Source organism: Drosophila navojoa, chromosome 3 (genome assembly GCF_054131105.1).
Source record: "Drosophila navojoa isolate 15081-1374.11 chromosome 3, UAZ_NAV_1.0, whole genome shotgun sequence".
Taxonomy (NCBI): Eukaryota; Metazoa; Arthropoda; class Insecta; order Diptera; family Drosophilidae; genus Drosophila; species Drosophila navojoa.
The window spans coordinates 30596288-30668376 of record NC_142891.1 but is presented as its reverse complement, the minus strand read 5'-3'; the positions used below and the strand labels follow the sequence as shown (position 1 = coordinate 30668376).

The following is a 72089-nucleotide window of genomic DNA, read 5'->3' as shown; positions in this document are numbered from 1 at the left end:
GAAAATGAGTAAACTCGATGGAATCACTATTCAAGGAGGTGATTAAACAAAAATGAGTTAAAATATTATCATAATTACAGAATTTTTGGACAATAAAGTCATTGAAAGTGAAGTGCACGAAATAAGCTGTGACATGGAAAAGGGCTGTTTTTTTAGTTTTCTTTAGTTTTAAAACTTATTAATTATAATATAAAAATAATTGAAAGTGTTAATACATAATGAATAACCAATAAATAAAACCTCATTTAACTTTTTTGGATATCTTTACTGGTTTAGCGGGAATACGATTTCAAAGTTGTACTATGCTGCTGCACGAAATAAGGTGTGAGCCACTGTACATATGTATGTATGTATCTAACTTGTATGTATGAAACATACATATGTACATACAAGACAAGAATGGTTGTGACACACTGAAAAAAAGTAATTTAATTTATTTAAATGCAAATATCAATAGTAATTAATGCATAAAAGCAATTTTTTAAAAATTATTATCTGTTTGTTATTATATAATACAAATATACAAATTGAAAACAACATTCAATATGTAAAAAACAAATCAACAAAAACAAAGATCGCCCATATACAACAGTGTCTAATCATGTGCTGACACCTTACAAGCTATGTATGTCTTCAAATTAAGTCTAAACAATGATTAATGAAAATAATTTTACTATTTGGTGTGCAACCTCTGGATATTTAAAACATGTTGAAGACATCTTTCATGTAACGAATAAGGCTTTGAACAAAATAGAAATTCTCTCCCACTTCTCTAGTTTTATGCGGCTTTTGGGATTAGTTAGGCTTATTTCAATCACATTTCCACAGTCATGAAGTAGTCAAATGGGGAAATTAATCTCTAGGATATCTTGATAGAATTTAAAATATGACTTGTGCTACCTTTGAACTGTACTCATGGCTTATGAGCATAGCTCTCAAATGAGAGTTGATCGTTTTTCCTTATATGCTCTGCTTTGTAACATAACCGAAAAGATGATTTTCGCTCACACAAAGACTATGATTACCCATACATACGAAAAAAAAAAAAAAACAATTTTCGTCATTTAACTCAAGCAAACGATCAGTGTTTGAATTAATTATCGTCGCGCTCAGGGCGCGAGCGAGCTAAGCCAGACGCGACAAACCAGTTTCTGTCAGAGTCTATTTTATATACACAACAACATATGTTCTTAAAAAAATTCCTAATTCTTTTTCTTCTGAGAGAAGAGAGCAGCATAATCATAGTTTCCATGATCATATTTGGGATCGATGTAAATCGTTTGATACCCATAAAAATGTTATCTTCCCTAGAGTACACACAAGAATTTTTTCTAATAATAATAATCCCTTGCCGATTATTTTAACTTTATATGTATATACATAAATATACACATGTAAAATTAATATACAAGTAAATAAAATCTATGAATATTAGTTTCATTAAGTATTATTATTATTCTGGACATAATTTATAGAATTTGGTCCAGATTTTATTAACTGTAATTCAAAAATATATATTTTTCAGGTTTCAATAACCTTAAAAGTTATTAACGGACTCTACTGCGGTGTGTCTACACAGGAATTGGATAACTTAGCCGCGGAAATTGCGGCCAGTTTAACAACGCATCATGCGGACTATGCTCTTTTGGCGGCAAGAATCGCAGTTTCCAATCTTCATAAAGAGACTAAAAAAGTATTTTCAGGTAATTATATATGGCCAAATCACTTTTACGATTACAGCTTAAATAAAAAAACACATTTTAGTAAAATTTAAGTAAAGTGGTCTAATATACGGAAGCCTAAGTATTCCATATATTGTTTCCTTTCATGGGAGGACCTAAAGATTGAAAATATATAAATGCGTATAGTTGATCAATTCGTTTCGGGCCTCATGGGTTCACCCAATCGGGTACCCATAAAAGTTTAATGAAGGTTTCTGATAGACCGGAATTATGGACTCAACAGAAAGAAATCTTAACAATATCAGATTTCAGTGCCCATTGCGATTCGCGAATAACTGCAGATTGTGGTTCGTTAAAAGTCTTTAACACGCACAAAGAGGCGTGGCAGACCCTATAAACTATGTATATTCTTGATCAAGGTGACGAGCTGAGTCATTAAACGCCGTAATCGATAATATGACGGTAATAATGAATGTAAGTATGTAAGTATTTGCTCTAGCTGTATGAGTGATGTTATATATTATTCAACTGAATGTGATGACAGAACCTTTATTTCAAAGACGCCAATAAATTTTATGAAAGCTCATACAAATATTTCATATTTCTACGTTTATTTCAGATGTTTTTGAAGATCTTTTTAAGCATGTTAATAAAGAAACAAATCTGCCTTCCCCTTTGGTTTCTGAATATCACTACAATATAGTTAAAAATAATTCGGATCGCTTGAACTCTGCTATTATATATGATCGTGATTTTGGATATAACTACTTTGGATTTAAGACACTTGAGCGGTCTTACTTGCTAAAAATAAATGGAAAAATAGCAGAAAGACCACAGCATTTGCTAATGCGTGTTGCTATAGGTATACATGGCGAAGATATTGATTCTGCAGTGGAAACCTACAATTTGCTATCTGAGCGTTTTTTTACTCATGCATCACCAACTCTTTTTGCTGCAGCCACAAACCGTCCACAATTGTCTTCATGCTTTCTCTTAACTATAGTGTCTGATTCAATTGAAGGGATTTTTAAATCAGTTGAGCAATGCGCAATGATTTCAAAGTCGGCAGGTGGCATTGGACTGAATGTTCACTGTATTCGAGCTAAAGGAACATCAATTTGTGGAACGAACGGTACTTCAAATGGATTAGTACCAATGTTAAGAGTTTTTAATAATGTGGCACGTTATGTCGATCAGGGCGGTGGTAAAAGACCTGGAGCATTTGCTATTTACTTAGAGCCTTGGCACTCAGATGTCTTCGAATTTTTGGACCTTAAAAAAAATACTGGAAAGGAGGAACATCGGGCGCGCGATCTGTTTTTTGCATTGTGGATTCCTGATCTTTTTATGAAACGTGTTGAAGCCAATGAAGATTGGTCACTAATGTGTCCACATAAATGTCCTGGCCTTCCAGATGTTTGGGGTGAAGATTTTGAAAACCTTTATATCAAATATGAACAAGAAGGACGAGCGAATCGAGTTATTAAGGCTCAATCTCTTTGGTTTGCCATTATCGAATCTCAAGTAGAGACGGGTACACCCTACATGTTATTTAAGGATTCGTGTAACAGAAAAAGCAACCAACAAAATGTTGGAACTATAAAATGCAGTAATCTGTGCACAGAAATAGTTGAGTATTCAGCACCAGATGAAATAGCTGTGTGTAATTTGGCGTCAATTGCACTTAATATGTTTGTGACGCATGAAAAATCGTATGACTTTAAAAAGCTTAAAGAAGTAACTAAAATTGTTACGAAAAACTTAAACAAAATAATTGATATAAATTACTACCCTTTGCCAGAAGCTAAAAAATCAAATTTACGCCACCGTCCTATTGGAATTGGAGTCCAAGGGTTTGCGGACGCGTTAATATTAATGCGGTATTCTTACGAAAGTCATGATGCATTTCTTTTAAATCAGCAGATTTTCGAAACTATATACTATGGAGCTCTGGAAGCCAGCTGTGAATTAGCTCAAAGAGATGGACCATATGAGACTTATGTTGGAAGTCCAGTAAGCAAAGGAATTTTGCAGTATGATATGTGGAATAAATCGCCAACAGATCTTTGGGACTGGGATGTTCTTAAAAAATCGATAGCGCAACATGGTGTCAGAAATTCTTTACTCGTTGCTCCCATGCCTACAGCATCTACTGCACAAATAATGGGCAACAATGAGTCGTTCGAGCCTTATACTTCAAACATTTACACAAGACGAGTATTGTCCGGCGAATTTCAAGTAGTAAACCATCACTTACTCCGTGATTTAACCGAACTTGATTTGTGGGATGACGAGATGAAAAATCAAATAATATCAAATCGTGGTTCAATACAAAATATTGAATCAATTCCGAAGGAAATTCGTGATTTGTATAAAACAGTGTGGGAGATTTCAATTAAATCAACTATAAAAATGGCGGCTGACAGAGGAGCCTTTATTGATCAAAGTCAGTCTTTCAATATTCACGTAGCTGAACCTAATTATGGAAAATTAACATCAATCCATTTTTATTCGTGGAAAGCAGGTCTTAAGACCGGCATGTATTATCTTCGCACAAAACCAGCGGCTAATGCTATACAATTCACTGTAAATAAAAATATATCTGTCTTGGAATCTAATGGTCATAGCTCATTTGAAAAAAATGCTTCTTTAGAAATAGATAATCCAAGCGAATCTGATACAGAGAGAGAACGTAAAATGGCAGATATGATTTGTTCCCTTGAAAACAAAGATGCCTGTTTATCTTGCGGATCATAAATTCTTTCATAAGTAAAACATCTTTCAATAATAAATATATCGCATCACTTAACTATACGATTTTTTTATGTAGATTGAAAAGAAAACTAAAGTTTTTTACAAAAAAAAAAAAGTATTACTGTCCATTTATTTAATTTTATGAATGCTCACCTTGCTCCCTCTCCCGATGCTCAGTGTTCTGTGGTCTGGGATCTAACGCTCGAAAAAAATGCAATGTTTTTGTCACGTATTTTATTATTATAATCACGATCTGAAAGCTTCATGCGTATAGTCTACCACAAGAAAAGTAATTAAACAATTTAATTACCATGGCCCACATTCCATCTAATGCGTTTTTTGCGTGCGTGTATGTGTGTGTTTTTTATACTCATTTACGAAAGTGAAATATATAAATATATTGGTTTTGTGCAATGTCCGTCTTGTCCGTATGAACGCAATTTTTCGGCGCTATTGACGTTAGGGACTTGAAATGTGGGACACATACGCGTGTATATCTCCGATTTATAGAGTTAAAATTTTCCCGCCCACTAGGGACATGGCAAATCGGAAAATGCATTTTCCGATATATCAGAAATCATATTGATGAGCTAGGAAACTGAAATTCGGACACGAATTTCATATTCGTGTCCATATTTTGGACATGACGCTAGAGACCTCAAATTTGGTATATATACTCTGGCTGACCTACCAAGACCAAAAACCTTTGGTGGATATATGACCGCATAGGAGGCGTGGCTAACCGCAAAAGTTTATAACCCTTATAGTAGAAGCTTCAAACTTAGGTAGTTAAGTTACTAGTAACCTCCCCTATCTCTTTAGGGGCGTGGCATATAAAGAATACCCTGCATTATTTTTATACCCTGAACCTATTGAAATTGGGAAATCAGGGTATAATGGTTTTGTTACCCCACAAAGTATATATACTCTTGATCAGGGCTACAAGCTGAGTCGATTTGGCCCTGTCCGTTCGTCCGTCCGTATGTATGAGCGCGTCGATCTCAGAATATATAAGAGCTAGAGACTTCAACTTTTTTTTTTAAATGTCCGTATATATCACGCGCATATCAAGTTTATCACTAAAACTCGATACCTGCTTTCGATATTTTATTATCAATTAAAAACCTTATCGTAAGCTGGTTATTTATTTATATCTTCTACACCTTTAGAGCTGGAGCTTCTAAATTTTAATTTAATTAATTTAATTAGTTAATAAACATGTGTATTTTATATAATTTCGGTTTTTGTTAAAATTTACCCCCCACCCCTAAATTCACGCCCTCTCCCTCACTTATGTAAAAGGCGTATTTCAAGTACTAGAGACTTATGCTTTGGAATGTACATACATTTAAACATTATGTTTACGTTCTGAAAGTTTCATTAAGATCGCACGTCTAGAAATTAAATAAAATATTATGAGATTTGAGATCGCAGTCCAAGCGCGGTCGCTGCTTACTGCGCGTGTTTATGTTCTGAAAGTTTCATTAAGATCGCACGTCTAGAAATTAAATTATTCAACAAATAAATAAAATATTATGAGATTTGAGATCGCAGTCCAAGCGCGGTCGCTGCTTACTGCGCAGTTGGTAGAGCGAGTTCTACTACGTGCGTGTTTATGTATGTATGCCTAAAAGAAGTGTAGAGTGAGTAGAATATCAGATTGGAGGGTTCAGGGTATCTCCTAGTCGAGCAGTCTCGACTAGAGTTTTCTTACTTGTTTTATTTTTTTTTATTCGTCTATTAACACTAATATATTTCAAGATGGGTTTAAGGTGACTAAGGATAGCGCTCATTCCTTCGCAAGCCCTATGCACTACTTTAGACTGGGAGAGCTCAACTTTTTATTCGCCCTACTCTGTTGAGCTCCATCATGACTATGGCCGCGAAGGTGCTTATTATTTACATAGCTACCTCCGATTCCAGCATTGTGTTGACTATGTTGTTAGCTCAGGACGTCTCTCTCTAGGAACCATGCATATTTGAATAAGACGTATTTGGCGTCCTCAGTTTCCTTGTGGCCGAAGCACTTCAAATAGCTCCGAAAGCATCCATGTCCTAAGAATCTTGCACCTTCTTTTCCATTGTTGCCATCGCTCTTGATTATATTTGCGCAGCATAAAGGATGTCGGACCTTATGACGGTCGTTAGAAGGAAACGTCGTTGCTGTTGCACATATTTGAAGTGCTCGCGGAAAGTTAATCTTGTGTCTTTTGGACGCAATGCTGACGCTGCTCGAGCTCTGCTCCTGTCCAGCTTCGTATGCGATTGATACTTTCGCTGCACACATCCTCAGTATCTTTAGCCTTGCCTATAGAGACGACAGCTACATCATCAGCAAAGCCAATGGTGTGCGCACTTGCTGGTAGTTCCAAGCGCAGTACGCTGTCGTACATAATATTCCATAGGAGAGGCCCCAAAAAAATCAATTTCTCAAACACATTCCCCTTTTTTTTTTGCTTGCCCAAATGGCCTTCTCCAACTGTCTTTTAGCTGCCTGGTAAGCTAATTGTTTTTCGAAAAACGTAGCCCTACCGCAAGTCCGTTGATAGCTTCTTCTCGCCTAGATGAATTTGCGTCGAATGCCACCAATACGTAGGCTCTTGTCGCATGAACTGCTTGCGGCGTAACATGCACTTGGTATTTGGTCTATCATTTGGCATGCTGTGGCCTCAGCATTACCAACTGTGCCCAGCGACTAAATGGCCACTGAAAAGGCCGTGGGCTCAAAAGTATCCAGCTGATACGATTCTCTCCGCAAGGTTGACGGCCTGGTAAGTGGTCTTTTGTGAACAGAAGTGCCGTATAGCTATCGCAGTGGCTCCATGTTGCTTCCCGAACAAGGGATGAAGTGACAAAAATAATGTCAATTACAGATCCATATCCACCCCGACTGAAGGTGAACTCGTAACCAACGTTGAGTGCGGCCTCTGGCATTTTTTGTGTAGTTGCCCCATTCTAACGCCCATGAGTTACAGTCTCCTGCTATTATTGCCTTTCGACCCCTAGCATCCTCGACAAGCTCGTCTAGCAACGTTGTGAGTACACTGAGCTGCATGCTGGGAGCCAGATAGCAACTGTAGAGCCTTGAGTTACCATATCGGCCACGTACGAACCGATTGAATGACTTAACATCCGAAAGTAAATTTGCGTCTGTTGCCCATGTTCTATGGCAGGAGGACCTACAGTGATGAGGCATATTTCTCTTATGGTCTGCTCTAGTAGATCTTGGGCACAGTGATTTAAGTGAAACTTAAGAAATCTTAACATTTCATTTTACGTGCAGCTTGAAGCTGTCTGCTGAGTGATCCGTTTGCTTTTCACTTTTCCGGACGCAGAGGCTACATTTCGGTGGCTTCGTGCATGCTTTTGCACTGAACGAATACACTTGACTATGATGGTGTTTAGTTTCGTATTGATCTTTATTATTCTGAGCCTGGGTTTATATACCCAGACTCATGTATAATTTCAACCCTTAAATCTAATGTATATATTGCTGAGTGTGTAAGGCTCAGCATTGGGCTATTACATATTCTTATCTTATCGCTGAGTGTGTAAGACTCCGCGTTGGTCTATTAGCTATTCTTATCCTATCGCTGAGTTTGTAAAGCTCAGCGCGCGTCTCCTTCGTAATCTGACTCTGGGGTTGCAAGGGTTGGTCTTCATTTGTATATTTATGCAGTCCGTACATGTGGCCTTTATCGCTATCACAGCGCACTACCTGCCGAGTGCGTCGGAGGCATGTATACGATCATCGTATATTCATATGTTCATGCCTGAACATTCTGCGGGGGGCCAAGTGTGTAACTTCCGGAATTGCTGTCTGTGGAAATCTTAATAATATACAGGACAAATACAAATTTGATAATTGTTAATATTCTTGACGAAATGATCATCAATCCAATCCTTATGTTCGTGCCTGAACATTCTGCGGGGCCCAGAGAGTGTGACATCCAGATAAACCGAGTGTGCCACCAGTACCTTGGACTTTTGCTTAGGTGGCGGCTCCCATGCCAAGTGAAGTCGAGCCTCTTTGAAGAACTTCCGCGGTTTTTGGGTGTCATCATTTGTTGCATTAGTATAGCTGAGTGCATCTGTTGAGGAAGTTGTCAATCGTTTCATTGTTGCCGAAGCCAAAGCCTCCAAATGGTAGATATCCTTCGTTTGATCCTGATGCTTTAGAACAGATATTGATTTGCTTGTAGTGGTTATGGTTGTTTCCCTTAAAATGTTGCTGCTACTTCCAATTAAATCCCTTTCCGATGTAATTGTACTTGCAGTTTTAGTCTCCATAGTTGGTAGCGCTGCTGTGGTCATCACTGGAGAGTTTGAGTCGGTATTGTCGCTGTTCTCTTCAGCTGCACATCCAGCCGCTGTTGCAGTCTCCGCAGAAGTTTGCTCTTCCGTCGTGCTGCCAACTGTGGAAATATCATCCATTGGTCGAACTTCCAATTGGATATCTGTTGATGTATATTCAGCGATACTCAACGTCGATGTTGAAGTTGTGGCAGAAATTCCATTCTTGTCCTCATCTTCTATGCCCTCCGAATCCAATGTCGGAGTTGGTGGAGCCCAGATCTTCTTTATTGATCTCTTGTCTTCACCCTGCTTTGTTTTTGTTGTTACTACTTGAAGTTTATTTTCTTGTTCTGTAGATTCAGTTATATATCTTCCCATGTGGGGGCTTGCCGGCGGGTTGAAATCCCAATTTTTGAACACAATTGCATTCAAAGCTGCCTGAGATGCTAGCATCTCATCAGCGGTGACCTCGTCACTGTTATCGGAGGTGCTCACGTAATTTCGGATACTGCCTTCATCATCATTCTTCAGCAGTTCCTTGTCCACTGGCAAATAACGTTTGTAGCGTCTGCATAAACAGTCCCACGCTAACTTGTAGTTACCTACTCCCATTGCAAAATTGCTTATCATTTGTACATCTTCTCCTTTGACATACATTTGCAAGTATAGCAGTTTCGTTTTGTCGCTGATATCCTTTCTGTTGTGGATTATTTTGGTGAACTGCTCGAAGAACATCGGCCACGCCTTAGGACTTCCATTAAAGTAAGGAAGTGTTGGTCTCTGTCGCTTTGGAGTGTCTTCTTTTATGTTTTGCAGTGCACTTATTTTTCTTTCCAGCCTTTTAGACACTGTGTACACTTTGACTTCCAGTGCGTCTATGCCATCGATTTCATGGACACGCTTATCATATTTATCCTCCAAATCGGTAAGCGTTGACTGGACTTTATTCCAGAGGAACTCTAGCGTTTCTTTGCTGTCTAGAGCATCCTCCTGGTTGCTGAGCTCAATGTTGGCCTGCACTTCTTCAATGTGCAGCCATGCTCTTTGAACTCTTTTGTCCAAAAGGTTAAGCAACTTCACCATTGGGCTCGACCAACCGAATAAAAACATCTCATGCTTTGATGTTTCCGGTCTCGTTTCCCAGCTATAAAGTTGGTCTGTGTCTATGGCGTGATCGGTAACTTTGGTCCTGATTTCTGCCATTATGCCATCAAATATTTCTCGTTAAATATTGATGGTTGACGACACAGTTGTTTGTTTATTGTAGATCCATTGGCTTTTCCCGTTGGAGGTTTTTTTGATTCGATCACTAGGTTGATCTTGCTGTGCCTCGACTCACAGCTTGGGTTGGTAAGCCAATGCACAAATCTACTATTATTTAGCACTTCACTTTGTACTAAACACAAACACTTTTCCTTGTGGACTGCATCGAAGTATTAAAATACTTCATCCGGCTCGAAGGACCATGAACGAATACACTTGACTATGATGGTGTTTAGTTTCGTATTGATCTTTATTATTCTGAGCCTGGGTTTATATACCCAGACTCATGTATAATTTCAACCCTTAAATCTAATGTATCTATTGCTGAGTGTGTAAGACTCAGCATTGGGCTATTACATATTCTTATCTTATCGCTGAGTGTGTAAGACTCCGCGTTGGTCTATTAGCTATTCTTATCCTATCGCTGAGTTTGTAAGGCTCAGCGCTCGTCTCCTTCGTAATCTGACTCTGGGGTTGCAAGGGTTGGTCTTCATTTGTATATTTATGCAGTCCGTACATGTGGCCTTTATCGCTATCACAGCGCACTACCTGCTAGTCGCCGAGTGCGTCGGAGGCATGTATACGATCATCGTATATTCATATGTTCATGCCTGAACATGCACTGTGATCCATCTCTCCACACCTGAAACAGGCGCCCTTCAAGTCACAGTCGCTGACGCAGTTGGTTGCAATATGACCGTAATCGAGGTACTTGCAACAGCGTTTACTACCTATCCTTTTCTAATTTTAGACAGCTCGAGCAGAGTTTCAGCTTTCCCAATTGGAAGAGCAACCGTAGCTCTTTGCTGTCCTCTAAAAGCTGGCCGAAGCGATTTGATGGCCCCAATGGGAAGTGAGCTATCCATCAGTTCAACTTTTTTTTGCCGCTATGTGTATGTGTTTGTGTGCGAATTATTATTGAAATATCAGTTGCTTGGAGGGTTCAGGGGATCTCGTAGTCGAGTAGTCTGGACTAGAGCTTTCTATTTGTTTAAGTTTATAGGATGCTTTATGATACGATATATGTACGTGTGATATGACGCGCTAAAGCTTTAGAAGTGTAATATATTGTGAATAAGTAACGATGGTAAATTGAGAGATCGTCTTTTATCGATAGTATCGTTTGAGAATAAGCTTGATGCCAGATCGCCACAGTACTCCCTCCTAGACTTCAAGTAGTGAAGCGAACGGGAAGTCTGATTGTGCGGCGAGGACTTCCAGTTGATTGATTTGATAATAGTAGGGGAGCTGGTTGTGGTGAAGGTGATGATAATGGCGTGATTGCCATGGTAGGTTTAAAATGTCCAGTCAGATCCAAGTTAATTAGCTCGAATCGTTGAGATGTGAGTGCATATTGTTGAAGTGTTGAATAACATTGACGATTATCTTTTGATCTTTGGCATGGTATGCAATGCTAACCGAAATTTTTTATATCAGGGTTAGGGGTTTATTTGTTGAATAGATAGATTTCTAGACGTACAATCTTAATGAAACTTTCAGGACGTAATCATAATGCTTAAATGTATGTACATTCCAAAGCACAAGACTCTAGTAGTTGAAATACACGATTTACAATTATGGAGGTAATGGGTTATAAGGGTGGGGGGAGGGTAAATTTTAACATAAATCCAAATTGCATAAAATGCATCTTAATATATATTTAAGATTTGGACACTTTAGCCTTAAAGGTTTAAAGGAAATATGATTTTATAGCTGATTTTCGATAAAGTTCGATTAAATATCGATAAAAATATTGGAATTAGCAATCGTTTTTTTGTGATAAACTCGACATGCGCGCGATACATAGGGACGTTTAAAACAAAATTGAAGTCTCTTATATCTTCTGAGATCGACGCGCTCATACACACGGACAGACAGACGGACAGAGACAAAACGACTCAGCTTGTCGCCCTGTTCAATATATACTTTGTGGGCTCTGCCACGCCTCCTTCTGCCTGTTACATACATTTTAACAAAACCATTATACCCTGATTTCCCATCATTTAAGCTAGAGTCTCCAAATTTAAAATGTATATTAAGATTCATTTTATACAATTTCGGTTTTCGTTAAAATTTACCCCCCACCCCTAAATCCACCCCCTCACCCTCATCTTTGTAAAAGTCGTATATCAAATACTAGAGACTTGTGCTTCGGTATACACATACATTTAAACATCATGATTACGTTCTGAAAGTTTCATTACGATCGTACGTCTAGAAATTAAATTATTCAACAAATAAGTTCTCATAATATTGCCAACACTGCAGCGCAACCCAAGCGCAATAGGCTATAAATTTATATCTCCTACATTTTTAGAGCTATAGTCTCCAAATTTTTATACAATTTCGGTTTTTGGTATATTTTGGATACCGGCTCCAAATTCACCAGAATCCCCAGTGAAGGTCAGATGCTAGTATAGCTAATTGTGAATGATTTGACATGTTTTTTTTTAAATGCCAAATATTCAATAGAATATGTAGATCATATGCTGAAAGTTTCATTAAATTCGGTTTAGTCAATCGACGTTAAAAAATAACAAAATGTTTGGCCAATTAACAAACGCACGTGCTGCAGCAACAGCAGTTTTCCTATACGTGTGCACACATACATTCAAACATCTTCTAGCACATTCTTAGAATCACATCAGCAGTTAGTTTCGTTTAGTTCTGCTAGATGGCGTTGCATCAGTGAATCTATTTCAGTTTTGACATTGTAAATCAGAACAGAGGAGTGGCGTCATGGTAGAGGGCGCGGCGCTCGATCACGAGGTCTCTGGTTCAAATCCTGCTGGGCGTGTTGTAGCTTTCTTTTATTTGCTTCAAATTTTTTATATATTTGATTAAATTTCTCTTATATTTTTTCAAAAATCGAAATTGAAATTTTAACCATACTAAATGTGTTTTTCTATTAGTTTGGTTCAGGGTAGTATCTGGTCGAGCGCTCTCGACTAGAGTTTTCTTACTTGTTTTTTATTTATTTTTGTTTTTATTTTTTTATGTTAAGAATTATTTATTATTTATCATGTTGGATATAGATAATAAATTTACTTTTAATATATTTTTTTTTAGCTTTCTTACTAACACTTTTTTTATAGCTTCGTTAGTATCACTGACCATATTTGGCTGTGAGACGTGCGCATAGCTGGCTGGACTGGCAAATCAAAAATCCCCATCGGGTCGGTGTTACTATTGAAATTACATGGTGCGGACGAGGTGTGGTGAAGGACGCCCACCACGTCTTATTCGAATGCGGACGCTTCCTAGAGCAGAGGCGCTGTTTGGAAGAAGCAGTGGGTCGCTCAAATGAAGCTGGAATCGGAGGCAGCTTGGAAACTTATATGCACCTTCGCGGCCCAATTATGATGAAGATTTGAAGAATCGAGCAGAGACGAGCTGTCCCAGGCTAAAGGATGCAAAGTGCTTGCGAAGCAACGCTTTATCGACAAAAATATCGGAATGAGTTATCGTTATTTAGTGATAAGCTCTATACGCGCGCATCATGTACGGACATTTAAAAAAAATTTTATATCTTCTGAAATGGACGCGTTCAAACATATGGACAGACGGACAGAGAGGCCCACAGACAGGGCCCAATCAGTTCGACGTCCTGATCAGGTATATATATATATACTTTGTGGGGTCTGCCGCGCCTCCTTCCTGTTACATACATTTTAACAAAACCATTGTGCCTGGATTTCCCATTTAATATTACTCTTATTAACTTATTGGACGTATATTCTTTTTCAATTATCACATACCAAGGTTTAAGTATAGTTTTTATAAAATGTCCAACTATAAATTGTAATTGTAAGTTACATATATCATGCTAAGGCAATTTCCCAATCAGATGGTAAAATACGTATGGACGATAAGTCACTAAATGTAAGAACACTTTTTATACCCTGAGCCCATTGCAAATGGGAAAGCAGGGTATAATGGTTTTGTTAAAAGTATGTAACAGGCAGAAGGAGGCGTGGCAGACCCCGCAAAGTATATATATTCTTGATCAGGGCGACGAGCTGAACCGATTTGGCTCTGTCCGTCTGTCTGTCCGTCCGTCCGTATTTATGAACGCGTCGATCTCAGAAGATATAAGAGCTAGAGGCTTTTTTACCTAGTTCCGGCGTCTAAAAATTTATAATGTTTAGTTAACAGATGCTATTAAAAACCAATGGGTGGACAGGAACTGCTTTCGGGTTTACAAGGGTCGGCTTGCAAAGTAGAAATTAAAAAAAAAAAAAAAATAATAATAATAATAATTATATAATTAGAAACGTGATATTACAAAATAAATGATTCTTATAAATTTAAATACAAAATAGTACATTACTGAATCGTTTCTATATTTCCATTAGTAATCAATTATTTATGCAATTACATTTGCAAAGAAGTAAGCCATATTATATAGTGGGAAAATAGGTTGCGGGTATAATGTGTTGTAATGTACGCACATTGCTAACCCATAAGCGATTTTAAAATTGTATTCGGCGTTTTCCTCAGACTGCGGAATTTCTACATTAGAATATTTAAAAAGCATACGCATGGGTAATGGAGAACCGAAGGAAACTTCGTCACCTCATTACTTTCTGCATTATACAATTCAATAATTTCATGCACCCGGGAGAAAAAGCGGCCATTACTTAAAAAAGTAAGGCAGCTTGTAATCGATCTTTTCATACACACAGGCGACAAGTAATCCATGAGTAATGGACATTTCCGCCACTGGGATTGAGCATAGAGGATCTTTTGTTCAACCATCGACCATCTCGGTCGAGCACATGAAGCGAAATGATTGTGCTTTCGTATATTTTCGTAGCCTGAACCTAAAAATGAGGAGCCGAGCAAATACGAAGTTGTGTGGGTCGTAATCTCCAAATAAAAGTGTGCAAAACACTTTACACTACGTGTCCACACGCACACCACAGTCCCTTCCTACATGTATGAGCCTGAGTTTGCCTGTGTGCGTGCGAAGGCCTTGCTGCCTGTAGCAATTTTAGGCCCTAGCATTTGAATTTGGTGCACGCACGTCGCGAAAACTTTTTCATTAGGACCACCAACGCTTTCATACCCTTCTCACAAATAATTACGAAAACGCAAATTTTTTGTACAAGGTTGGCAAACGGTTTGAAGAGTTAGGTATACTCTTCACACAGAAGGGAAGAAACGGCAGTCGAACGCGAAAAATTTCAATTTTTGTGAGCTGCTGCTTGTGCTCACATGCATACATACATATATGTACATATTTGAGAGAGCAGAAAGTAGAGAGAGCGAGAGAGCAACCAAAAAAATCGATCACAAAGGCATCTTTTATTCAACATTTGATCGTCTCGGTCGAGCGTTGAGGCGCCAAAAGTTGCCGTTGGTCTGCCTTGTGAAGTGAACACATGCATACATACATTTGTGCATGCTTGCATGGGATGGCAAGCTAATTGTCTCTGGATTTAGTAGTTTATAAATTTTGTATGATTTGAATCGTAGGGTGACTATCAAATGGGCCATTATGACTTAATTAGAAATTTTTGACAATAATGAGTAAAGCTTGAGTATGATTTGGCATGATTTGAGCTTTGCAGTATATGAAATACACACATATATTGCAAAGCTTTTAATAAAGTTAGTAGTGTTTTACGATAATTTTTTCGGTTGAAAATGTGTATAAAATAATTTTAATTATATATAATTATTTACGGATATAAACACATTTATAAACATGATTAGCAATAATAATATATAAATGTACTTATGTATATATGTATGTATGTTCATACATAGTACATCTGTGTAAAGTGGTTACGACAGTCCGTAAGACCACTAACTGGTTAGTGGTAAGACCGACCAAATGCAATTGCTGGGCCTTAAAATTGCTACAAGCAGCAAGAGTAACGCACGCAGGTCACAATTGCTTATACATGTAGCATACCTGTCGCGAGATCATATTCTTTAGGCGCCTTAACGCATTCATATATATCATTCAATATATATCGAAACGCTAACATTTTAAGATTTCGGTATACTCTTCACTCAAAAGAAAAGAGTTGGGACCGTCGCGAAGAAATTTCAATTTTTGTGCGCTGCTGAGCTTCATGATTTGAGAGCCTACAGAGAGAGAGAGAGAGAGAGAGAGAGAGAGAGAGAGAGAGAGAGAGAGAGAGAGAGAGAGAGAGAGAGAGAGAGAGATAGAGAGAGAGAGAGAGAGAGAGAGAGAGAGAGAGAGGGGGGGGGGGGGGGGGAGTAAGACAAAAAACAAAAAGCGCATACACGACCATTTCGTTTGCGTGCTTTGAGCGCACTGATTTCGTCGTGCTATCTTTCATTACCCGAGCCAGCCAATGCCAAGCCGAGCGAATACGAAGTTGGCCGGGCCCTGCAAGACAGATGTTGCGGCGTGGAAAAACGTTGCTCTACATGTCTAGTCTATGTGTTGTTTGGTCAGTGTGTCCGGTCTATGGATTGTCTGGTTAGTGCACATACAATACATAAAAGTTATCGATAGCCAGCTAGTTCCATCTCTGTAACTTTGTATTTAGCATTAGGAACGCTATTTATTATCAAAACATCTAGTTTAAAGTTAAATTTGAAGTAATTAATTACTGGAATGTCGATTTAAAATTGAGTTTTAAAATGTGAGTTTCTCTGTTAGGAAATTTCCGGCTATTGTGTATTTTTTATTTATACAGATATTGATGTGTCTTAACCATTTTAATTGTATGTAGCTAAATAATGGTTATGTACATAATGTGTGTTCTAATATTTCATTCATTTTAGTTGTGGTTGTTTGAACAGATATACATACATATGTATTATTGTTTCATCAACAAGTAAATATGTATGTACGTGCATACTCTTCATATTCTTGACAAATATAACTATTGTTTATGGCACAAAATAAGTATGGCTACAGTTTCATAAACTGTCAAATAGTCGTGAACACATATACATACATACATACATATACAAATATAACACATAAATATAAGTAATGTTCGCTCGTTATACTTATGTATGAATTTCATACATACATATGTACATGCATACTGCCTATGCTTGTTTAATACGTACACAATGAATAGATATACATACATACATACATACATGCCATTGTTTACATTGCTTTAGATTTCACATACTTATGACTGTCGAAGGGTTATTATTGCAGTTGAATCGTTTTTATTAATTAAGCTAACAGTACTAGGGCAATAGTAAAAAATATACATATATACCAATAAATATAAAACTTTTATTTATGAAATTGAATAGTACTAGCAAAAGTAGAATTGTTTTATTCACTGAGTAGGTTACTATTAAAAATCTATAATGCAGGTTTTGAGAAAGTTACATATGTATATTATTTTCTAACATCCTTAACAATTTTCAGGAAATATATGTAACAGGTGAAAGGATTCATTGCAACTAGAGGGCTGCATGAGTGCCAAAAAAACGTACTCACATTAACAATGCTCATATTGAGTTGAGTGGCACCGAGGCCAAATCTAAAATTATATGAGTGAGTGAGTGCGCTCGTATATGATTTAGATTCACATTATTCTATTGAACGAGAAAAAGTCGAATAAATATGAGTCCGGGTATATGAGTTGCTTCGCCGAGTATATGAGTTGCGTCTTTGGATGCCAGACGGCCGACCAACGGCAAATTTGCCGTTACAATTTCGTAGCGAATACATATTCATTATGCGTACCAACGCTTTCATACCCACAAATAAAGAGCAAACAAAAGCCAATGTAATTTCGTTATACAATATATGTCTATGTTTAACTAATATTAGAATTTAGAAACATAAAATAAACTCGTTAGAAGTATTATTATTTGCTCAATTAGATATTTTGTGTAAAGCAATTAAAATTAATATAAAAGTTAATAAAAATTATGGATAGATCGATACATAAGATAATGAAATGAAAACACTAACATTTTGCATGAGCATGGCAAACCCTTTCAAGAGTTATATATACTCTCTGACGGGAAAGGGCATAGAAAGAGACACAGTAAGAAAAAATAGGCGCACAGTTATGCTTCATATTAAAATACATGCATTTCGTTTGGGAGCTCGCAGCGCACTGATTTTGGTATGAGATTTTTTCACTGATTGCCTCAAGCGACGGAGCCGAGCAAATACGAAGTGCTGACACGAAAATATATGCATTCAAAAACTCGAGTGCCTCGACGTCTATATGCTTCGGTCTAATTGTGTATTCCTCTTAAGGTCTTATTTATTATCATTCTTTATGCTGAAGGCATCTCGAATGAACTCTATCTCGCTAGTTTATGCGGCCATGCGGCCATGCAGCCCTCTAATTGCAACCCCAAATTTATATATGTATGTACGTACATACATATGTACATGTAAGAAGTCCGTATGAGTCAATGCTGTCGACGATCTTCCGAGTTCCCCTTTAAAAGCCAGTTACGATAGAATAGAATATAATTTGTGGCAGATCCCTCATATATATATATATATATATATATATATATATATATATATATATATATATATATATATTATCTTGATTAGGGCGACGAGCTGTGAGTCAATTTAGCCCTGGCCGTCTGTCCGTATGTTTGAACTCGTCGATCTTAGAAGATATAAGAGCTAGTGAATTGAACTTTATTTTTTAAATTTCTGTATATACAGCGCGGCTATCGAGTTTATCTCTAAAAATCAATAACTCATTCCGTTATTTCTTATCGATAAAAACCTGATCGAAAATCAATTAAATATGTATATCTCTTACATCTGTAAAGCTAGAGTCTCCAAATTTTGTATATATATTTAGATGCGTTTTAACAAATTTCATTTTTTGGTTAAAATTAACCCCCACCTTTATATTATGTTAGAATTATAATCTGAAAGTTTCATGAATATAGTCCGTTGACAAGAAAAGTTATCAAACAATTAATTTCCCATAGTAGGTCCACAGCCATCGCATTCGATAACTTTTGTATCGAGAATAATCGAAAAATTTGTTTTTTTTTGTAGCCTCATTGGAATACTATTAGACCTGGAGACTTCAGATTTAGTGTGCAGACAGTGCGTGCTTATACGTGCTTGCGTATGTCTGTGTGTGTGCGTCTATGTTTGCATGTACGAATAGTTATTGAAATATCAGTTGCTCGAAGAGTTCAGGGGATATCGTAGTCGAGCAGTCTCTACTAAAGCTTTCTTACTTGTTATCTTAAAATTAGTTGCTCAGACTTATTTTATGCCTTCACCTATTTTCAAATCTATGAACTGTCTTGGTAATCACCAAAGACTAATATTTTACGAACACGAAATGTTATAGAAAAGGGGTGAGCAAAAGTTATCAGGGTATTATGTTTTGTGCCTGTGTAACCGGCAGAAGGCATGATTGGAGACCCCATAGCCCTGTCCGTCCGTCTGTCCGTATGAACGCTGAGATCGCAGAAGATATTAGAGCTAGAGAGCTGTAGGCATACTCGTGTATAACATACGAAATACGAGTTTATCATATTTTTTCGATAACTCATTCGATAACTTTTGTATCGAGAATAATCGAAAAATTTGTTTTTTTTGTAGCCTCATTGGAATACTATTAGACCTGGAGACTTCAGATTTAGTGTGTAATGTTCGCCCCCAATTTGTAAATTTGTGCTTTGGAATGTATCACCATATGATTAAGGTCTGAAAGTTTCATTAAGGCACATCCAAAGAGCTCAAAAATTTAGTTGGATAATTAGTGGCTTCTTCTTCGTTTAATACTCAGTCCATAGATTTGAATGAATACATAGTACCTACGATTTGATTTTGAATTATAAAATTGAGGGCATCTACACTTTTATTTTTAGCCGCCAAAATTGCTCGCTCACTTAACTATTTATTATTTTTGTGGTTAGCAATGATATCCGAAAATACTTTGTTGATAAGCTCACCATTTGATGAGACGAAACTGCAAAAATTTGGAGGAAATGAAATCAAACCGCTCGATTCGTTAACAGGAACACGGCCATTACCGACATTCAGCAATTGGGAAATCATCAGCAGATAGATTGTTCGACATCTCTCATATTAACAGACAGTCGAAGTTTCCTTACATATCGCCACAGATTTCATGCTTTGAGGCAAGCGTTTAATTCGTCGATAGCAGCAGATCTTGGAATTACTGGTAGTGTTTGTCGGAAATCGCCAGATAATAAAATCATTAAGCAGATCTTTTAATGATCGGTCTAGTCCCATTTGATAATTTTTTATGCTACTAAGACTTTGGCCATTGCGGATTCGAAACACTCTGTTCTGTAGTTTGAAGATTAAATGATAATTTGACGCTGAGTGAGCCGTACAACATCCATCTAACAATGTGGCTGCTATTCTAGAAGAAGCAATTGCTACCGCAGCTTCGGATCTCGCACATACAGTGGCCAAAATCAATGAAATGAGGAATGTCTTCCCAGTTCCACTCGGGGTATCCAAAAACAATTAAGAACGTTGCAGTCGGGCGTTACCGTCTGCGGAATACTCATTCACACCCCATCAGCAATTTAGTAGCCAAGTTTTGCTCTAATAATGTAGAAAATTCAGGTTTTCTCTACTTGTCACACGCCCCTACTGGGCGTAGACACTTCATTTTTGGCCAGTTCATGGAACAAGCTCACCGTAACCTAGCTGCAAAATTTGGAGGTTAACTTAGCTTCTAATTGTCTATTAAATGCTCCATTCATTCCGCAATTTGGCGTTGGCATTCCTAACTTATCTAACAAACTGCACATGAGGTAACACATATCGCCTATATATGTGAGTGTGTGTATGTGCGTGTGTATGTTTGTATACGTGTCTGTGTGCGTGTGTGTGTTTTTATGTGTATTTGTGTGCGTGTGTTTGCATAGTGCGTTTGTTTGCATAGTGCGTTTGAGGTAGCGCTGTCGGCTTTAGGTTCTTGTTGTGGCCGGTGCTGGTCCTTGCATAGGCATTTTTCCCTTTATAAGATTGGCCCAGCTTGGTGCGCTGGGCGTGGCCGGTGCAGGACTCGCACAGGCTTCTTTTATATTGCCCCATTTGGCATCACTTTCCGATTTGCGACGCAATAGGCGATTCGTGCAGGTTCTTTGAAATGCCGTTAGAGTTCGGTATACTCTTCACAAATAAGGGAAGACATGGGTTCTTGCTGCGAAGAAATTTCAATTTTCGTGAGCTGCTGCTTGTGCTCACATGCATACACACATATACACATTAGAGAGAGCAGAGAGCATCGAGAGAGAGAGAGCAAGGGAAACATTGAGCTTAGAGGGATCTTTTGTTCAACATTTGACCATCTCGGTCGAGCGCGTGAAGCGAAATGATTGTGCTTTCGTATATTTTCGTAGCTCGAGCCTAAAAGTAATTCGCCGAGTGAATTCAAAGCCGTCGGGGGCGCTAAAGTCCCAGAAAAAGCGTGCAAAAAGCTTTCCACTTGTCTATTCTATGTGTTGTCTGGTTAGCGCGTGTACGCTTTTTGCTTATGCATTCTATACATATTGTATTTTTTTTTGTTGATAACTCGCCCGATATATTTTTATCACCAATGATCGAAAAATTTATTTTGTTTTTTTTTTTTTTTTTTTCAGCCTCATTTGAATACTATTAGACCTGCAGACTGCAGATTTATTGTGTACATCTATTTTATTGTTGAGAGAGACTTGCGATTTTGAATGTAGACACATTTGAACATTATGATTACATACTGAAAGTTTCTTTAAGGCAGTTCAATCAACTAATAAGTTCCTATAATCTTGCCCATATTGCAGCGCAGCCCATTGCAGCGCAGAGCGTGCGGCTATGTGCGCGTGTGGATGCATGTGTATAAAAAAATACAGAATGATTAAAATATCTGCCAGCAGGGTTCAGGGTATCTCCTAGTTTACCAGTCTCGACTATAGCCCCATTGAAAATGGGAAATCAGAGTTTTGTGAAAGGTACGTAACAGACAGAATCGTCGCAAGCTCATAAAGTATATATATTCTTGACTAAGGTAACGAGCTGAGCCGCTATAGCCCTGTGCGTATGGCTGTCCGTCCATCCGTCTGTATGATCGCCTAGAAGTTATAAGAGCTAGAGACCTTAAATTTGGCACGCATACTCGTGTGTACCCTACACAGTACGAGCACTAACCAGAGAACACATGGACTAGACAATTTCGTATATGCTCGGCCCGGTCTTTCCAGGCTCAAGCAGTTAAAAAATGCGTGATTTAGTTTTTTCAGTGATAATTTTTAATAATAAACGAATTTTTATAGACGAGAAAAAAAGTTAATTTACTTTCTTTTTACATACATATACATCTAGTAACTCTACATATAAAATACTCTCAAAATATACAATACTCTCATTTGCAACTAGTAAACTTCCATCATGTCATTTGTTTTGGCAATACATATGTACACATGTCTGTAGGTATGTATTTATGTATGTACATTTAAACATTATGATTACGTTCTGAAAGTTTCATTAAGATTGTACATCTAGAAATTAAATTATTCAACAAATAAATTCTCATAATATTGCCAGTATTGCAGCGCAGCCCAATCGCGCTTGCCTGTGTATGTGCGCGTGTGTCAGTGTGTGTGTGCGAATTATTATTGAAATCATTTGCTCGAAGAGTTCAGGGGATCTCGTAGTCGAGTCTCGACTAGAGCTCTCTTGTTTTTTTTTTTTTTTTTTTTTTTTTTTTTTATACCCATTGAAAATGGGAAATCAGGGTATAATGGTTTTGTTGAAATGTATGTAACAGGCAGAAGTAGGCGTGGCCCCACAAAGTATATATATTCTTGATCAGGGCGACGAGCTGAGTCGATTTAGCCCTGTCCGTCTGTCCGTCCGTTCGCCCGTCCGTCCGTCCGTCCGTATGTTTTAACGCGTCGATTTCTGAAGATATAAGAGCTAGAGACTTCAACTTTTTTTTTAAATGTCCGTAAATACAGCGCGAATATCGAGTTTATCACTAAAAAATGATAACTCATTCCGATACTTTTTTATCGATAAAAAACCTTATCGAAGATCACTTAAAAAATTATATCTCCTACATCTTTCAAGCTAGAGTCTCCAAATTTAAAATGTATATAAAGATGTATTTTATACAATTTCGATTTTTGTTAAAATTTACCCCATACCCCTAAATTCACCCCCTCACCCTCATCTTTGTAAAAGTCGTATATCAAATACTAGAAACTTGTGCTTCGGTATACTTATACATTTCAACATTATGATTACTTTCTGAAAGTTTCAATACGATCTTACGTCTAGAAATGAAATTATTCAACAAATAAGTTCTCCTAAAATTGCCAACACTGCAGCGCAACCCAAGCGCAATCGCCTGTATATGTGAGTGTGTGTGTATGCGTGTGTTTGTTTGTATGCGTGTGTGTGTGCGTGTATATGTATGTATGCGTGTATGTGTGTGTGCGTGTGTGTTTGCTAATTATTTTTGAAATATCAGTTGCTTGTAGGGTTCAGGGGATCTCGTAGTCGAGCAGTCTCGACTAGAGCTTTCTTACTTGTTATAACCCATGCGAAATGGGAAATCAGTGTACAATGGTTTTGTTAAAAGTATGTATGCAGAAGGAGGCGTGGCAGACCCCACAAAGTATATATGTTCTTGATCACGGCTCGAGGGCTGAGTCGATTTGGGCCTGTCAGTCGGTCTGTCCGTAAGAAGCGAGCTTATAGCTAGAGACTTGAATTTTTTTTTTCTTAGGTCCGTGTATATCACGCGCATATCGAGTTTATCAATAAAAATCAATAACTTCTCCCGATATTTTATTATTGATTAAAAACCTTATCGAAAGCTAGTTATTTAATTATATCTCCTACACCTTTAGTGCTAGAGCTTCCAAATTTTAAATGCAGACTTATGTGTACTTTATATAATTTCGATTTTTGTTGTAATTTAACCCCCATCCCTATATCTACCCCCTCACCATACCTTTGTAAAATACGTATTTCAAGTACCAGAGACTTTGGAATGTACATACATTTGAACATTATGATTAAGTTCTAAAAGTTTCAGTCTAGAAATTAAATTATTCAACAAATAAATTCGTATAATATTGCCCACACTGCAGCGCAGTCCAAGCGCAGTTACTGCTTACTGCGCAGTTAGCAGAGTGCGTTCTAATACGTGCGTCTGTATGTATGTGTGATCAGAGTGATTAGAATATCAGATTGAAGGGTTCATGGTTTCTCTGGTCGAGCAGTCTCTACTATAGTCTTCTTACTTGGTACTTTTCAATTAATCTTTTGTCTGGCTGTCCGTCCATATGTATGACTTAGATAAAGACTTATTTTTGTAGGTGACAGTGAATGGAAATAAATAGTAAATGATTCTAAGGTGCTCGCGTATATAATTTCTTTTCATTTATTCATGATTTTATTTATATTTCTCTACTCCAATGTAAAAACTTATTTTCTCATTCTTGTTTTCGGTCTCTAGTAAGTGTTACATTTATACACTTTATAAATTGGTAAGAAAATCTTTTTTTCAATAAACTATATATTAATTTTACTAAGTATATTATTAATAATATTATACAAGATATACGTTTGTATTTTTTCAGAGTTCATCGTGCAATAAAAGCCCCTATATGCCTTTATAAATATTATCGATCTTAAATTTTTGCAATGAATGCATCGTTCCATTCATATACTGATATACTGGCGGCGCATCAGCAAGATTCCTCTAGTCCGGAAAATTTTCCTTCAGTAGTTGTTGGTTATAGAACCAGTCACGCAAAGGATATTGCTGAGGGTAACTCAAATATCTCCTCGTCTCAATTGTCGTTTATGGATGAGTCTTCGAATGAATTTAATAACCATCAGTTAATACATCCAAACACATTAATAAAAGTATGTGGAGGCTGTGGAGGTAAGTTTTAAACCATTCATATACTCTATTGAAACCATTTGTTGAAACCATTAAAATTACTTAACGATTAGTTTATTAGTGATCATTAGAGTTACAGAGCTTATGTGATAGACGCGAGCAAGCGACTAGACTGTCGTGCTGTCCGCTATTATTTATGTATATAATAGTCAATCTAACACTGCATCTGTGGTAAACAAGAGTTAATTGCTTACTAAATTTAATGCGCGCGAGCCGGCTGATTAAACTGAGCCGGCTGATTAAACTGAGCCGCTGCGTGGGAGAAAAAGAGAACGGAAATGGGAGAGCGTGATCTAGTTTACAAATTCTCTTGACTGCTAACATATTCGTTAAACTACCATGATGCGATGATTGCTGAGCCCAACATCCTCCCCCCGTTGAAGACTCAGTCTTGAACAGAATCCTTAAGGGGCAGCAAGCACAGTTTATTTGTAGCTCTTCTGATTTCGCCAGTTTCAGTTTTTAGTACGGCTACCCGTGCAACGCCATCAACTCCACGGATAAGTTAGATTATTCTGGAGGTTTGGAGGTTCTCCATTTCGCTCGCTGCTGCAACAAGTTGAGGTGTTCGTCCCGCCAACGACTCCAGAACACCTGCTGGAGGTAGCTTATGCGCTGCTAAGCATCCAAACGATTAAAATTGAGCCCTGTTAGGTTGGGCTCATTGAAGGACGAAGGAGGGCCACCGTTCAGGAAATGCGCAGGGGTAGGACCCAACACATTGGTAGAAATGATGCTTCGCTGTCTACACTGCCGCCTCCCACAAACCACCAAAGGGAGAAGATCGTGGAGGTATGAAATGCCTCCAAACAGAAGTCCCTCACAGCCTTCTGATGGGTGTCGCACAGAAATAGACGCCTCAACTCCTGTAGCTGATTGCGTGCACCAAGGAAGTTTGTGGCTTTGTCAGACGAGATTTGACTTGGCTTTCCTCTGGTGCATATAAAACGTTGAAGTGCATGCAAAAATGACGCGGTAGTTAAATCCTTGGCTAACTCCAATTAGATAGCTTTTGTACCTCAGGCTTATAAAAGAACGGTCCGCAAAAGTAGACTCCAGTCGAGGCCTTGCGCGAAAGCAAATTACGCATCTCTGAATTGCACCGGCTACAGTTTTTCGACCTCCAATTGGCCAACATTGGGAACGAACCAAGGCTAGCACTGCTCGAGGACTAGCGTGCAAGTTTCGCAGAGGGAAATACATTATGATGGCTCTAGTTACTGGATGACCTTTGGGCAAAATTATTGGATGGCGACTATCGAAGTTTAAGGTTGAATTTTTGAGACGACCATCGACACGTAGCAGCCCAACTTCATCAAGGAACGGTGACAGCGAGGCTAGACTAATGGATGACAGAACCATTCCTTTAGTTCGAAGCGCCTGTATGTCATCCTAGAAATTAGCTCGTTGAATCATTCTCAACAGTATATGCTGTGAACCCAACACGGGCAACATAAATAATAACTCTTTCATTCGAGTGTTATCCAGAGAATGTTCTCTGTAATTTATTCATTCAAAGTCTTAGCCTAAGATACATAAAGTTTACATAAGGAATTCTGTCGTTAAAATCAGCAGCAGAACGGGAGTATATAGCATGTCGTATATGTGTGTATATATGTTTGTATGTACATGCAGACGGCATATACATTTAAGTGTTTAAGCTACGACGTGGATGAGAACGTAACAATGCTTACGTTGCATATCCCACGCTGCAGGCCAGTCTATACATAAGTAACCGATCATATTACGGCACTTATGTTTATCTATATATATAAAAGAGAGTTGTGAAAAGTGTTCCTACACTTATAACTCGAGATCTGCTGGACCAATTTTCATGGTTTTTGATTTGTTGGATTTATCTCTAGTAGTAGTAGTAGAGTAGGACAGTAGATCTTAAAAATACTGAAAATATTTGACGAATACTTGAAAAACGCGGTTTTTCCCTAAAGATTCAAATTTCCATTGATACTCAGTAGGCTTGTTTTCGGTCCTGCTCTCATATTATACAATAGTATAGAAGTAAATAAACAAATGTAGTCAGTTAGTCGGTGCGCTTTGCGTTTTTTGTCCTACTCTCTCTCACACCTCTCTCTTTTCTCTCTCTCTCCCTCTCTCTCTCTCTCTCTCTCTCTCTCTCTCTCTCTCTCTCTCTCTCTCTCTCTCTCTCTCTCTATGGGCTCTCAAATCATCAAACTCAGCAGCGCACAAAAATCGAAATTTGTTCGCGACGATCTCAGCTACCGAAATATACCGGTAGGGTAAAGGGTACACCGAAATCTTAAATGCGTTTGGCCCGCTAATGCAAAATGTTAGCGTTTTCATGATTATTTCTAGGAAGGGTATGAAAGCGTTGAAGCGCATAAAGAATATGATTTCGCGACTGGCATGTACACATACACTCTCCCTTGCTACATGTACTATGAGCATTTTTATGCCTGTGTGCTAAGCTTTTGCTGACAGTAGCAATTTTAAAGACCAGCATTTGCATTTGGTTGATCTTGTGAAGTGCTCAAATACATACATATGTACATACAGTGGCTCACACCTTATTTCGTGCAGCAGCATAGTAAAACTTTGAAACCGTTTTCCCGCTAAACCAGTAAAGATATCCAAAAAATTTAAATGAGGTCTTATTTATTTGTTATTCATTATGTATTAACGCTTTCAATTATTTTTCTATTATGATTAATAAGATTTAACACTAAAGAAAACTAAAAAAAGCAGCCCTTTTCCATGTCACAGCTTATTTCGTGAACTTCATTTTCAATGACCTTATTGTCCAAGAATTCTGATATTAGGATAATTTTTTAACTCATTTTTGTTTAATCACCTTTTTGAATCGTGATTCCATCGAGTTTACTTATTTTCGGGTGATTCCGCTGGAGATTTTTGACCAATCCTCCAACAGGGCCGTTTTGAGGTCATTTTTATTGAATATTGACCATTTCCGAATGGACACGCCCAATTTTGCCCACAAATTTTCTATAACGTTCAGCTATGACCACTGGGCCTGCGGACTTACCACATTTGGACTGTTTCAGATCAACCAGGACTAGTCAATACCCGGTTTATTGTTTTGGTCATTTGCCTGATGCAATCGGGATCGCCCTTCTAGACCCAGTTTTTCTGCATTTTGGAGCAAATTCTTCTTCAAAAAGGATACGTACATGTTATTGTTCAAAACCAACCATGCAACAGCCACTGCCATAGCTCATATTTGGTTTTAGGTGCTGACCTTGGAGCTCAGTACACTTCTAACTCTTGATCTGCTGGACCAATTTTCATGGTTTTTGATTCTAGTAGTAGTAGTAGAGTAGGACAGTAGATCTTAAAAATACTGAAAAAATTTGACGAATACTTGAAAAACGCGGTTTTTCCCTAAAGATTCAAATATCCATCGATACTCAGTAGGCTTGTTTTCGGTCCTGCTCTCATATTATACAATTGTATAGAAGTAAATAAACAAATGTACGGCACAGCCTCAGGCGAACCTGACTATTCATAAAAAAAAAAAAACACATTTGATAAAAATAATACACGTGCATACAGAAGCTAAATATCTCGAAAGTTCAGGTATTTGTTTTCTCGATTGTTTTATAAGGTTTTGTGCGAGGGCATATTCAGTATTACTATTAATAAAAATGCCGTGTCTTAGAAGAGCTAATCTTTCCCGGCGGACCCATGATGCAATTAGGAAACGGAATATCGCGAGTCAATTATTTGACGACGAACGAGGAATCGCCCGCGAAAGGCGCCGCGTTAGTACCCAGTGAAGGGCTTTAATTCGTGCTTCTCAAAGAGAGGCAGCCCGTGAAACTGGTTTAAGGATTGATTTGAACCGAGCAGCGTTTCGATATGATTGCACCATTGACTACAGCTTGCAGCGTTTAGTTTGCATTGGTCCAATGGACGTTGTTTGCGAGCATTGTGACACATTAAAGTTTGCTCGGTTTGTGCTACCTGAGTGGTAAAGTGACATTGCCATTAGTGGTCCGAGCCATTGCGTTCCCTGCTTCATGGCGAAACACTAAAATCACGGCATCTAGCGAACACTCAAAAATACAATGCCTGTTTCCAAATGACTTCATTTATGGCGGAAATTATTCAATTTACAACTGAAGGTTAGCTCGGTAGTTATCATGCTTAGAAATTAAAACCAACCAAAACTGTGCAATGGAACGCATTTGGTGATAAGAAAACTGATGAGCAATGTGATTCACGCGTCGATATTCAAAAGAAAATTTAAAGAAGTTCTTATTCCTAGGATTCCGATGATCCCAACAGATATGCCCTTTGAGTTTAAACGAATTCAATTTCCAATTCGACTTGCCTTCGCCATGACGATCAACAAATCACAGAGCCAATCTTTGACTATTTGTGGCCTCAATCTAGAAAATGCGTGTTATTCTCATGGTTTGTTATTTGTTCTTGCACCTGACCAAAAAACAAAGAATGTCGTTTACCACAAGGTGCTTGAATGAAAATTCGATTAATAAATTAATCAGTGTATCCCAACCTGAACAACATAGCTTTCAACAATTTTTTACCTAGAAATAATGGATAGGACAATGCAACGTTTGCCGGGCCAGCTAGTATATAATATTGAAGACTCAAAAACGGCTATAAGATTGTTACCGATTAGCTATTCCTAAAAGTATCATACTATGAAGTCAATTATAAAATTTATGGTAGTTATATATAATTAATAATTTAATTTTAATTCATATTCTATACACTAACTCTATTCTTTTCTTTTTATATTTTCATAGACAAAATAAGTGATAGATATCTTTTATATGCATTAGACAGATATTGGCACAATAGTTGCCTAAAATGTCATTGCTGTGGAGCTATGTTAGCCGACGTCGGCTCTAGCTGTTTTACCCGACGTGGTCTAATACTCTGTAAAAAGGATTATTCCAGGTATGGTGGATGCGATTATAATTAAAAAACCAACAGATTTTTACAAATTTTTAGACACAAGCTATTTTTATTATACGCTGAACCCATTGAAAATGGGAAATCAGGGTATAATGGTTTTGTTGAAATGTATGTAACAGGCAGAAGGAGGCGTGGCAGACCCCACAAAGTATATATATTCTTGATCAGGGCAACGAGCTGAGTCGATTTAGCCCTGTCCGTCTGTCTGTCTGTCTGTCCGTCCGCTCGTCCGTCCGTCTGTCCGTATGTTTGAACGGGTCGATTTCAGAAGATATAAGAGCTAGGGACTTCAACTTTCTTTTAAAAATGTCCGTATATACAGCGCGCATATCGGGTTTTTCACTAAAAAACGATAACTCATTCCGATACTTTTTTATCGATAAAAACCTTATCGAAGATCACTTAAAAAATTATATCTCCTACATCTTTCAAGCTAGTCTCCAAATTTAAAATGTATATTAAGATGCATATGATACATTTTCGGCTTTTGTTAAAATTTACCCCCAACCCCTCCACTCCACCCCCTCACCCTCATCTATGTAAAAGTCGTATATCAAATACTAGAGACTTGTGCTTCGGTATACACATGCATTTCAACATTATGATTACGTTCTGAAAGTTTCATTACGATCGTACGTCTAGAAATTAAATTGTTCAACAAATAAGTTCTCATAATATTGCTCACACTGCAGCGCAACCCAAGCGCAATCACTTGTATATGTGAGTGTGTGTGTATGCGTATGTTTGTATGTGTATGTGTGTGCGTGTATTTGTATGTAGAAGTGCGTGTGTGTTTGCTAATAATTATTGAAATATCAGTTGCTTGTAGGGTTCAGGGGATCTCGTAGTTGAGCAGTCTCGACTAGAGCTTTCTTACTTTTTTTTTATACCCTGAACCCATTGAAAATGGGAAATCAGGGTATAATGGTTTTGTTGAAATGTATGTAACAGGCAGAAGGAGGCGTGGCAGACCCCAAAAAGTATATATATTCTTGATCAGCACGACGAGCTGAGTCGATTTGGCCCTGTCCGTCTGTCTGTCTGTCCGTCCGTCCGTCTGTCCGTATGTATGAACGCGTCGATCTCAGAAGATATAAGAGCTAGAGACTTAAATCTCCGTATATAAAGCGCGCATATCGGGTTTTTTCACTAAAAAACGATAAACCTCATTCCCCGATATTTTTTATCCGATAAAATAACCCTATCGAAAGTCAGTTAAAAAAATTATTTCTCCTACATCATTATAGCTAGAGTGGGTCCAAATTTTAATATATATTAAGACGTATTTATAATTGGTTTTTGTTAAAAAATATATATTATCTTTGAGTAGTGTTATGAATAGAATTGTGCTTCGGTTGGGGTGTGTGTGTGTGTGTGTGTGTGTGGGTGTGGGTGTGGTGTGTGGTTGTGTGTGTGGGTGTGTGTGTGGTGTGTGTGTGTGTGTGTGTGTGTGTGTGTGTGTGTGTGTGTGTGTGTGTGGTGCGTGTGCGTGTGTGTGTGTGTGTGTGTGGGGTGTGTGTGTGTTGTGTGTGTGTGTGTGTGTGTGTGTGTGTGTGTGTGTGCGTGTGTATGTGCGAATTATTACTGAAATATCAGTTGCTCGAAGGGTTCAGGGGATCTCGTAGTCGAGCAGTCTCGACTAGAGCTTTCTTACTTGTTTTTTTATATACTCTGAACCCATTGAAAATGGGTAATCAAGGTTTTGTTGAAAAGTATATAACAGGCAGAAGGAGGCGTGGAAAACCCCACAAAGTATATATATATTCTTGATCAGGGCGACAAACTGAGTCGATTTGGCTCTGTCCGTCTGTCTGTCCGTCCGCCTGTCCGTCTGTCCTTATGTATGAGTGCGTGGATCTCAGAAGATATAAGAGCTAGAGACTTGACTTTTAAAATCGATAACTATTCCCGATATTTTACTATCGATTAAAAACATTATCAATTAAGGCAGAGTCACTGTAGCTAATTGTGAATGATTTTTAATTTGTTTTAATTTGTCAATTATTCAATAGAATATGTAGATCATGTGCTGAAGTTTCATTTTGTATAAATTGTATAAATTGTATAAAATGCATCTTAGTATTCATTTTATATTTGGAGACTCTAGCTTGAAAGATGTAGGAGATATAATTTTTTAAGTGATCTTCGATAAGGTTTTTTATCGATAAAAAAATATCGGAATGAGCTATCGTTTGTTAGTGATAAACCCGATATGCGCGCTGTATATACGGACATTTTTAAAAGAAAGTTGAAGTCTCTAGCTCTTATATCTTCTGAAATCGACCCGTTCAAACATACGGACAGACGGACGGACGAGCGGACGGACAGACAGACAGACAGACGGACAGGGCTAAATCGACTCAGCTCGTTGCCCTGATCAAGAATATATATACTTTGTGGGGTCTGCCACGCCTCCTTCTGCCTGTTACATACATTTCAATAAAACCATTATACCCTGATTTCCCATTTTCAATGGGTTCAGGGTGTAAAAATAGCTGTAAATAGCTTAAAAATTTGTTAAAAAGTTTACAAAGTAGCTAAACGAATACACTTGACTTTGATGGTGTTTTCATTCTTCTGAGTCTGGGTTTATATACCCAGACTCAGCATAGGTTTCAACCCTTAAATCTATTGTATCTATTGCGGAGTGTGTAAGGCTCAGCATTGGGCTATTACATACTCTTATCTTATCGCTGAGTATGTAAGACTCCGCGTTGGTCTATTCGTATCCTATCGCTGAGTTTAAAGGCTCAGCGCTCGTCTCACGTATTCTGACTCTGGGGTCGCAAGGGTTGGTCTTCATTTGTCTATTTATACAGTCCGTACATGTGACCCACTACTGCTAGTCGTTGAGTGCGTCGGAGGCATGTATACGATCTTCGTATATTCATATGTTCATGCCTGAACAATAGTTGAACTCTCTTTATTCATTTTAATGTCATGTAATTTGGCAAAAACACTGCACTGCATACAATCTTTAAAATCTGTGATTTTTGTCCGCAAATCATGAAATTTTTGCTTATAGGTTTACTGCATTTTGAAATACACTCTTTCACACAATTAATGCCGAGAAATGTGCAATTGGTGATGGTGTAAGTACAGTTTGCGACTTAGATGAAAATTTTTTTCTTTAAATACTAAAATGAAATTAAAACGATGCTTTTGGAAAAAAGCTAGATTTATAGCTAATATCATTTTTTTTATTTATATAGCATTTCGGACTTATTTTAAAATCTAGAAATGCTATTTAATAGCTAATCTGGCACCACTGGTTCCATGAGCTGGTCAAAAATGAAGTGCCGCCAGCGTAGTCTCTGCGCTGTCGCGGCCCTTCACATCGTTGGGACGGGGTTACTTTGCCGATCATTAGGATTTCGAGCTTTTTAAATTAAAATTGAAATTAAAATGATTACTCGCAACTTAATTTTATGGATACATATTCAACAGCAACCCTGAAACACCCTGAAACTTAAACTTTCAATCAATTCTAACAACATTTTTCAGGTTTTTAATTTGACTGTCCCTTGTTGACAGGAGCATGTTCAGTAAAATTTACCGAAATCGTGTTCAATTTATAGAAAACTAAGAAAGAACCGTTAACTTTTGCTGTGTGCTAGCATATTTGCTTGCATTTTTGTGTATCATTATTATACCCCACTGTGCGCGCAATAAACGCAAAATTATTGCCAAAGCCAGCAACAGCTCAACCGCCTTACAGATTTGCCGAAAGATATAAATCATCCTCTTTTGGCTTACAGTATATTTTTAAGTCTTTACTCTAAGAGGCCATATTTTCTGATGAGAAGAATTTAATCCTGGACGGTCCTGATTGGATTAATTATTATTGTCATGATTTAAGAAAGGATCCTATGTTTTATTCAAGCAGAAACATGATTTGGGGAGCATTTTGTTCAATTAGTATTTTGGAATTGAAGTTGGTAACGAGCCGAATGAACAGTGAATAGTATATTCGGACTCTGGATGCAGTCTCATTCAAAAATGCAAGGTATTTTTCTATATGCCTCGCCATTAAAATGACATAATAAATAACTCGCACCCAGTGGGCCACGGCCCTAGTGGGAGCAGATATAAAATATAAACATACTCTAGGAGATACAGTTTTGTCCGATTTGCCTCGCCCCTAGTGGGCGTAGACATATAATTTTCAATTTCATCAAACTTTATATATTCATAGCATTAGCTTACGTGCAAAACGTCAGGGCTCTAGCTATAAAACTATAGGACATACAGTTTTATCTGATTTGTCACGCCCCCACCAGCTTGTGATACTGGGTGGTCGACTCAACACTATAAATTAGAGGGGGGCTTGGGCCGAAATTTTGCACCCTACCCGAACCAGCCCATGGGCCGAAGAGCAACATTTTACCCGCAAGCTACCGAAATTTTTGCAAACCGCATCCAACCAAATTTAATTTGTATTTTCAATTTCTTATGAAAAATACAATTTCTATGCTTTTATGTTTATATAGTATGTTTACGTGCAAAATATCAACGTTGTAGGTTAAATACTTTGTGGAACTGTGACCGGCGAGTAACTCACATTACGTGTGACTGGCGGGTGCCTCGTGCTTATATTTAAGCACCTGATTTCATTTCAATGATCTTTGATTGTCTATCAATGATTAAGCTCAGTATACAAAATGGGATGCGATTGTCGCTCCCTTGCACCTGTCAAGTATTGGCAAGTGCATTTGTCACTTTAGTTAATCAGCTACCTCTCCAATTCGAACCCAAAATCGTTCACACAATTCTAAGTTGAGGCAGGCATACGCCAATGTCCCAATGCTTACACAACTGCACATACACAAACGCACATGTACGATATCCCAAACCAAATGCAAATGCTGGGCTCTAAAATTCCTATAGGCAGCAAGAGTTTCGCACACAGGTATATAAATTCTACATATATGACCAAGCGACTGTAGTGTGTGTGTGCACGCTCGTCGCGAAAACAATTTTTATTATGCGCACCAACGCTTTCATACCCTTCTCGCAAATAATAACGAAAACGCAAAACTTTGTACGAGCTTGAGCACACTTGAGAGAACAGAGGGCAAGGAACACATTGAGCATAGAGGTATCTATTGTTCAACCATCGACTAGCAAAATAATTGTGCTTCCGTATATTTTCGTAGCTCGAACCTAAAAGTGAGGAGCCGAGCAATAACTAATGCTCGGTGTCCGGTCTATGTGTTCTCTGGTTAGTGGCATTAGCCTATTACATATGCTTATCTTATCGTTGAGTTTGTAAGACTCCGCGTTGGCCTATTAGCTATTCTCATTCTATCGCTGACTTCATACATGTCACACATATTATCTATTTTATGTATGCTAGCTGTTGAGTGCGTAGAGGGTATGTTCCCATATTTATCATATTTCTATGCTCTCATGAAAACACTGATATTCAGAAGATATACCATTTTCACTACATTGATTTTTTAAACTGAAAAATTTTTTTTTGTGAAATACTTAACTAAATTCTATATAAGCTCGTAATATTTTGATTCAAGTTTATATATAAATAATTATACCCTGAACCCATTGAAAATGGGAAATCAGGGTATAATGATTTGTTGAAATGTATGTAACAGGCAGAAGGAGGCGTGGCAGACCCCATAAAGTATATATATTCTTGATCAGGGCGACGAGCTGAGTCGATTTAGCCCTGTCCGTCTGTCCGTCCGTCCGTCCGTCTGTCCGTATGTTTGAACGCGTCGATTTCAGAAGATATAAGAGCTAGAGACTTCAACTTTCTTTTAAAATGTCCGTATATATCACGCGCATATCGAGTTTATCACCAAAAAACGATATCTCATTCTGATACTTTTTTATCGATAAAAAACCTTATCGAAGACCACTTAAATAATTATATCTCCTACATCTTTCAAGCTAGAGTCTCCAAATTTAAAATGTATATTAAGATTCATTTTATACAATTTCGATTTTTGTTAAAATTTACCCCCACCCCTAAGTCCACCCCCTCACCCTCATCTTTGTAAAAGGCGTATATCGTAATACTAGAGACTTGTGCTTCGGTATACACATACATTGAGACATCATGATTACGCTCTGAAAGTTTCATTACGATCGTACGTCTAGAAATTAAATTATTCAACAAATAAGTTCTCATAATATTGCCACACTGCAGCGCAACCAAAGCGCAAACGCCTGTATATGCGTGTGTGTGTGTGTATGCGTGTGTTTATTTGTATGTATATGTGTGTGCGTGTATTTTTTTGTATGCGTGTGTGTGTGCTAACTATTATTGAAATATCAGTTGCTTGTAGGGTTCAGGGGATCTCGTAGTCGAGCAGTCTCGACTAGAGCTTTTTTACTTGTTATACTCTGAACCCATTGAAAAAGGGAAATAAGGGTTTTATGGTTTTGTTGAAATGTATGTAACAGGCAGATTCTTGATCAGGGCCTATCTTGTCGTTCAAAATCTGGCACCACTGCTCTTCACACAGAAGGGAAGACATGGGTTCTTGCTGCGAATTTCGATTTTCGTGAGCGGCTGCTTCTACCTACAAACATACAAAATTTACAAAATTTTCGTGTCCGGTCTATGTGTTCTATGATTAGTGATGTAAGATAAGATATATAGTAAGATATAAAGAAAGACTATGGCATGTCTGCAATAAATCTATAGCTAACGCGATTATCTACATAAATAAATATTAATTTAATATGGGTATTGTAATAAATGCCTATCAACAACGAAGAGAGTATAGCTAGCTTCCCTACAGATTATGCTTAAAGAACATTATTATGCAATTACATTTTTTCTTGATATTATTCTTTTTTACAGCATGTTTGGTAGTTCTGGTGTTTGTTCTGGATGTGGGGAAACAATACCCCCAAGTGAAATGGTAGCAAAAGCTCTTACCGGAATTAATAATATTGATTTACAAAATCAACAAAAACAAATTATAAACTGTGTATTTCATCTTAGATGCTTCAGCTGTGCAAAATGTGGATCTAATTTACGTCCTGGTGATAGGTAAGCGTTTGTTATTCTATAAAAACATCAGTAAACAAATATATTTTTCAGTGATAGGATAGTGTTAAGTTAGTGTTATTTGTATAATATTTTTATTGTGTTTTTGATTATTAGCTTAGTTTACATGTGTATGATGTACCAACTTATACCCAGGGATAAAAGATGACGAGTTTTTTCGTCCACTCTCTCTGGCTCCAAACATTTACGAATGCAAGAAACTACTATTTAGAATAACAAGTTTATATTTATTGATTTAATGCCGGGTCCGTGCCAATCATATAGCCAAAGTTAATATTAAGCAAACAATTATGTATGGGTGTGTGTTACGCGCTTGACTACAATTTTTGTAAGACTACAGAGTTTGAAGAATAGAAGTAACAAATAAGCAAGTAACAGAGTAGTCCACGTTTACATATGTCTGTGTGTTATGCTTTCTTATGAGCACATTATCACCGAAACACCCAACCATATTCATCCTCATCTTCAGATTCTAAATTGTTGGTTTCGTTTCTGTCATAGTTTTATGTTGGCACGATTTCCGAAGGTTTATATAGATCAAACAGATTAATCACTTTATTTGGAAGATTATGTTTTATTTATTTAAATAGTTTTATTATACTTATTCACGAAACTGAAATGATTATATTGGTTTTGTGCAATGTTAGTCTTTTCCGTCCGTATGAACGCAATATTTTTCGGTGCGATTCGGTGCCAAATTGGACCTGAAGATATAGTGATTTTTTTAAATCCTGACCACCCAACGAGCTATAAAGGATATATCTCCGTCCAAAGGGTGCGTGGTAAACCGCAAAAGTTTATATCTCCTACAGTTTAAGAGCTGGAAGCTAGAGGAGTTTAGATAGTTGAGTTACTGGTAACGTCCTCTATCGATGTCCCAAAAATAATTTTTAAAGCGTGACATATCGAAAAGTGTCCTGTAATTTTCACATTTTTTGAGCGTAAGAATTTTGCATAAAACATCTGAGGGCTGCCAGAGTATCTGTGTTGCTAATTCTAGATGAAGTGCTGATGTCACCTTGTGTACCTTTAGCAAGATAGGTCCAGCATAATCGACTCCAGTTTTTTCGAATGTAAAGGCCTGCCGCACACGAGTGGCAGGTAGGTTAGCCACAAGCTGTTGTGTAGTGTGATGACGCTGCTTGAAACAGTTTAGGCATCCATGCGAGATTCGTCGGATGTGATTTCGGGATCTAAGTATCGAGTACTTCTGACGAATTATAGCATTGCCGAAACTCCCGGATGAAGGTTGAACTGATGTTTATGCTGCAGTAACAGCTCAACTAGTCGATTGTGGTTAGGTAGTACAATCGGGTGTTTGGCATCTCTAGATTGATAAGAGTTTTCTAAGCGTCCTCCAACTTTAATAAGGCCATCCTGGTCAACAAAAAGAGCTAGCTAGCTCAACTTGAAACGGCGCTGTAGTGGTTGCTTCTTCAAGCGCTTTGCCGTCAGAATATTGGCCTTGAACTCCGCTTCTTCTGCTGGCGGTACAATAGAACAGCAGAATTTTGATCGTTGAAGCATGTCAAAAAACTCCTGGGCATGATGAAGCCAGGACCATCCCTTCCACCATAACTCAAAGTTAAGAACCGGCGAGCATTCCTCGGGATGCACAATCCGCAGGATTTTCATTGGTACTCACATGCCTCCAAGCGTCCCGTAGGATTGTCTCAAGTATTTCAGCCGTACGATTGGCAACGAACATCTTCAATTTACAGGATTGATTGGACAGTCAGGACAACACGATTGTAGAATCGCACCATGCATAGGCCGTCACTTCCTTCTTGCTCAGAGTAGCCTGAATTGCCTTAACAATAGTCTTAGAGGTGCCACGCGAGTCTTGGCAGTAGCAAGATATACTCCTATAGAGCCCTCACTATACGCAACTCTGCTGCAGACAACTGCAGAGTAAGCCTTAAGTGAAGCGTCTGAGAATGCATGTAACTCGATGTGATCCATGCGGCTTTTTATGAAACGGGGTATCTTAAGCTGTTGTAGCGACGAAATGTCCTTGCGATACATCTGCCAAGAGTACGCCTGTTTCATCGGGAGTTCAGAGTCCCCATCCAAATTAAGCCCAATGCGCAGAGGATCAGAAATGTGTACTTGTCGCTTTGTTGTATGCAAGGTTGTCTTGTCCAGGATCCCAGTGTAGTCCTAGTACGTTTGATGTTGCTGTTGATATGTTGGTTTTATCACTTTGCGCGGTACTCAGTCAGGTGCTATTTGAGGAATGGCGCTGACGCCCTATGTAACTGTGCAGAGTCTGAAGTGTTTCAATTGTGCTCGGATCTTCTCTCCATAATATTCGTTGAAAATCCTGATGTTTAGAGGCAACCAAAATTTGTCTAAACATCTTCACTATATCAGCCGAAAATTCAAACTTGTGCATTCGAAACCTCATGCATACGTTGAACAGATTGCGTTTTAAAGTGCATCGTTTAGAGAGCGACCATCTCGGTCTTGAAATGAGCCATCAAATACCATACGCAGCTTTGCACCTAGCATCGGATGGTGCGACACGTAGAAAACCTTCTTGGAAGTGGCGTCTTCTTCTGCATCCATCTCCTTCATGTGGTCCAGTTGTATGTACTCACGCATGAATTGTACATACTTCGATCGTAAAGCTGCATCCTTCATCAAACGGTGGTCAACTGCCAAGAAGCGAGACTTGGTTCCATGAAATGTGTCTGCAAACTCTGGATTCCCTTGCTTGAATGGTAGCTTGACTATATATCTCTTTCCTTCTTCATTACGCGAATGTGTTTGGACGAAATGAGTCTCCACTAAATCATCTTCTGTATTTGCAGACGTCAACTGTTGCAACAATGCATTGATCTCCATGGTAGCTAAGGGTGAAGTAGTTCTAGTTGTGATGATTATACAATGATTACCAATGCGGCGTCTGCAAGGGTGAGGCCGCAAAATATAGAGAGGTCTGCTGCATTTATAGTTTCTCTCATCAGTGTCGAAGTAATGATTCCAAGCACGTGTGCCTTGACCTCAAGCGATGCATCTGTGTAGAGAACAAAGCCCTCTTATCGTTTCTGCCTTGATTGAAAAGATTCCAGATATGGAAATGCGAGAATGTGAACGTGCCAGACCCCTTGTCTGGACACACCGTTCCGAAACGTAAGACAACTCCGAGCCGCAGTCCAATAATATGCGGCAAACTACATCTTGTCCTCGAGAATTGCGCACATACACCTGCGCCGTTGGCAGTGTACTTCTCATATTTGCAGCTTTGCCACCTTTCGACGAAATCATGGCGTTCATCAGTGCTACAACTGTGCTAGCACCTAAAGCCTCATTTGACTAATCCAGCTGGTGTAGCTGTGGCTCACCTTTGTCCTTATTACGTTGGTCGAAACGCAAAACTGAGTGATGTCGGCACTTGCAATGCTTATAAGATGACTTCGATGTGCAAGCGCTCAATCCATGACCAAGTCTTAAACAATTAAAACACATGTGTTTGGACTTTGCAAAGGCATATAATTGCTGAATAGATAGATCCAAAAACTGTGTACATGCCATCAATGCGTGTTCCTTGTTGCACTTCGCACAGCGCTCTAAAGTAGCGAGTAGCGCATTTGCGTTCCTGGTACCTCTGTCCTGTTTGACTTGCTGCTTTTCGTAGTTGCAGATTGGCTGAGCTCCAGTCGATCACAACCTGCATTCAGGAACTTGGGCAACTGCATTATCGTAGTATTTGCCATATCTTTTCATACCATTCAAGACGTGTGGTGTGATCAGCCTTCACCATGAGCAAGTGAATCAGCCAATATCCCGATCCGTTTGTCCAGAAGCGTCTAATGCCCGAATTACGGTACCAGCTTCGTTTGTTAACGATCAAAGCGATGCTTGGTTTTGATCCGCAACCTTGGGTAGTCCAGTAAATGTATCCAACAACAAGTTTACCAAATAGAGAGGCTTCTCGTACCGATCAACTAATGAATTCCAAGATATTTCATAGTGGGCATCGGCAAGGGCAGATGCTGAATAAGTTTTGCAGCTTCTTTTAAACAAGATTTTAAGTGATGATCTGAATATTCGTCAACGTTGTCTTGCCTTAAACGTGTGCCATTCCTTATAATCTCCATCAAATAGTGCGATATGAATCCGTGGCAGTTCCCATCTTTCATTGATGGTCCTGCGACTTGCTGCGAGCCTGACGATGACTCGTTATCCACCTGCTGCGGTAGCAGTCGTTGTATTATGTGCTCCATAGTCGCCATTCGCATCTGAGATTGTTGCTGTATTTGCTGTAAAATGCATTGGATGGGCAATTCATCCACTTCCCCAAGCACATTAGATGTGGTATTGACCTCTTCCAGTTTGTGGGGTTTGTACTCAGCGTGTAGTGCCTCAAGAAGGGCACAAGCTCGTTTAAAGCGCTCTTCAACAGTTTCTTATTTACATATCATCCTGAGTATGCTCGTATTTTTTTTTTTAACTTCTATGTTTCTTCATTTTTCAACAACACTTAAGCTCATAGTACTTTTAACTTGTACATTTGCTCTACAAACTTTGATTTTATTATACTCATTCACGGAAGTGAAAGTTGTAAATCTAGAATGCTGAAAGTTTGCACGTGAGCTAATGTTTCGATTCTTTAAAGGTGAAGAGAAAAGTTATATATCTACGCTTACTAGAGGCTAGAGACCTGAAATTTGATATATATACGCAGGTATATTATATACTCACAAGTCAAACGAGCTATGATGGATTTATCTCCGCCCAAAGGGGGCGTGGCAAACAACAAAAGTTTATATCTCCTAAAGTATAAGAGCTAGAAGTTTCTAATTTGGATAGTTAAGTTACTAGTAACCTCCTCTATCGATTCCCCAATAAAATACCCTGTAATTTTGACGTTCACACGTACTCGTGTATCACAAAGTATTAACAAATAAAACAAGTTAACAAAGTTTCCAAAATAAAAATTATAGCAAAAGGTTTTTACTAGCTAGCTACTCTTGTTGGAGATTACTTAGATCATCAGGACAACAAACCCAAAATCCCACTCTCAGTGACTAACAGCGACTCAATAGGATAACACATTAACTCGTGTCCCTAATAGCAGCAGATCCCTCACATGTTTATCAGTAAGACTCTCAGATATAGTGTCTGATATCCAAAAATGTATCTCACATGTTAGGTTCTACTACTCTCCACTTCTCTCTACTGACGTCTTTTTTAACGCCTTCAATATCCCATCTCCTTCCACTATAAGACTTTTTTTATACCCTGAACCCATTGAAAATGGGAAATCAGGGTATAATGGTTTTGTTGAAATGTATGTAACAGGCAGAAGGAGGCGTGGCAGACCCCACAAAGTATATATATTCTTGATTAGGGCGACAAGCTGAGTTGATTTAGCCCTGTCCGTCTGTCCGTCCGTCCGATAACTCGTCCGATAACTTTTTTATCGAGAATAATCGAAAAAATGATTTTATTTTTTGAGCCTCATTGGAATACTATTAGACGTGGAGACTTCAGATTTACTGTGTATATACATATGATGAATACAAACATTTTGTAATCAACCGATTTTGGATACCACGCCCCCTTCGCCCCAATTTGCAAAAAACGTATTTCAAGTGCTAGACCCTTGTGCTTTAGAATGTACACACATTTTGACTTTATGATTACGCTCTGAAAATTTCATTAAGATTTTATGTTTACAAAAGAAGGGTGGATGCATTGTATATATGTGTGCGTGAATAAAAGAGGTGCATTATGATAAGAATATCAGCTTGGAGGGTTCAGGGTCGGGCAGTCTCGACTAGAGCTTTCTTACTTGTTTGTTTTGGAATCCGGCTTCAAGTTTAGCAAACTCCCCAGAAAAGGTCAAATGCCAGTATATCTAACTGTGAATAATATTGTAATTTTATACTCATTTAGGAAAGTGAATTGAACGTATTGTCTACGTAGGGACGCTTTAAATCGGGAGAAACAGAACTTTCTACAGTATTAGACCTAATTTTAGCCACTCAGTTACTTCGTTTGTAACGCACAACTGTAACGATCTTACTTTAAAATATGTCAATTATTCAATAGAATATAATATGTAGATCATATGCGGAAAGTTTTACAAAATTCCGTTAAAATAATCGATTTAATATCATATCACAAAAAATAGTTATTTAATAATATCTCCCACATCTTAAAAGATAGGGTCTTTAAATTTCAAATGCAGACTCATATATTTAAAAGAATTTTATATCTACCTCTCACCCTCATGTTTGTAAAAAGGTTAATTCAACAAGTAAGAAAGCTCTAGTCGAGACTGCTCGACTACGAGATCCCCTGAACCCTTCGAGCAACTGAGCACACACACACGCATACAAACAAACACACGCACACACACACACACACACACACACGCATATACAGGCGATTGCGCTTGGGTTGTGCTGCAGTGTTGGCGATATTATGAGAACTTATTTCTGGAATAATTTAATTTCTAGACGTACGATCGTAATTAAACTTTCAGAACGTAATCATGATGTATAAACGTATGTGTATACCGAAGCTCAAGTCTCTAGTATTTGATATACGACTTCTACAGATGAGGGTGAGGGGGTGGATATAGAGGCGGGGGGTAAATTCTAACAAAAACCGAAATTGTATAAAAAACGTCTTAATATATATTTGAAATTTGGACACTCTAGCTATAATGATGTAGGAGATATAATTTTTTAACTGACTTTCGATAAGGGTTTTTATCAATAAAAAAATATCGGAATGAGTTATCGTTTTTTAGTGATAAACTCGATATGCGCGCGATATATATGGACATTTTAAAAAAAAGTTGAAGTCTCTAGCTCTTATATCTTCTGAGATCGACGCGTTCATACATACGGACAGACGGACGGACGGACGGACGGACAGACAGACAGACGGACAGGGCCAAATCGACTCAGCTCGTCGCCCTGATCAAGAATATATACACCTTGTGGGGTCTGCCACGCCTCCTTCTGCCTGTTACATACATTTCAACAAAACCATTATACCCTGATTTCCCATTTTCAATGGGTTCAGGGTATAAAAACAAGTAAGAACGGGCGTTACCAACTGCAGAATACTTATTCACACCTGATAAGCAATTTAGTATTTAACCTTTGCTCGAATACTGTAGAAAATTCGGGTTTTCTCGACTTGCCACGCCCCTACTGGAGTAGACACTTCATTTTTGGCGTGCTCATAGAACAAGCTAACGGTAACCCAGCTGCAAAATTTGAATGCTTCCGCTCCAAAAATGAAAAAAAATGACGGTATTTTTCGTTATTCCACGCCCCTAAAGAGGCGTAACAATATTATTTGGGGAATTGATAGAAGAGGTTACTGGTAACTTAACTATCTAAATTTGAAGCATCTAGCTCTTAAATTTTCGGAGATATAATTAATTTTTTAAATTTTGCAACTAGGTTACGCTTAGCTAGTTCCATGAGCTCGCCAAAAATGAAGTGTCTACGCTCAGTAGGGGCGTGGCAAATCGAGAAAAACTTTCTACAGTATTAGAGCTTAACTTGGCTACTAAATTGTTTATGGGGTGTGAATAAAAATTCCGCAGCTCGTGATTCCGGGTGGTCGATGTGGACCTACATTCCGAATTTCAGCTTTCTAGCCTTAAACTAAAATGATTTAAGGTATACCGGAAAATGCATTTTCTTAAGCCCGTGTATACCACGCAGATATCGAGTTTGTCACTAAAAAGCGATAAGTCATCCCATTATTTTGTTACCGATTAAGAACCTTATCGAAAATCAGATATAAAATTACATGTCCGACATCTTTAAATCTAGTCTCCAAATTTTTAACAGTGCAGGTCAGATGCTTGTATAGCTAATTGTGAATGATTTGACATTTTATATATGTTGAAAGTTTAATTAAATTCCGTTAAGTTAATCGACGTTGCATCAGAGCACTGCAGTGATTCTTTTTTAGTTTCATCATCATAATTAAATTAGTTTTATATTTCTCTTATATTTTTAAATACATCGAAATAAATATTTTGACTACTACTATATTTATATTTATTAATTTGGTTATTCTAGAATAACATGAGCAGTTTAGTTTTTATTTGCTAGATGGCGCTGCAGTGAATCTATTACAGTTTTTGCATCATACTCTTCACAAGCGAAGTGGCGTTGTGACTAGCGTCGCGACTCTCGATCGAGAAATCTCGGGCTCGAACCCAGAGCGCGGAATTGATGTTTAATTTTTTTTAAATATATTTATTTATTTAAAAAATATTGACAAAACTGGAGTAAACTAAAATTAAAATAGCCTATAAAAAGAACAACAGTATCACCAACTCGATTGGGGTATTTTATTTGCCAGTCCGGTCAGCTATGCCCCACTTCACAGCCAAAAGTGGTCAGTGATACTATTGAAACTATGAAAAGAAAGTGTTAAAACATAAAAAAAGATATTAACAGAGCTTAAAAATAGTTAATGCAATTGAAATTATAATAAATATTACGGCAAAACTGTTAGTAAAGAAAAAGGAAAGTATTACAAATATTGCAAGGAATAGTGAAAAGAACCAAGATTAAGAAATAACAAGTATGAATGTTGCAGTCGGCCGTTACCGACTGCGGAATACTCATCCACAGCCCATCAGCGATTTAGTAGCTATGTTTTGCTTTACTAGGCGTAGACACTTCATTTTTGGCCAGATCATAGAACAAGATAATGGTAACCTAAAATTACAGGGTATTTTTTTTATATGCTATCTTTGACTATAAAGATGCGTTTAAAGGAAATGTTACTATACTATATAAGGAAACTATACAATATATGTTTTATAGTCAACAATATGAGAAACGGTACGACTGAAGGTCATTGTCATACACTTTGAGTAATTTAGGTAGCTAAGTTTTGCTTTACTAGGCGTAGACATTTCATGGCCAGCTCATAGGACAAGATAATGGTAACCTAAAATTACAGGGTATTTTTTTATATGCTATCTTTGACTGTAAAGATGCGTTTTAAGGAAATGTTACTATACTATATAAGGAAACTATACAATATATGTTTTATAGTCAACAATATGAGAAACGGTATGACTGAAGGTCATTGTCATACACTTTGAGTAATTTAGGTGCAACTGGTTTGCCACTTACCAATGCTGAAGGTGTAGATGCCCATTTGCACTGGAGTATGGAAGGCAAAGTTTTACATCATCCGCATACATAAGTATCGTAGAAAAAGAGCTACAGCTAGGAAGGTCATTTATAACAATTAAGAAAGCTCTAGTCGAGATTGCTCGCTACGAGATCCCCTGAACCCTCCAAGCAACTTACATTTTAATAATAATATACACACACGCACACACACAGACGGACAGGCCCAAATCGACTCAGCTCGTCGCCCTGATCAAGAATATATATACTTTGTGGGGTCTGCCACGCCTCCTTCTGCCTTTTACATACATTTCAACAAAGCTATTATACCCTTATTTCCCTTTTTCAATGTGTTCCGGGTATAAAAAGGGAAAAGAGTAATGGCTACCCTGGCGTACGCCAAACGAGACAAAGATAAGTTTAGGATTAGCTGTTCTCAGCAAGACTTTGGGTTCTTCCCTTTAAATAGGATGAAATCCAAGACACGAGTCTAGGGCAAATCCCGAGCGTTACAGGTTTAGAATTAGTATTTGATGACGTACTGAGTCAAATGCTTTACTGAAGTCTATATAAATAACATCAGTTTGCATTTATTTTAGAAAAACGGTGATTGCCAAGAAAAGTAAATTCTAGTAAATTAGAGAACGTTGATCGATTTTGAACAAAACTGCTGGGATAGTTGAATAATCGATTCGCAAAAATGTTGCAAAGTTGATGCAATAATTTTCTAATATAACTTCGGAATAGCAGATAATTTCGCAATGCCTCTGTTCGGCGCAGCAGCTAATAATTGCACTTAATAGTTACATTCTTATATTAAACTCTGTACAAAAATAGTCTTCATTTGCGCAGCTCCCACATATTTGTCGCTCTCTCAGAGTTCTCAGTGAGAGAGCACAGACGTGTGTGTTTAAAAAAATTTGCTCTGCAAATTTGCTTGTTATACCCTGAACCCATTGAAAATGGGAAATCTGGGTATAATGGTTATGTTAAAAGTATGCAACAGGCAGGCATTAAGTTTATAAGTAAGTTTTATATTCTTGATCACGGCGACAAACTGAGTCGATTTTGCCCTGTTTATCTGTCTGTCCGTCCTTCTGTCCGTATGTTTGAACGCGTCGATGTCATGGTAGAATGCGCGGCGCTCGATCGCGAGGTCTCGGGTTCAAACCTAGGGCGTGTCGTAGTTTTCTTTTAATTGCTTCAAAAATTAATTAAATGAGTTTTCTATTTCATTTATATTTTTAAATACATCAAAATTGAAATTTGAACCAAACTAAATGTGCTTTTCTATTAGTTTGGTTCAAGATAGTATCTAGTCGAGCGCTCTCGATTAGAGTTTTCTTACTTGTTAAAACTGAAGAAGATTGGCAGTTGTCCAGCGATATGGCTGTTGCTGAAGGTATGTTAACTCAGTATAGCTCCGAGAGTCGCCCTTCTCAATTGGTACCTTTGTTGTTGGTACCTCTCTCCGTGCTAACATCGTTGCCTAATTCGCTTGCCCCTCCCTCACATTGTGCTTTTGTTTTGTTATCCGCTCATAATTTACTTGATCCCACATCACCTGTTCCTGAATCTATTGGTTCTTCGGTTGAGGCTGCCATTAAAACTCAAGTCCCTGTTCAAGAATTAGACTCTTCTCCAATTCTTGTTCAAACAATGAGTGTCAATAAATCAGCCACTTCCCTGGCATTACCTTATCTGTCGTCTCTCCTCGAGAGCAAGTTTTTTTATCTAGGCTTTCATCTGAGACGATCTGTGGGGCAGTATCTGCTTTTATTGCAGACAAGACTTCGGCTAATGTTTTTATATCGAAGTTTAATTTCGCAACTCCGCGAGAAATTGCTTCATTCAAGATCAATGTGCCGGTAGAATATTTAAAAACTTTGTGATCCTAATTTCTGGCCACGTCATGTAGTAGTTATTGAATTCAAACCCAAAAATCTTAACAGGTAGACTCCTATTTCTGTACCAAAAATTAAAGAATTTACAAACTTCTTCTCAGCTGTCTCTCATTTATCAAAATGTACGTGGCTTAAATTCTAAACTTAAAAATCGATTCTTGCACAGTTTTAGTGTACAATATGATATTATTGCATTCACTAATAAGTAATAATATTCATAATAGTAAAATCCTTTCAAGTTATTTCACTACTTATAGACTCGATCGTTCAATGGGCAGAGAGGGTGGGGTGCTAATTGCTGTTAAATCGAGTATCCTCTCTGAATTGTTTACCTTTTCGTCCCATCATGATGCGAAGATTATAGGGGTTACATTAACTCTCCCATCGTGCTCATTACTTATCACGTGTTTTTATGTCCCTCCCTCTTCTGACGTAGATGTTTATGCTCAACATATTAATTATATTAAAGAAGTTTATGAACATGTAAATGATAGAGACTTGCTTCTTGTGTTGGGTGATTTTAATATTCCGAACACTTCGTGGTCAACAACTTGTAATGCAAATTACTTTATTCCGACAATTGATCACCATCTCTTTGATGAATTGTTTAACTTGTCTCTGTTTCAGATTAACTCTATTTCTAATCATCTAAATCTCACATTAGATCTTGTGTTCATTAATCATGATTCGAACATTAATGTAATAAGATCAGCTCCTGTCTGCTCACCTGAGGATATACATCACCCCATCTCACTTATCAAAGTCGCTGTTATAGTAAATGCAATTTTATTTTGCTCAACGAATTGATTTGTAGAAAGAAATCATAAAAATGACTGATCAAGTCAAGTGGTAAATTAGGAATGCTTTATTGAATTCGAAAAGGTTTCGTCTTAGCCTAAATACATAACGTTTACATAAAGAGTTATGTCGCTAAAAGCAGTGGCAGAACGAGAGTATATAGCATGCCGTATGTATGCGTATATATGTATGTTTGTATGTACATGCAGAAGGCATATACATATATTCAAGTGTTTAAGCTACGGCGTGGACGAGAACGTAACAATGCTTACGTTGCAGATCCCACGCTGCAGGCCAGTGATATATGTATATGTGACCGATCATATTACGGGACTTATATATAGCTGTTATAATATAAACGAAGCAACAAAGTGTTGCTATGTTGTGAGTATGATACTCTTACTTATGTTGGGCATATGTCTACTTCATATATTGTATACACTACAATAATGTGAGCATATGCTTATACGACATACAACATACTACAGATTAACTCAACAGACTGGTCCCTTTTATATGAGTCGGTTGACATTAATTTGACAGTATCGCTTTTTTATACAACCTTAAACTCTGTTTTGGATATGTGCGTCCCTCTCTGCCGTATTTCGCCCGTTTCAAATAAGCCGCCTGGGTTCACTAAGACTGTTTCGAATTTGAGAAATATTAAAACTAAATATTTTAAGAACTATAAAGAGGTTCAAGTGTCGACTGGTCTAAGTTTGCTCGAGATCCTAAACAATTTTACTCATTTGTAAACTTATAGCGCAAGTTTGCCGTCCACTTATTATTCTTATTCTTCTGTTGATCTCTATAGCAACTCATATCCATATTCACTTCCTGAATATGGGGCCATTGACGCTCCTAAGGTCACTGCTACCTCTCTGCCTGCAGCCATTAGGACGTTGAAATCATCTTTCTATCCTGGTGTCAATAACACTCCAAGTTGTGCGATTAAAACGTGCAGTGTTTTTCTTCATTCACCATTACTAAAATTGTTAAATTCTTCTTTGAAAACTTCTGTTTTCCCTTCGATTCGTGTCCTGGATTTCACCTATTTAAAGGGGAGAACCCAAAGAGTCGTGCTGAGAACAGCTACTTCTAAACTTATCTTTGTTTCGTCTGGTCTACTTCTAAGGAATTTGAAGATCCAAGTAATTATATATATCGCTTGGCGTCCCATCTTAGAGTATCGCTCTGCTGTATAGTCCGCAGCATAAAATGTATTAGGATCGTCTCAAATCGGCCCGAAAACAGTTTCTTCTTTTTGCCTTAAGGGACTTTAGCTTGAGACAATAATGTACGATTACCATCTTACCATCTTGACGCGTCTTAAAATTTTCGGTGCCGTCCTGGACAACTAGACATTATCGTCCGCTTCATTTACCTGTGTACTCTACGGATTATTCTTTGCATAGTGCCTTTAATGTTCTATGTGTTAATTTTAATAAATATTATCACGTATTTTCTTTAAAGCTCTCTCTTCCTAAAATAAAATCTCTTCTAAGCTTTTTTCACTTTAGCGTTGCATTTCAAAGTGGTTAGACGTTATCTTAAGTGGTCCAGATTAATTTTTTTAGTATGGATTTTGAAGTACAAGGTATTTACTCTAATTTCTAATTAAAATTACGAGTCAACTAATCAAATTGTTATTGTGAAATTAATTTGTTTGATTTAATCTTTTTATACCCTGAACCCATTAAAAATGGGAAATCAGGGTATAATGTTTTTGTGTAAAAGTATGTAACAGGCAGAAGGAATCATCGCTGACCCCATAAAGTATATATATTCTTGATCAGCACGACGAGCTGAGTCGATATAGCCCTGTCCGTCTGTCCGTCCGTCCGTTCGTCCGTTCGTCCGTCTGTCTGTCCGTATGAACGCCGAGATCTCAGAAGATATAAGAGCTAGAGAGCTGAAATTTTGTGTGCATACTCGTGTATACCTTACGCAGTACGAGTTTGCTTTATTTTTTCGATAACTCATCGGATAACTTTTTTATCGAGAATAATCAAAAAAATGATTTTGTTTTTTGAGCCTCATCGGAGACTTCAGATTTACTGTGTATATACATATGATTTTGGATACCACGTCCCCTTCGCCCCCAATTTGCAAAAAACGTATTTCAAGTACTAGAAACTTGTGCTTTGAAATGTACACAGATCGTATGTTTACAAAAGAAGTTATTCACCAAGTAAATTCTCATAGTATTGCCCACACTGCAGCGCAGCCTGAGCGCAGTCGCTGCTTACTGCGCAGTTAGTAGAGCGCGGGCGCGTGAGGGTGGATGCATGTGTATGTATGTGTGCGTGCATAAAAGAAGTGCAGAATGATAAGAATATCAGCTTGGAGGGTTCAGGGTATCTCCTAGTCGAGCAGTCTCGACTGGAGCCTTCTTGTTATGTGTGTTTTTAAGAGTCTTTTTTAGTTATGATCCCACAAAATTCCACAGAAATGTTTTATATCTTCGTATTTGTCTGACCTTTAAGGTAATAAATGTGTTTAGTTTAGGTGCCTAAATTTGCCCATGCATTTATAAACGTAAATAAAGTGACGGCGTCTCCCATTATTAAAGATCAGCTGTTCCCTGCGAAACGTCTGATTGGTGTAATGCTTTGTTGTTTTTGTCTTTGTTTTCGTCGTTTGTGGTTAAATATGATTTTGCAAATTGATTATTCTGTTATTAATTAATCATTTTTATATGATTGGTTTGATTGAAATTCGTAGACAGATTTTGTAGATGTGTTTTTACGCGCCTATATATTTTTTATTTTTGGTGCACCACAAATGGAACCAATGCAGAAAAACTAAAGACACTGATAGAATTTGTACACATTGAAATTAAAACAAGTAAGAAAGCTCTAGTCGAGACTGCTCGACTACGAGATCCCCTGAACCCTACAAGCAACTGATATTTCAATAATAATTAGCACCCACACACGCACTCATGCAAACAAATACACGCACACACACACACTCACATATACAGGCGATTGCGCTTGGGTTGCGCTGCAGTGTTGGCAATATTAGGAGAACTTATTTGTTGAATAATTTAATTTCTAGACGTACGATCGTAATGAAACTTTCAGAACGTATTCATATTGTTTAAATGTATGTGTATACCGAAGCACAAGTCTCTAGTATTTGATATACGACTTTTACAAAGATTAGGGTGAGGGGGTGGATTTGAGGGTGGGGGGTAAATTTTAACAAAAACCGAAATTGTATGACATGCGTCTTAATATACATTTTAAATTTGGAGACTGTAGCTTGAAAGGTGTAGGAGATATAATTTTTAAACTGATCTTCGATAAGGTTTTTTATCGATAAAAAAGTATCGGAATGAGTTATCGTTTTTTAGTGATAAACTCGATATCCGCGTGATATATACGGACATTTTAAAAAAAAGTTGAAGTCTCTAGCTCTTGTATCTTCTGAAATCGACGCGTTCAAACATACGGACAGACGGACGGACGGACGGACGGACGGACGGACGGACAGACAGACGGAAAGGGCTAAATCGACTCAGCTCGTCGCCCTGATCAAGAATATATATACTTTGTGGGGTCTGCCACGCCTCCTTCTGCCTGTTACATACATTTTAACAAAAACATTATACCCTGATTTCCCATTTTCAATGGGTTCAGGGTATAAAGAGCGGTTACATTGTTGACCTGGATGATTTGTCAGAGCGTATTTCGTACATTTGTAAGAGATTCGCAACTCTTTGGCAAAAACACAATCGTACAAAATTCTCTGTAATGCAATATCAAAATGTTTGGCTAAAAGAAAAGGAAACAATTTCATTGCGCTCTGACCACCAATCAATACCCTAAGCAACTGTTCATGGAAGGCCGAAAAATGATTTCATCAAGTCAAGGACAAAAAAAAAAAAAAAAAAACAAATTATTAAACAGTACATTCCAATTATTATTAGAAGAGTAAATGTATGTAAATATAATCTTATAACTTGATAATTTTAGTTTTTCTTACTATTTGCTTTATTTATTTTTAATAAATCTTCTGTTTTGTTTTAATGTTATATTAAACAATTTTTTTTTGAGGTTAGGCATGCTATATTACTTATTATATTTTTAAAGAATTTTGGAAAAAATTTCATAGTTTTATCTCCACTAGAAGTGTTTTTGGCCGCTCTCCCCATACAAGCGCAACCACTGTCGAACGTTTCCACAATCGATTTAAGCTCCAGACGATCCGTCGGCTGCACCTGTTTACCTGCGTATAGTGTTTTAACTACTGTCTTATATGACCTGCCCCAAGGGTCATATTCGGCTGAGTCGCACAGCTCTAGAAAGCATTCTCTTTTGCTTGCCCGAATGGCCTTCTTCAACTGTCTTCTAGCTGCCTGGTAAGCTAATTGTTTTTCGAAAAACGTAGACCTACCCCGAGCCCGTTGATAGCTTCTTCTCGCCTGGATGCATTTGCGTCGATTTCCGAAAATAGCTGTGTCGATCACACACAAATTTAAACGTACATACGTACAGTGGGCTTGCATAAAAAATGTGCAGCTATATTATATGTGCATAAGTGGGACTATTGGCTTGTAAATGAACTTTGTAATTGCAATTTGTGCCTAAAAGAAATAAAATTAATAACTTAGAATCAAGCGCTGATCAAGTGCCTGCGTCTCAGGTCACTTACTTAAAGCTTAAAACGAAAGCGCTTGAAAATCTATATTCCGAATTTAAATCCAAGTCAAATTTCGATCCAGTGAGGGCCTTTCTTCAGCGCAAACTGGAAAGTTGGCCAAATCAACAGCTTTCTTCGATGCTTAATAAAAGTATTAAAAATACTCATCCAGAGCTCCTTATGGAAAATCGGCCCCGTTTGCCGCCGTTGGAATTGACAAAATTTAGTGGAACATATACTGAGTGGGAAATCTTTTTCTCAATGTTCAAAACAATCAAGATGCTGACTCAGATCTCAGCTCCATTGAGAAGTTCCAACATTTTCGATCCTGCTTAAGTGGTGCTGCTTTGGATACCATCAGCTAAGGCTAACTATATCGTCGCTCTGGATATTCTTCAACGTCGATTTGATAATAAGCGTTTTATATCACAGGCACACATCAGAGCGATATTTGGTCTTGAGAAGGCAGATGCACCTGTGGGCAGGCTAAGACAGCTGGCGGATAAAGCCCCATCTCACATTCGTGCTATGGATTCTGTTGCATAGCGGGAGGAAGTTGCTGATTGTACCATCGTGCAATCAATGTTGCAGAAATTAGATAAGTACACTCAGGACAAATGGGAGGAACGCTTATCGGTCAATGAGCTACCATCGTTTGCCAAGTTGTCAACGCTCTTGCAAGGGCGGTGTCGAATGGTTGAAAATGTGGATTAAGTTTAGCAGAATGGTCAGACTGGCAAGCATTTAAGAAAAACACATGTTGCTGCCAAGACTCCCTTTCGTTGTGTCTTTTGTGAAGACACGAGCCACGTGATATTTCAATGTAAGTACTTTGATCAATTGCCACTCATTGTACGACATAAATAGGCCAAGAGACTCGCTCTGTGCCTAAATTGACTAAGAAAGGGAAATCAGTTGAAAGATTGCAAATCTAGTACCTGCCGCACTTGTCAATCGAAACACCATACCATATTGCATTACAATTAGTCTTTAGTAGTTACATCCAACACTGTCAAAAAAACAAATGCTATACATCCCTCTGCCATGGTTGCAATTTCACCTTCTTTGCCTTAAGATCATATATCGCCTCATTCGTCTGATGCTGTGCTTCTAGCCACTGCTATAATCCTTGCTTAGAACCGAGCTGAAACATTCGTTCCGTGTACTCTGAGACTCAGGATCTCAATTTCACTTTGTCACCACTCACTTCGTAAATCATCTACAGTTTCAAAAAAGAAAGTCGCTTGCCGCAATTTCTGGCATTGGTGATTCCAACTTCTCAACCGAAGGATACTCAGTCGATCTCGTTCTGAAATAGCGGATTTCAGACTATTTAACTGTCATCACCGCAATTATTGCCAAGACGATTACTGAAAATGTCTACTAATAGTTGGAACATATCCTCAAATATACAGATAGCTGATCTATTATTCTATAAGTCACGGCGGATTGAGCTTCTCATCCGAGCTTGTCTCTTCTTTGAGCTGTTGTGTATTGGGCAAATTATGTTGGCACCTAGGTTGCCAGTTTTGCAGAGAAAAGTTCATATCAGGTGGCGGGCAATCGGTCCCAAACTCTAGTCATTCATCGCAGCTCAAAGAGCTTCAGATGATACCAATCTTAGCACTTGGCTTGATGATTTGGTTCGTCAATTTTGGGAAGCGGACATTTTCGAGCCTATCGCCAAAATAACAACAGAGGAGCTCCGCTGTCAGCAGCATTTCATTGGAGCTCACCGTCGATTGTCTTCAGGCGAATATTTAGTCTGCTTTCCAAAAAAGCAAGGCGTCGAATCTTTGGACGCCTCTTATTTGCTGGCCAAACGTCGGCTCTTAAATTTGGAGCGCAAGTTTGCTGGTAACCATGTTCTAAAAGATAAATATTCTGCATTTATGAAAAAGTATATTGATCTCAACCATATGTCACTGGTGCCCAGCGCAGAGATCTCTAAACATAAATACTTTTTGCCTCATCATTGCGTATACAAGGAAAAAAGTTCGACAACAAAGCAAAGAGTTGTATACGGCGGCTCGGTTGTAACCACATCTGGGCTTTCATAAAATGATTTGCTTATGTCCTGACCGAATATTCAAAGTACCCTGTTTCACAGTCTTTCGTTTTCGCACATTTTCTATTAAACTTACATGTGATAGAGCCATCCAAATTTAATGTATTTGTCGCTAACAGGATTTTTGCCATACAGCAGCTCACGATCGGCATGGAGTGGCATTACGTACCAACTGAAATCAATCCTGCGGATATGTTATCCAAATGAGCAACACCGTTAGAGCTCTTGCACTCAAAATTATGGATGCATGAACCTTCTTTCTTACAAAAAGAAAAACGTTTTTGGTTTAGGCACTGCTTGTCTGAATCATACCTGTCTGAAATGCGTTAAAGAGTTTTGTTGTCGGCTGTGCATGTAGATATCTCGTTGACATTTAAGTACATAAATTCATTCGGAATAATGAAGCGCATTTTTGGCTATGTTCATAAGTTCATCCGGAAAATAAAATTACTTGAGTTATCATCGGAGGTTCTGCGTCAAGGATCGTTCCTATTATGTCGTCTTCTTCAAAGAGTTCAGTTGCAACCGGAATGCTCTGCCCTACAAAATTCTTTTACTATTTCCGTTTATGGATGATTTTAGTTTACTACTCTCGGCTTCGATGCGCGCCACTCAATCATCTTTCCCATAAATAAGGGATGGTTTTTCGCTATAATTTGCCATCTTCATCAAAAGCATCATCATTCACGACTGCATTGCGAAAATGTATAATTTACTGCAGATCCCGACCTCGCCTAGCTGAGCATGTAATGGCGGACTTGCCTAAGGAGCGTGCACAATGCTTACCAACAGGAGGGCGTTCGGCGCAGCAGCTAATAATTGCTCTTAATAGTTAATAAATTTCTCTTGCCTTTGTCATTCTCATTCGCTGTTATTGCACTCATGCACATACCAAAGCATAACACACATACATATGCACATTTCGGCTGCTCTATTGCATTGCATACTCATCCTTGCTTCTATACTTTTACACTCTGTACAAAAATAGTCTTCATTAATTAAATTGATAAATAATAAGCTAAGGTTCGGCAGCTTCAAACAGCCCCTGTAATTGGAAATATTAGATGAATGATAGATTCTTTCCAAGTTGAAGGAAACACATTAGTATGATGGCTTTGTTGAAAGTATCTTCGATTTGCTTGGAAAAGCAGATCACTTTCCTAAAATGTACAGTGCTGTGAGGGCTCAATTTGTATACCCTGTACCCATTGAAAATGGGAAATCAGAGTATAATGGTTTTGTTAAAATGTATGTAACAGGCAAAAGGAGGCGTGGCCGACCCTTGATCAGGGCGACGAGCTAAGTCGATTTGGCCCTGTCCGTCTGTCTGTCCGTCCGTCTGTCCGTATGTTTGAACGCGTCAATTTCAGAAGATATAAGAGCTAGAGATTTCAAATTTTTTTTTGAAATGTCCGTACATATCGAGATTTTAACTAAAAATCGATATCTCACCCCGTTATTTTGTTGTCGATAAAAATCCTTTTTGAAAATCAGGTAAAAAATTATATCTCCCACATCTTTAAAGCTAGAGTATAATATATATTAAGACGTATTTTATATAATTTCGATTTTTGTAAAATTAACCGCCCACCCCTATGTCCACCCCCTCACCCTCACCTTTGTAAAAGTCGTATATTGTGCTTCGGCATATATGTACATACATTTAAACATTATGATTACGTTCTGAAAGTTTCATTACGATCGTACGTCTAGAAATTAAATTATTCAACAAATAAGTTCTCATAATATTGCCAACACTGCAGCGCAGCCCAAGCGCAGTCGCCTGTATATGTGAGTGTGTGTGTGTGTGCTAATTATTATTGAAATATCAGTTGCTTGTAGGGTTCAGGGGATATATCGAAGTTTAGTTTCGAAACTCCGCGTGAAATAGGTTCGTTTAGGATCAATGTGCCGGTGGAATATTTTACAACTATATGTGATCTTAAATTTTGGCTCCCTCATGTAGTTGTCCATGAATTCAAACCTAAGAATCTTAATAAATTCCTTGAATCTTGCTTCGGTGCAATCATCATCAAGCATTATACCAAAAAACTAAATATACAACCTTTTACTACGCTGTCCCAAAACGTGCGTGGCTTAAATTCTAAGCTTAAAAGTCTATTCTTGCGTAGTTTTAGTGTTCAATATGAAATTATCGTTTTCACTGAACAAATAATAATATTTAGATTCTTTCAAGTAATTTCACTATTTATAGATTTGACCGTTTGTAATGTAAATTACTTTATTCCGAAAATTGGTCACTATCATTTTGATAAAATGGTTAACCTGTCTATGTTTCAGATGAGCTCTATTTATAATCATCTGCATCGTACACTAGATCTTGTATTCATTAATCATGATTCCATTATTAATGTCTCTTGATAATAAATTAAATCGCTGTTATCGTAAATGTAATTTTGTTTTGCTTAACTAATTAATTAATTCAACAGTCTGGTCTTTTATATTTAGTCGGTTGATATTAATATGGCAGCATCGGGTTTTAGACTCTGAACTCATTGAAATGGTGACATTCCCCACAAAGTACACTGCTGGTCTTGGGTTAGACGCACTGGTACTTTCGTTAATATTTGCTTTATAACTTTTATTTGGAATGCTGTTTTAAAAAAGTGGATATACCAAAAAATTCGTTATTCTATGACTCCTTAAGTATACAAAACATAAAAATGTTAAAAAAAAAAATCAGTTTTTTTTAGTTTTAATAATTATTTAAGCAATAAGTAAATATATAAAAATATTTTCAATAAGGAGTCCTGCTTCTTTTGTTCGAAATAACTTCATACACCCGGTCCTTCATGGAGTGATACAATAAGCTTATGTAGCATAGCGAAATCTCGTCCCAAGCATATGTAATTGCAGCAGTTAGTATTTCTTTGTGTTGCTTACATCCTTTAAATACTTTCCTAAAAAGCCATTCCCAAACATTTACAATTATTTTAAGATCTGGGGAATACGGAGGCCAAGTCGTGGCCTAATCATTTTCACTCGTAATTCAAAGCTCCAGCGTTATGGTTCGGAGCATTATCTTCTAAGAAAATCGATGGCAATGGTCCGCAGAGATCCTTAATCCTAGAAAATACGGACTGCAACACAGTTTTGTAGCGCTCATCGGTCATCCTCTAATCTATGAAAATGAAATCTGTTGTTCCATAATATGTGATGGCACCTAACACCATGACTCCACTTTCTCGGCTGTGATGGCGGCTGAAATACAGCTCATATTTTTTGTAAATTATGGTAGTAATATTGAAACCATCAGGGCCATCCAAATATTCACCAGTAAACACAACTGAACGCCAATAATTAAGTTGAGTGTCAGATTGAACTGTCCATGTCATGTAATCTCTCGCATATTGGAGCCGATTTTCTTTACGTATAGCATTTAGAGGTCGGCTTTTCATTATTTGCAGACACTTTGGATGTTTTGCATTTCTAATAGTACGCTGGACAGCTGAAAGGCTAGAGTTTACACCGGATGATTAATTAATTTTGGCTGCAGACTTAGTCGATTCGGAAGCAATTTGGACAATTTTTCGCTCATCTCGGGCAGGAAGTGCTGGTTTTCGCCCTTTGAAGTATGTTCCATATGTCTCTGGATCTTTCAAGTGTCTGTTAACAATTCTGGAGCTGCGCTTTATTTTTTAGGCAATATTAATATCGCTTAAAAAGGATTGAATTATTAATTTTTAGTTATTACCCAATCAAAAAAGCTCAAATTTTTAACATAAAACTTATCAAATTGATGTGCGCGTAATTCATTGACCAACCAAAAAGCCATGTTTTTTCATACAATTTTCTACAGTCCTCGATTGCACAATTATTTTTTAGAATATCAACAAACTTTTAAAAGATGTTTCGAAGGTCGAAGCCTAGATTCCAACTTTCATACAAAAAAGCTTTTGGCAGCCAAAACATGCCGAATAAATAAATAAAACCGTTTTTATACCATAAAATGGATGCGACTAACCTAAGACCAGCAGTGTATATATATTCTTGATTAGAGCGGCCAGCTGAGTTGCTTGATCTCATATATGTAAATAATATAGAAGCTAGAGACTTGAAATTTATACCACGCTCATATCGATTTTTTAAAATAAAATATCGATAACGAGTCCCGTTATTTTGTTATCGATTGAAAACATTATCGAAAGTCAGTAATACATTTATATCTGCTACATCTGTAGATCTAGATTGGCCAAATTTTAAATGTACACTCATATGTACTATCACTGACCAAGTAACATAGACGGAACATGTAAAGCAAACGTTTTCAGCGCCAAAAAAAATGTGCATAAGACACTGCTCAACCTTATGCTCAGTCTCACATCTGCAAATGTATGTATGTACATATATGTATGTATGTACTCACTTCACAAGTCCGACCAACGGCAAATTTTGGGCCTTACAATCTGCACAGACAGCAAGAGCTTCGCGCACTGTCATACAATTGCTCATACATGTACCAACGCCTCAACGCTTTCATACTAGAAATAGTCATGAAAACGCTAAAATTTTGTATGAGTGTGACAAACGCTTCTAAGATTTCAGTATATCCTTCACTCAAATTTTAATTTTTGTGCACTGCTGAGTTGGATGATTTGAGTGACCATAGAGAGAGAGAGAAGAGAGGTAGAGTGAGAGAGAGAGTAGGACACATATCGCACAGTCGTGCTATATATAAAAACGGGACCATTTTTTTTGTAGCGCTGGCAGCGCACTGGCTTTGTCGTGCTGTATTTTCACTGCTCGAACCTCAAGAGACTGAGCTGAGCAAATACGAAGTTGAGCAGTCTCGTATGCACATTTTTTCGGCGCTGAAAACGTTTGCTCTACAGGTCTCGTCTATGTGTTCTTTGGTCAGTGGTACTATATAGAATTCCGGTTCTTGTTAAAATTTACCCACCTCAAATTTACCATATTAATCCCTTCACCTTCATCTCACTAAAGAGCGTACTTAAGATACTAGTGACTTTTGCTATATTACATGCACGCATTTATATGTACCTGAAAGTTACATGCAGCCAAAGCGTGTTCTTAATTGTTTAAATATTTATATCGTCTTCAATCGAATATGTAGATCATATGCTGAAAGTTTAATTACATTCCGTTAAGTCAATCGATTATTAAATTGCGATTGTTGTGCTGAATTTCTTAACAGTTATTACGCTTAAATTGCTGGCGCTGAAGCAGTGAACCTATTTCAGTTTTCCCATCACAATTTTGACAAGTGAAGTAGAGTTGTGACTAGCAGTGCGACGGTCAATCGAGAAGTCTCGAGTTCGACTCTAGAGCGCGCAATTTGTGCTTATTTTAATTGTTTCAAAATAGTTCATTTTCCCGATTGCAACTAGAAAAGTGCGTCTTCATTTGTATTTGCAATACATATGAACCTAAATGTAAATATATTACACTGTGTAAGTAAATTAATTTTTTATTTCATTTATATTTTTTAAAATGTGTACAGAAATTGAAATTTAGAACAATACTAAATGTTCGTGTTAATTGGTTTGGTCCGGGGTAGTATCTAGTCGAGTGCTCTCGACTACTTGTTATCTTAAGAATTATAATTGTAATTAAGGTAACTATATTTAAGCTGATTTTATATTTATGCTAAGTCTTCATTTAACGTTTTTATACCCTGAACCCATTGAAAATGAGAAATCAGGGTATAATGGTTTTGTTGAAATGTATGTAACAGGCAGAAGGGAAATCAGGGTATAATGGTTTTGTTGAAATGTATGTAACAGGCAGAAGGAGGCGTGACAGACCCCACAAAGTATATATATTCTTGATCAGCACAACGAGCTGAGTCGATTTGGCCATGTCCGTCTGTCTGTCTGTCCGTCCGTCCGTCTGTCCGTATGTATGAACGCGTCGATCTCAGAAGATATAATAGCTAGAGACTTCAACTTTTTTTTTCACCCTCATCTTTGTAAAAGTCTTATATCAAATACTAGAGACTTGAGCTTCGGTATACACATACATTTATACATCATGATTACGTTCTAAAAGTTTCATTACGATCGTACGTCTAGAAATTAAATTTTTCCACAAAAAAGTTCTCAAAATATTGCGCAACCGAAGCGCAATCGTTTGTATATGCGTGTGTGTGTGTGTGTGTGTGTGTGTGTGCATGTGTTTGTTTGTATGCGTGTGTGTGTGTGTGTGCGTATGTATGTGCGAATTATTATTGAAATATCAGTTGCTCGAAGGGTTCAGGGGATCTCGTAGTCGAGCAGTCTCGACTAGAGCTTTCTTACTTGTTTTTTTATATTTGGCTGTGAATTGAATTAAAACACCCCCATCGGGTTGGTGATAGTATTGTTCATATTCTTTGTAGGCTACTAAATTAATTATAGTTTAATTACCTCATGATTTGACAATATCCTTTTTAAATAAAATAAAATACAATATTGCCTAATTTTGTAAAAAATTTGTTTTCACATTTAAAACAAACATAAATGATGATTATATTCATTAAATATATCTAAACTAAGAAAGTCTGCAAACTATTATATTATTAATTTTGTTGTGTTTTAATTCATTATTTAGGTATACAATGTTGGGAGCTAGCCTAGTTTGCGAACAAGATTGGCATAAATTGCTTAAAAACCCCGCAAATTCTAATGGAACTCTAGCGCAACGGAAAGGAAAAGTTGGAAGGCCAAGAAGATCAAAGGACTAATATAATTACAGATTTTAACCTAACAACATAAATCTAAGACTATAGTTCATTATTTGTATTTCTATATTTTAAAATTCGAAATATTAAAACAACTATCACAAATTTTTTCAAATCAATTATTGAATCTTCAGATTATATATTCATACAGCTTATTACTTTTAGTAGTATCGTGTAGAATCTTAAAAGTACACAAATTTAAAAGCTCTGGGCAGAGCACATTCTATACCCCAGTAGATCTACTTTCTTTTATCCATTCTTTTATCCCATTTCTGGATGGTGACGGGGTCTTACGTATGGGAGGCCGCCTCCAAAGTGCATTGGTGCCATAAAATGTGAAGCACCCAATTGTAGTTGGAAAATCACATCTTTCTTGGCTAATTATAAACCAAGCACATAAGGAAACCCTACATGGCGGACTGAAGCCTTTGAGAAACCTCATTCAAAGGGAGTTCTGGATTGTCGGCTTACGCAACACGTTGAAGAAATATCTACGCAAATGCGTTACCTGCATCAGGTACAAACAGGAAATGGCCAGTCAGTTAATGGGAAACTTACCAGTGTATCGAGTAACTGGCGATTACCCATTCCAAAACACTGGCATTGATTACGCTGGGCCTTTCCAAATTAGATGTTCCAAAGGAAGAGGCCAAAAATCATACAAAGGGTACATATGTTTATTTGTATGCATGGCCACAAAAGCCCTACATCTGGAAGCTGTCAGTGACTTATCATCAGATAAGTTTTTAGAAGCTCTACATCGGTTTTTTGCAAGACGAGGCAAAAGTGAAAATATGTATTCAGACAACGGCACTAATTTTGTAGGTGCCGCTAGAATATTGGACAAAAAAAAATGGCACTTTATCCCGCCGGCAAGCCCCCACATGGGAGGCATATGGGAAGCTGGAATAAAATCCGTAAAACACCACCTTAAGCGAGTCATCGGCGATAACAGCTTCACGTTTGAGGAGTTTTCGACACTGCTATGTCAAATTGAAGCAGTACTAAACTCACGACCCCTAGTTACCTTAAATAAGGACACAGAGGGAGACGACATATTGACACCAGGTCATTTCATTGTTTGACGACCACTAATTGGAGCTCCAGAGCACTTTGACGAGCATCGGAAAATCGGATCCTTGGATAGATGGAGGCACATGCAACGAATCAGAGCAGAGCTCTAGAGGAAATGGAAAGAGGAATACTTAACATCACTGCAACAGCGAACCAAATGGCGGCAAGCAAATGCAAACCTCACAGAAGGCCAACTTGTCTTATTAAAACAAGAAAACACACATCCCGCTAGATGGCCTATGGGAAAAATTACCAAAACTACAAAAGGACTAGATGATGAAGTTCGAGTAGTCATACGCAAGACGACTCTCCGAAAGAGCGAAGGAAAACACGATCGGCAAAGTCTGTGACCGGAAAAGCGATAATTTTAAGTCTGCTAATGATGTTGCAGGTAGCAAGTACTACAATTATACCTGCTATAAATACAGCCACTAAACTTAAAATTCAGAATATGGATCCACAAACGGCAATGCTAATGGACAACATTGGAAAAGTGGAAGTCGTTTCATCAAGCTGACAGATGCTGTTTTACAAGCTTATTTCGAAGTACTGAAACAAGCAAATGATCATTAGTAAAACAAACATCATTTGCGAAAAATTGGGTGATTTCAACGAATACTGCATAACAGTGAGCAACACAATAATGTTAAAATTGAAAAACATTAGAGAGAAAAACAAAATTATCACCCAAACGGCCAACAGATCAAAACGGTTCATAATGTTCTTCGATATTGGCACTGCAAACAGACTGGAAGAAAACATGCAGACAATAATCAAAAACGAAAAGCGGCTAAATGATTATGTCAGCAACCAAACATCTATAATCAATGCAACATCAAACCTTGTGCAAACCACCACAGAAGAAGTTAATAAAAACTTTGAAAAAGTTACAAGGCAAATAAACAAAATAACAAGCACTATGAAAAAGAACTTCTTCGCTTACAAAGAGTCCATAAAATTCGTTATGTTGATTAACCAAGTGAGAAACTGGATTGAGGAAACCGAAAAACTCCAGTCAGCAGTAATTGCTCTGGTGACGGATATTAACCAAGGAAAGGTGCACCAATCGATAATCGAACCAAATAAGATGTTAGCCGAACTCAACAAAATCCAACAGAAACTGCAGAGGAACCAACTTCTCCCTGGCGAAAACTCTCCAAAAAGGCTTCAATTAGTATACAAACTCATGAAAGCACAAGCTATATTTAAAGACAACATGCTTGTCATAGACGCAAGACTGCCAATATACATAAATCAGCATGCCACTCTCTTCGAAGCAGTACCCATACCACTTGTACTGAAGGGAAAAAAGGTCATTCCGAGGACTAAAACGAAATTCCTTATCTTCAACACTGAGATAAACGCCTATCACTCAATGACTGAAATGGAAGTCGGTCAGTGCCGTCATGAAGACGAGACCACATACCTATGCGAAGGAAGTTGGGTGTGGGAAATGCAGATGACGAAAGTTGTGAAATATCTCCCTTAAAACCGAACAAGAAGCAGCCGTGCAAGATGATGGAATACGAGGAGGACACGTTCGTCAAAAAACTCAATGGAAAAAACCGCTGGCTCTTTAAAGTGTTTGAGAAAAAGTCAGCCCACATCATATGCGGAAACTACGAGGACATGGTCCTGTTACCAAACCAAGGCATAATCGAGCTATTCGCTGGATGCTCAGCCTAGATAGGTAAAATTAACATTATAACTCCACAGGACCTAGTATCTTCAAATACTGCGAGATACGCTCCACTCTTCCTTAAAATAATCGACCAGAACACCACATGGGATCCAACACCACTTCAACACATTGTCGTAAATAACTAAGTGGAGCTACAACGGGTACAACAGAGTATTAAGGAGTTGCACCGTCATAAAGTACACATTGAGGATCTTCTCCTCCACACAATAAATGGACATATTTCTTTGGGACTAGTAATAATTATAATATCGCTATTTGTCTTGGACCTAATTAAGAAAAGAAACCAGAGACAGCAATTGTTAGCTATCACCTTCTCTGGCCCCCCGCAGAATGTTCATGAACACAGACGGCATACATAAAATAGATACCACATGTGAAAGCGTGAACTGTCAAACTAGAAATAAAATACGACTCTGACCCTTAATGACAAGATAACGTAAGAGACGAGTGCTGAGCCTTACAAACTCAGCGATAGGAGATAAGAATAGCTAATAGACCAGTGCGGAGTCTTACACACTCAGCGATAAGATAATAATATGTAATAGCCCAATGCTGAGCCTTACACACTCAGCAATAGATACATTAGATTTAAGGGTTGAAATTATGCATGAGTCTGGGTATATAAACCCGGGCTCAGAAGAATAAAGATCAATACGAAACTAAACACCATCATAGTCAAGTGTATTCGCTCAGTGTCACTTTTGCGGTAAAATGGGCCATAAAATGATTGAATGTAAACTCAAGAAACAACAAAACCATTTTTCGAGTGCTAATGAACGACGTACCAGACCAGATCACCACCGCGTACAATCGAGTATGACATGCTACAAGTGCGGAGTATTGGGCCACATATCTACCCAATGCCCAAGGAAGGAAGCTAACAAAAATAAGATCTTCAACCAGGAAAAGCGAATGGAACAGTGCAGCGTTGCGACACCACAGGGGTACATGAACCATTGAGGCCAAATTTTTGAAATCACCTTCCATTCTGGAGCAGAGTGTTCGCTAATGAAAGAAAAGATAAGATCTGGCAAAAGATCGAAGAATGTTGTTATGCTAAAGGGCTTAGGCGGTAGTGGAATATGTAGTACCGTACAAATATTAAGTAGTGTAAACATTGATGACTACTGCATTATGTAATAAGTGATGATCAGATGGAAAACAATATTGTCATTGGTCGGGAAATACTAAATCAAGGTTTTGATATTGTTGTTTCATCAAATCAATTTAAGATATCAAGAGCTAAAATAATTAATCTATGTATTGGCAGTGAGCCGACCGATATTGATACCGATGTTGAAGCTCAAGATAAAATAAAACTTAATTCATTATTGGTGCCACGTGCCTTTAGATGGTCCGTTATAAATCAAGTACACGAGTCAATAATGCATTTAGGTTGGGAGAAGACTCTGGATAAAGTTTACGATTTTTATTGGTTTGACAATATGGCATAATATGTTCGAAAATTCGTTGATAACTGTATCGCTTGTAAAATGTCCAATTCATCATCAGGCAAAATACAAGCAGAATTACATCCAATACCGAAAATCAATATTCCTTGGCACACTATCCTTATCGATATAACTGGAAAACTAAGTGGCAAAAGTGATCAGAAGGAATATGTTATCGTTCAAGTAGACGCGTTTACCGAGTATGTCTATCTTAGTCATAGCCTTAAACTAGATAGTGAAAGTTGCATAAATGCTGTTCAATCCGCTGTTCACTTGTTTGGAGTATGAGGTTGATCTGCCAAACGTAAGAGCACAGGCTGAAAAGAATGTTTTAGCTACAGCAGTTTATGACAAGGAACGATTTGATAAAAATAAGGCCAAAGTAATTAGACACAATGTTGGAGATTTTGTGCTACTAAAAAGTGAAGGAAGGCATCAAACTAAATTGAGTCCAAAGTATAAGGGGCCTTTTGAAATAATCAGAGTCCTAGAGGGTGACAGGTACATTTTAAGGTCTCTAACTAGTAAACGAAATTACAAATATGTTCATGAAGATATAAGAAGATTGCCAGAGGGGCAAGTGCCCGAAGAATTGAATGTGTGTAATAATTATAATAATATTGTTGAAATTGATAATACAGTTGAAGACGGTAAAGACAGTGAAAATAAAAATGTTGAGAATGAAGAAGTCACTAAAGAGAGTGAAGAAGAGTGAAATCACTAAAGAGAGTAAAGGGTACGGCTGGCAAAAGAAAATGGCAGAGTACTTGGTTATATAATAATGCAAGCACAAGTGCAAAACATACTGAAGTTAGTTTTGATCATGGCGTGTGGGGCGTTTGATTATATAATGTTGAATGGAATGGAGTAAATAATGTTTAAAGAAGAATGCCGATAAAACTACTTATAAAAGAAATATAAATAATAATAATAATAGAAAAAATTATAATTATGCTAAAGTATACTGGTAATAAAACCTGATATTTTGTATTAATTGAATTAAAATATATTGTTAGAATGATAAGTTAATACGAGTTAAGAAATCACATGAAAAGAAGGTTGATTTTTGTATAGAATTATGTATATCGTTTATTTATAAAAAAAAAAGGAAGAAATTTGAAGAATCAAGAAAATAAAGACTTAAATGTTATTATTTCATACACGCGGGCGTGTTAAAGTCAGGATGGCCATGTCGAAGCAAGTAGTATTAATATGTTGGCGCGCACTGTAATTGTGCTTACTACCTACTCGCATTTTTTCCCTTTTCTGTATGCCTTCGTACTTATGCGTGTGGTTGTAGTGTCGGTGTGTAATGAGGTTGTATGAGTGTGGTTGTAGTTTTCGGCTAAGTTCCAGGAATTGATTGCATCATATTGCAACAGCCAATATTTGCATGTTGTCGCTTAAGAAGTACCGTTTTAGCGGGGCGACAGCGTTGTGTCGCTGTCGCCGAGTGAAGTTCGAGAGTAGGCACAAAGAATAATTGAGAGACACAAGTTAGTTGCGTCTAGAATTCAAGTGCGATCGAAACTCGCTGCGCGAAACGATGACCGATAATAATACTGTTCCGACATATATATATATATATATATATATTTTATTTTTTGCTGTCGATTAACGCGATAGTGCCTTTGTGCTTGCGTCATACTCATGGGGTGCTTGTCGAAAAAGCGGAATCCCACATTTAATATGTCAGATATAAGCGTGTTTTAGAAGGTGAAAACATCTTGAGCTTTGCAGACGCTTAAATAAAAAGTCAAAGCTTTTGTGGTAAGTAAAAAGGTGGTACAGCTTGATTAAGTTAATAAATGAATATTTACATAATTAAAATACGTAAATTTCAGCTTTTACAATGACAGAAAAAAAGAGCAGAGCTACTTTAAAACGAAAAGTCATATCTATAGAATCAAAAATACAAATTCTAAGCCGCTTAGACAATGGGCAAACTGCTACGGAAATCGCAGGAAGCCTTGATTTAAATGAGGCAACAGTTCGCCCTATTAAAAAGAATAAAATTAAAATACGACGTGCAGGAAGCATTGGGTCATCCATCTTCTAAATTTACCAGTAGAGCACGTGCACCAATTTCGGAAAAAATGGAAAGAGCATTTGGATTAGCATTTGGATTGACGATAACCAAGAAAAAAAAGATCCCTTTTAGCCAGCGGATCATTCAGGAAAAAGCACTCAGGATTTATGGACTGCTCGAGCGAAATGGAGAGCCCTCTTCCAGCATAGATTTCGTTGCCAGTAATGGGTGGTTCGAGAAATTAAAAAAAATTATCTCCATTAATTAATCCTTAATTTGCCAAATCGAACTTTTTTATCAAAGAATGAAAAAGAATCTCCCGCCTTTAAGGCACAAAAAGATCGTTTTATTTTTTGCTGTGGTAATGCATTAAGCGACTTTCAAGCAAATCCAATACTTGTTCATAAGTCTTTCAATCCCCGTGCGTTTAAAGGGATAGACAAGAGCAAATTACCCGTTTACTGGAAATCAAATTCCAAAACTTAGGTAACTGCAGAATTATTTAAAAACTGGTTCCTGAATTGCTTTGTACCTGAGGTTGAAAAATATAAAAAAAAAGCATTTACACTTTAAAGAACTATTATTATTGGACAATGCCCAAGGACATCCAAAATATTTAACCCATCCGAATGTAAAAAAAAAAGTTTCTTTCACCTAGTACAATATCGCTTCTGCAACCAATGGATCAGGGTATAATATACACTTGGATTTTGGATACAACTGAAACTGACTCGATCGATGTAACCAGTGCTTGGAAGAAATTTTCTATCAAAGATAGCCTTGAGTTGGAAAACATATCTTTAAAAGAGATTAAGGTTCAATATCAAATAGATGCTGAAGGAAATTATGGCCAGAGGTTTTTAAAAGCCATGAAATAGGAGTGCCAAAACGTGGATTCTAGGATATATTGGACCTTGCTCACTTGATTGAAGGCGAAGGTTTCGACGACATCGCAAATGATTATTCGCAAGAGTTTGAAGGTGAAGAAATTAATGACGAATCATTGCTTGAGATTTCTGTAAATGACAAATATGCGGACAAATAGGGCCAAATCGTCTCACCTCGTCACCCTGATCAAGAATATGTATACTTATATATACTTTTTATTATTTTATTATTATTATTAAGATGCATTTTATTCAATTTTGAATTTTGTTAAAATTTACGTGCGTATGTATATATACGTGGCTAAAAAAAGTGCAGAGTATTCACTTTTTTTAGCCACGTATATATACATACGCACGTAAATTTTAACAAAATTCAAAATTGAATAAAATGCATCTTAATATACATTTTAAATTTTGAGACTCTAGCCTTAAATATGTGGGAGATATAATTTTATAACTGATTTTCGATAAAGTTTTTTATCGATAAAAAATATCGGAATGAGCTATCGTTTTTAAGTGATAAACTCGATATGCGCGCGCTATATACGGATATTTTAAAAAAATTTAAAGTCTCTAGCTCATATATTTTCTGAAATCGACGCGTTCAAACATACGGACAGACGGACGGACGGACGGACAGACTGACGGACAGGGCTTAATCGACTCAGCTCCTTGCCCTGATCAAGAATATATATACTTTGTGGGGTCTGCCACGCCTCCTTCTGCCTGTTACATATATTTCAACAAAACCATTATTGCCTGATTTCCTATTTTCAATGGGTTCAGGGTATAAAAGCGAATATTATTAAAGATATGAAGTTAGATCTGATGAGTGCTGAGAAAGAAGAAGATAAGGAAGAGGTAAGGCAGATTGGAGCATATACATTTCATTAAAGTTCTAAAGATAAAAGCCGAGTTTGAAAGCAAAGTCGAACAGCTAAAAGAATATTTGGTAGAAGTTTATGAGGACATTGCAAAAGGAAACGTTGGACTTTTCGGTATTCGGAAAAATCAAATTATATTTTTATGGAACAGAAATTCAAAACTTGGAGCTAATAGCCCCATATATGCCAAAGAAAATGTTAAGGAAGTGAACGAATTAGTACGAAAAGAAAAGATGAATGACCTTCCGGGACCACCAAAAATTCAGGTCCCAATATTTTTTTAATCCCAATGGATTTATTCGCTGAATTATTTGGCCACCTTATTGATACAACAGACGATCTAACTTCTCATTAAGAGGAGATGCACAGAGCATGACTGCTCACTTGTTAACGGAGTTCGTAAATAATATAGATAGATTGTCCGCAGATAATATAAATAATAATTGATCTTCCGAATAGAAATATTGACTTATCCAAGGGTATTAACTATTTTATTGATACAATTGATGAGTCAATACCATAGCTCGTAATTGATCGTTGATCGTTTTTTCTTAAATGCTCTGATTCACAAAATAACCGAAAATATTGTTTTGTTTTGAATCGGTTTCTGTTAAGCGCATTGTAATGACTCATTTGTGCCTTCGTGTGCATATATATACATACATACATACGTACGTACATATAAACGTAAATGAGAATGAAAATAATACAAAACAAGTAAGAACGCTCTAGTCGAGACTGCTCGATTACGAGAACCCACCAAGCAACTGGTATTTCAATAATAATTCGCACACACACAAACATACACGCGCACAGAGAAACACATACACACACACGCACATACACAGGCGACGACGCTTGGGCTGCGCTGCAGTGTTTGCAATATTTTAAGAATTTTGTTGTTGAATAATTTAATATCTAGACGTACGATCTTAATGAAACTTTCAGAACTTAATCATAATGTTCAAATGTATGTACATTCCAAGTCCTTAGTATTTGAAGTACGCGTTTTTACAAATATCTAAGTGAGGGGGTGGATATAGGGGTGGGGTAAATTTTAACAAAAATCGAAATTGTATAATATATACGGACGGACAGACAGACGGACAGGGACATTTTCCCATTTTCAATGGGCTTAGGGTATAAAAATGCAAAACATTACTAATACTATTTATTATAAATTGTCAATTCCAAATTTTGAGTACTTTTGTCTAATTGTCTAATTTTTCAATGTTTTCTTGTCGTGTATTTTAGCTAAAAAATAAAAAAAAAAATTGTTCGTGTTTCGTGAGATATAACTTACAAAAAGAGGCAATTAATGATGAAGTTTAAATGCAAACGTATTGTCTGAACCCTCTATTATTAGAGACTATTAACCGTTTTTGCTCCATTTCAAAAAAATAACAATGTTGTAGTAAAATATGAGTTTTAGCGTTGAGAATTTCTAGACGTATAGACAAGCGAAAATTACCAAGTAGAGTTCAAAAAATTGTTTCTCGTTGAGAAAATGAATAACAATATGGACGAAAGTATGGAAAACATTATGTCTGCTCGGGTTGTAAAATTTTTGTATTTTATTCAAAATGTTTGCCAAAAACTAGCCGGAATCTATGAAAAATCAAAGCAATTTATTCACGGGTAGAATATTAAGAAACTTTAAAGTTCTCTATAAGGAATCTAATTATGAAGAAACTGGCACTTAGGTGAAGATAAAACTTTCTTTTGATCTTGCAAGACAAGAAGAACACTCTATTTGCAATCTACTTTGAGCCTTATATAAATAGTGACAAATTTTGAGCGTTGTGTGCTCATTTATTGAAATATAAATGATTAACTATGCTTTGTATTCCATCTCCCAGCTGTGCACATAGGTTTGATCCATGAATACTAGCTAATGGGTAGTTCCTAATATTCTTGACGAAAACGCAACAGAAGCTCGAAAGAAAATTTATAC

General features: G+C 37.5%; 2 protein-coding genes and 1 pseudogene across 2 annotated transcripts in view; 2 read left to right on the top strand and 1 right to left on the bottom strand.

Annotated features, from left to right (window-relative positions):
* The window catches only part of RnrL (Ribonucleoside diphosphate reductase large subunit), a 6305-nt gene extending 1814 nt beyond the window's left edge, over window positions 1–4491 (top strand). The window contains exons 3-4 of the mRNA XM_089257656.1: window positions 1526–1703; window positions 2302–4491. Of these exons, the coding sequence (XP_089113782.1) occupies window positions 1526–1703; window positions 2302–4439 (2316 nt within the window). The 3' untranslated portion in view covers window positions 4440–4491. The remainder of the gene's footprint in view (window positions 1–1525; window positions 1704–2301) is intronic.
* Window positions 4492–16503: 12012 nt separating this feature from the next.
* Window positions 16504–62216, top strand: LOC149092005 (LIM domain transcription factor LMO4). Its single transcript, XM_089257699.1, has 5 exons — window positions 16504–16618; window positions 24555–24862; window positions 29650–29803; window positions 36651–36842; window positions 61979–62216. Exons 2-5 carry the CDS (start codon window positions 24619–24621, stop codon window positions 62109–62111), a joined length of 723 nt encoding a protein of 240 aa, XP_089113825.1. The 5' UTR covers window positions 16504–16618; window positions 24555–24618; the 3' UTR covers window positions 62112–62216.
* Window positions 62217–71969: 9753 nt separating this feature from the next.
* Window positions 71970–72089, bottom strand: part of LOC149092004 (uncharacterized) — a 4619-nt pseudogene continuing 4499 nt past the window's right edge.

Coding starts and splice junctions, on each gene's coding strand:
- LOC149092005 (XM_089257699.1), top strand. CDS start 24,619: ATGAATGCATCGTTCCATTCATATACTGATATACTGGCGGCGCATCAG. Junction 24,863..29,649: donor AGTATGTGGAGGCTGTGGAG/GTAAGTTTTAAA, acceptor ATATTTTCATAG/ACAAAATAAGTGATAGATAT. Junction 36,843..61,978: donor AATTTACGTCCTGGTGATAG/GTAAGCGTTTGT, acceptor TTCATTATTTAG/GTATACAATGTTGGGAGCTA.